The sequence below is a fragment of the Hemitrygon akajei genome, chromosome 16 (genome assembly GCF_048418815.1).
Source record: "Hemitrygon akajei chromosome 16, sHemAka1.3, whole genome shotgun sequence".
NCBI classification, from domain to species: domain Eukaryota; kingdom Metazoa; phylum Chordata; class Chondrichthyes; order Myliobatiformes; family Dasyatidae; genus Hemitrygon; species Hemitrygon akajei.
Window position 1 is genome coordinate 93395515 of NC_133139.1, and position 72089 is coordinate 93467603.

A 72089-nucleotide genomic window follows, 5' to 3' on the forward strand; every position below is an offset into this window, starting at 1 on the left:
TAGGAGAATTCAGGGTGACTTGGATAGGCTGGGTGAGTGGGCAGATAATTGGCAGATGACGTTTAATGTGAATAAGTGTGAGGTTATCCACTTTGGGAGTAAGAACAGGAAGGCAGATTATTATCTGAATGGTGTAGAGTTAGGTAAGGGAGAAATACAAAGAGATCTAGGAGTCCTTGTTCATCAGTCACTGAAGATGAATGAGCAAGTGCAGCAGGCAGTGAAGAAGGCTAATGGAATGTTGGCCTTTATTACAAAGGGAATTGAGTACAAGAGCAAGGAAATCCTCTTGCATTTGTACAGAGCCCTGGTGAGACCACACCTGGAGTATTGTGTACAGTTTTGGTCTCCAGGGTTAAGGAAGGACATCCTGGCTGTAGAGGAAGTGCAGCGTAGATTCACAAGGTTAATTCCTGGAATGTCTGGACTGTCTTATGCAGAGAGGTTATGCAGAGACTGGGCTTGTACACGCTGGAATTAAGGAGATTGAGAGGGGATCTGATTGAAACATATAAGATTATTAAGGGATTGGACAAGATAGAGGCAGGAAATATGTTCCAGATGCTGGGAGAGTCCAGTACCAGAGGGCATGGTTTGAGAATAAGGGGTAGGTCATTTAGGATAGAGTTAAGGAAAAACTTCTTCTCCCAGAGAGTTGTGGGGGTCTGGAATGCACTGCCTCAGAAGGTAGTGGAGGCCAATTCTCTGGATGCTTTCAAGGAGGAGCTAGATTGGTATCTTATGGATAGGGGAATCAAGGGATATTGGGACAAGGCAGGAGCCGGGTATTAATAGTAGATGATCAGCCATGATCTCAAAATGGCAGTGCAGGCTCAAAGGGCCGAATGGTCTACTTCTGCACCTATTGTCTATTGTCTACACCAACTACCCCATCCTCAGCCCTATCACTCCAATTCCCATCCTCTTGCCACATTAGTTTAAACCCTTCCCAAAAGCTCCAACCAACCTGCCCACAAGGGTACTGGTCTCTCTCAAGTTCAGGTGTAACCAATCCTTTTTGTACAGTTCAGTCTTCCCCAGGAGAGATCCAAATGATTTAGAAATTTGAAACTCTGCTCCCTGTACCAGTTCTTCATCCAAAAATTCATCTGCAAAATCATCCTATTCTTCCCCTCAATGGAGCATGGCACAAGCAGCAATCCAGAAATTATAACTCTGGAGGTCCTACTTTTCAACATTCTGCCTAACTCCTTATACTCTCCCTTCAGTACCTCCTCATTTTTTCTACTATGTTATTAGTACTAATATGTACCATGACTTCCAACTGTTGACCTACCCCCCTTTAGAGTGCTATGGGCCCAATCTGAGACATCCCTGACCCAGGCACTTGAGCAATCATACTATCCAGGTGTCTCTTTCATATCCACAGAATCTGCTCTCTCTCCTCTAATTAATCCCCTACCCCTACTGCACTTGTCTTCTCACTCCTTCCCTTCTGAACTATAGAACCAGACTCGTTACCAGAGACCTGATTGCTGCAGCATCCCCCTCCAACATTATCCAGAGACCCAGTCACTATGGCTTCCGCTGTTAAGGTGTCCCCCTCCAGCAGAATCCAAAGCAGTATACTTATTATTGAGGAGAACAGCCGCAGGGGTACTCTGTACTGGCTGCCTATTACTTTTCCCTCTCCTGACAATTACCCAGGAACCTACATCCTATAACTTAGGTTAACTACCTCACTATAGCTTCTATATATTACTTCCTCATTCTCCTTTATGAGATAAAGGCCATCAATCTGCAGGTCCAGTTCCTTAACATGGTCTCTGAGGGGCTGCAGCTGGATGCACTTTGTGCAGATGTAGTTAGTATGTCACAATTTTGGGTCATCGGTACAGTACTTTGACGGCTCTGAGTTTTTTTTACTGATGCATTTCTTCTGTATTCTCTGTTTTATTAATTATCAATATAATGACTTGTTGCACTTTGAGGTTATTATGTTTTATAGTTGGGTCCTCTCTAGTTTACACTTTAAATTGTAATTATCTTTGGATACTTCCAATTAATTCTCCTTGAGACTTAGCAGGTGTTCAATTAAGTATCCTTGGACTTTAGACTCTTATCAGAATGTTTATTTGTAAGCTTATCAAGATTCTGGGGTTTTAATCAGCTGGACACAATTCCTTCATGCCCTGGAGTGTAGTTAAAGTGTTAACCCTTTCAGGGCTCAGTGGTCCTATCATGCTGCATCTTTGAACTGAAGTGCTAGATCACCAAAGATTTGGAAGGGTTAAACAAAACTAGGAATTTTATTAAGAAAAGAGACAAAACAAAACAGTGGAGTTTACGAGGTGTTTGCTAATCTGGAATTACACAGAATAACTTGTCTGGAACTTCACTAAGCAAGGATCAGAATGAGAGCATATATACCTTAGCAAATTGCCACTCACCTGGCCCTAGTCCACTGGATGATAAACCATTTCTACGTCTGAGCGACTTCCCCACACAAATCAGTTCTTCAGTACCCAGTAGTGGAAGAAGCCTAGACTGTACCCTTCTCTCACAGGGTCTGTATCAAGATACATTGTATCGGTCAACAGCAGAAACAGGTATAACCTCAGCATATATTGACATATATACATTGTCCATACACAGCCCGATGCAGCCATATACACCCATGTTGTTGCACAGTGTCCCAGTCAGTTGGATGATGCAGCACTGTGTGTTCTTGTGTATTTAATATTCCAGTAATCTTGTAAATGTGTTGTTTGATTAAGCATTCTTAGTTTCAATAATTCAGTATAGTTTATATATAGAAGTATGTGAATGCCATATGTCATTGCACCATCACATCATATGTACGTGCTTCACTAAAGTAAAAGTAAGTAGACACATTTTCCCAGGCTCCTATGCTTTTCTTACAAAATGGGTGCCCCAAATCAATTTCAATACTCTTCAGAGATTGTCTGCCTGGTGTCAGTGATTGCATAACCTGGACTTGTGATATGCACCAGCTGCTCATATGACCATCCACCACCTGCTCCCATGGCTTCATGAGACCTGATTGGGTGGTTAAGCAGGTGCTACACCTTGTGCAAGGGTAATCTGCAGGCTAATGGAGGGAAGGAGCAGAGTAGAGACATATCTCCATTCCACTACCCAAAAAGCAGAATACTGGGCAATATTGGCAAATTTTTTTTAAAAAGTTGTCAGGCTGCATCGGAAAGATAGATGAAATTGCTTGCACAACAGAAAACTGAATGATGTATACTGAATGAATTCAGTGGTATTTTAAAACAAGTGAAATAGCCAATGAAAAACAATTGCCAGTGCTACTGAGTGAAATAGGTGGAAAAGAATACAGTTTGCTTAGAAGTTTAGCTGCTCCAACCAAACCAGCCAGAATGAGCTTTGCTGATATCATGAAGATAGTGAAGGAATATTAATAAACAAACCCTTTGTTGATTGTAGAACACTTTTGGTTTTACAAGCAGAATCAAAAGGAAGGAGAGTCCATTTTTTATCTTGCATGCTGAATTGAAGAAATTGTCTGACAATTGTCAGTTCAGTGATGGGCCTAATAATGCACTGAGAGATCATTTAATTTGTGGAATCTTACAAGAAAGTGTTTAAAAATGGCTTCCAATTGAAATAAAATGTACATTTTAAAGAGCAGTTGAAATTGCTGTATCAAGGGAAACAGTGGACAGAGATACAATTAAGTTCTGTCAGGAATGAATGTGTATGAACAAAATTGCAATGTCTAAACAGAAACCGCCTGGCTAAACAAATCATGTCACTGTTGTGGCAGGGGTTCACATACACCAGACCAATGCAGGTTTAAAGGCAAATCTTGCTGAAAATGCAACAATCATCAGGCTACATTGGGTTTGTATGTGACAAAAACAGGAATACCAGCATTGTGGAACTGTGTTTGGCTGAGACAACTATACTGTAACTTGATTGGAGATCTATCCACCATTTACATGTCACATCCCCGCAATAGAATCAACAGAAAGTGAACTAAGAAAGGGACTGGATGATGCCACAGCAGTATTCAAGGATGCCATTAGAAAACTCAAACATTAAGGGTAAAATAGTGTTAAGTGAAAAGGCCACATCCAAATTCTACAAAGCCCATCCAGTTTCTTATAACGTGAGTGATAAAGTAGCCTGTGAGCTAGATTGCCTGGAGAATGAAAGATTTCTTTCCAAGGTTGATAAGAGCCCATGAGCAACAGCAATGGTTGCAGATACCAAGAAGGATGGGTTTTAAAGTCACCATCAACCCAATACTGAAAATAGATCAGTATCCTCTGCCCAGGATAGAGGATATCTATGCAAACCTTTCTGGAGGGAAACACTTCAGCGAAGTGAACTTAGCTGAGGCCTACCTACAGGTGGAGATGGAAGAAAAGTCCAAAGTATTTCTCACCATAAGCACTCACAAAAGGCTTTATCACTGCAATAGACCTACATATTTTTGGAATAGTATTTCCACCTGCATTTGGGCTGAAAGTAATGGACCAGGTGCTGCAAGGCTGCCCATGCTCTCATTGTTACTGGTGAGGGTGAGAAGAAACATCTCTAAAATCACAGGACAGTGTTAAAATAAATTATGTTTATGGGCTCAGAGCATAATGTGACAAGTGAATTCTTTAAACCAAGCATCACTTACTGTGGTGTCACCATTGATGCATAAGATTTACACAAATGTGCTTTGAAAATTCAAGCAGTGGTGGATGTCCCAAGGCCGAAGGACATGTCATAGTTGCGGTCCTTCCAAACCAGGGTACTGTGCTTCACCCCTTGAATTCATTACCACAGATTGGGAAGAAATTGCAATGGACAAAGTAGTGTGAGGAGGCTTTCCAACAGACAAAGAAGATGTGATGACTGGCACTGTATTCATACATGATGATCCATATCATTCAGTGAAGCTTGCTTGTGATGCTTTACCTTATGGTGCATGTGCAGTCATGTCACATATTATGAGTGATGGACGTGAACACCTCATAGACTTTGCATTATGTTCCCTTACTGCTGCAAAGAAAAAAATGCACACAGATTGACAGAGAGTCCTTGATTCTGGTTTGTGGTGTAAATTGTTTCAACCAGAATCTGTATGGGAGACAGTTCACCCTCATTACTTATCATCAATTACTAGTAACCATTTTCAATCAACAGAAGGGTGTTTCATTAAGAGCAGCAGCACAAATGCAAAGATGGGTTTTGTTTCTTGGGGGACATAACTACAGGATTAAAATCAAGAGAACAACTCATCAAGGAAATGCTTATAGATTGTCAAATTTACCCTTGGAAAAGGAAATACCTGAAAAATTCACTCTTATAACCATATAACAATCACAGCACAGAAACAGGCCATCTCAGCCCTCCTAGTCCGTGCCGAATTCTTAATCTCACCTAGTCCCACCTACCCGCACTCAGCCCATAACCCTCCACTCCTTTCCTGTCCATATACCTATCCAATTTTACCTTAAATGACACAACTGAACTGGCCTCTACTACTTCTACAGGAAGCTCATTCCACACAGCAATCACTCTCTGAGTAAAGAAATACCCCCTCGTGTTTCCCTTAAACTTTTGCCCCCTAACTCTCAAATCATGTCCTCTCGTTTGAATCTCCCCTACTCTCAATGGAAACAGCCTATTCATGTCTACTCTATCTATCCCTCTCAAAATTTTAAATACCTCGATCAAATCCCCCCTCAACCTTCTACGCTCCAATGAATAGAGACCTAACTTGTTCAACCTTTCTCTGTAACTTAAATGCTGAAACCCAGGTAACATCCTAGTAAATCGTCTCTGCACTCTCTCTAATTTATTGATATCTTTCCTATAATTCGGTGACCAGAACTGTACACAATATTCCAAATTTGGCCTTACCAATGCCTTGTACAATTTTAACATTACATCCCAACTTCTGTACTCAATGCTCTGATTTATAAAGGCCAGCATTCCAAAAGCCTTCTTCACCACCCTATCTACATGAGACTCCACCTTCAGGGAACTATGCACTGTTATTCCTAGATCTCTCTGTTCCACTGCATTCCTCAATGCCCTACCATTTACCCTGTATGTTCTATTTGGATTATTCTTGCCAAAATGTAGAACCTCACACTTCTCAGCATTAAACTCCATCTGCCAACGTTCAGCCCATTCTTCTAACCGGCATAAATCTCCCTGCAAGCTTTGAAAACCCACCTCATTATCCACAACACCTCCTACCTTAGTATCATCGGCATATTTACTAATCCAATTTACCACCCCATCATCCAGATCATTTATGTATATTACAAACAACATTGGGCCCAAAACAGATCCCTGAGGCACCCCACTAGTCACCGGCCTCCATCCCAATAAACAATTATCCACCACTACTCTCTGGCATCTTGATGTATTTTCCCTAATACAAATTGAAAGCCTCACTAATACAGCAGAGATGATCAAAAAGGAAAGCAGAAAAGACCCCACACTGTCTAAGGTCAACATGGCTACCTAAAATGGCTGGCTTTGTAACAGAAATTCCAATTCTCCCATTTTTACCATACCAGGATGATCTTGCCGTTGTCTGGGGTTGCCTTATGTTGGAATTGAGAACTGTTGTACCATCCAAGCTGAAAGCTAAAGGGTTGGAGGAGCTACATGCCAGTCAAATGGGAGTGGTCAAAATGAAATGATTGGCTTGAAGCTTTGTCTCATAGTCTGGGATAGATCAGCAGATCGAGCAGCTTGCCATGCACTGTTTGAGAAGCCTACACATCCAGAAGACCATAAGACATAAGTGCAGAATTAGGCCATTCAGCCCATCAAGACTATTCCACCATCCCATCATGGCTGATCTTGGATCCCACTCAACCCCATACACTTGTCTTCTCTCTATAACCTTTCATGCCCTGACCAATAAGGAAACTATCAAATTTCAATATACCCACAGTCTCTGGTAAAGCATTCCACAGATTCAGTACTCTCCGGCTAAAAAAAATTCTCCTTACCTCTGTTTTAAAAGTTTGTCCCTCAGTCTTAAGGCTGCACCCTCTAGTTCTGGACACCCCCAACATAGGAAACATCCTCTCCACCTCCACCATATGTAGTCCTTTCAACATTCAGTAGGTTTCAATGAGATTCCCCTGCATTCTTCCAAATTCCAGTGAGTACAGGCCCAAAGCTGCCAAGTGCTCCTCATATGTTAACCTCTTCATTCCAGGTAAAAACCTTGTGAGTCTCCTCTGACTCTTTCCAATGACAACATATCCTTTCTGAGATATGAGGCCCAAAACTGTTGACAGTACTCCAAGCTTGGCCTGACCAGTGTCTTATAAAGCCTCACTATTATCTCCTTGTTTTTTTCATATTCTATTCCCTTTGAAATGAATGGCAACATTGCATTTGCCTTCTTTATCACAGACTCACCCTGTAAATTAACCTTCTGGGAGTCATGCACGAGGACTCATAAGTCCCTCTGCACCTCTGATGTTTGAACCTTCTTCCTATTTAGATAATAGTCTGCACTTTTGTTCCTTGTACTAAAATGTATTATCATACATTTCCCAACACAGTATTCTATCTGCCACCTTTTTGCCCATTCTTCCAAGTTGTCTAAGTCCTTCTGTAACTGCATTGCTTCCTCAGCACTATCTACCCTCCACCTGTCTTCATATCATCTGCAAACTTTGCCACAAAGCCATCAATTCTATTATCTAAATCACAGACAAACATTGTGAAAAGTAGCAGTCCCAATACTGACCCCTGAGAAATACCATTAGTCACTGGCAGCCAACCAGAAAAGGCCCCCTTTATTCCTACTCACTGCCTCCTGCCTGTCAGCCATTCCTCTAATTATGTCAGTATCCTTCTTGTAATCCCATGGGCTGTTTTCTTGTTAAGCATCCTCATGTGTGGCACCTTATCAAATGCCTTCTGAAAATCCAAATAAATGACCTCCACTGCCTCTCCTTTGTCCACCCTGCTTGTTACTTCCTTAAAGAACTCTCACAGATTTCAGGCAAGATTTCCTTTTACAGAAACTATGCTGACTTTGACTTATTTATCAATTGTCTCTAAGTACCCTGAACTTCATCCTTAATAACTGACTCCTACACTTTCCCAATCACTGAGGTTAGGCTAACTGGCCTATAATTTCCTTTCTTTTGCCTTCCTCCCTTCTTAAAGAGTGGACTGACATTTACAATTTTCCAGTCCTCCATAACCACGCGATTCTAGTGATTCTTGAAAGATCATAACCAATGCATCTGTTATCTCTTCAGCAACCTCTTTCAAGACACTGGGATGTAGTCCATCTGGTCCCGGTACTTATCCACCTTCAGACTTTCAAGTGCCTAACAATTTTTCCTTTGAAATAGCAATGGCCCTCACAGGAGTGAGCTCCCTGACACTCATGGACTTCTGGCACACTGCTAGTGTCTTCCACAGTAAAGACTGATGCGAAGTACTCATTGTTCATCTGCCATTTCTTTGTCCCCCATTACTACCTCACCAGCATCATTTTCCAGTGGTCCAGTACCAACTCTCACCTCCCTTTTACTCTTTATATAACTGATTAAAAAAAAACTTTTAGTATCCTGCTTTCTATTATTGGCTAGTTTGTCCTCATATTTAATCTTTTCCCCTCTTATGGCTTTTTAGTAGCCTTTTGTTGGATTTTAAAAACTTTCCAATCATCCAACTTCCCACTCACTTTTGCTACATTATTCCCTTTCCTTGGCTTTAATGCAGTCCTTAACTTCCCTTGTCTGCTGCAGTTGCCTACTCCTTCAATTTGATAATTACTGATATGTGATATATTTATCCTGCGCCTTGTGAACTATTCCCAGAAACTTCAGCTCCTTCTGCTCTGCTGTCATCCCGCCAGTATCCTCCTCCATTTCACCTGGGCAAGCTCCTCTCACATGCCTCTGGACAGATGCCCCCCACTTTACAAAAAGCGGTAGTAATGGATGCAGCTACAGATTGGCCAAAAGTATCCCCAGTGGCCTCCACTACAACCTCGCACACTGTTGATGTGTTGAAAAGCCTCTCTCAAGGAGTGGTGTACAAGAACAATTAGTCATTGATAATAAGCATCGTAGTTAGTTGCGGAGAAGTTTCAGTCATTCCTGAAAATGAATGGAATAAGACGCTGCCACTTCATAAATCTGTGCTTCACTGAAGTAAAATTAAGTAGACACATTTTCCCAGCCTCCTGTGTTTTTCTTTCAATTAGATTTTGGAGTCCAAAACGTAACACTTGTCCTTTGTGAAGAAGTATTTCCAGGCCTGCTGACTGCTCTATTGTGACCCTGTAACTTTCAGTGGTACCTATTGTGTTGGCTCAGTATCGTTACTTAAGTGGCTTGTGGCTGCTATATAATCATCTTATCTTTTTAATACCCAGTAAAATTTTACATTTTTCTGCAAGATAATAATGTTCAGGAAATCATAACATTATAAGTTATGAAGCAACACTAATAGATTGTACCTCACTTATCAACTCTTATCATTAGGGGATGAAATGATGCACTAAAAAGCATTAAAAGTTTAGGAGTAAAGAATCTGTAGGTTAGCTGGAGCATTTTTATTTACTAATCTATTTCTTTCCCACAAAGGTCATGGGATTACCTGAGTCATTGCCACCTTTGTGTGTGAGAAGATCCTGGGCCTGAGAGAAAGTGGTCTTAAGGATGAGTCACATCTAAAATCATTACTAAGAAGAGAAACACAGCCAACAATAATAATTTTCCTTGACAGTAATTCAGTGTGTGTTGACAGCTAAGTATCTCGGTTTCTAAATCTACAGTGATTTTGAGGACCACCTTTCCTTCAGGCTATTCCTCCTAATCTTGGTGCACAAATGACTTTGCAACCCTACTTAAATTACAACACTGTGGCACATGAACTCTCAATATTGCCCCAATTTCTTTCTTGATGGGATTACTTTACAGCCTCAGTCAAATTTAGAGGACATTCACTTCCTAATCCAACCACAAATGAGATTAGTCATCAGGTGGGGGCAATGTTGGATATTTGGAGTATTGTGTGCAGTGTTGGGCCCCTTATCTAAGAAAGGATCTGCTGGCATTGGAGAGGCTTCAGCGGAGGTTCATGAGAATGATCCCAGTAATGAAAGGATTAATGTATGAGGAGCACTTGATGGCTCTGGTGCAGTACCTTGTGGAGCTTCAAAGACTGGGGGCAAGATAGTATTGAAACATATCAAATATTAAATGGCTCAATAGAGTGGACATGGAGAAGAGGTTTCTTATAGTGGGGAGGTCTAAGATCAGTAGGCACAGCCTTAGAATAGAAGGGCAGCCCTATAAAACAGAGATGAGGAGGAATTTCTTTAGCTAAAGTGTGGTGAGTCTCTGGAATTTGTTGCTACAGATGGCTGTGCAATCCAAGCCATTGGGGAAATTTAAAGTGGAGGTTGATAGGTTCTTGATTATTCAGGGTGTCAAAGGTTACAGAGAGAAGGCAGGAGAATGGGGTTAGGAGGTATAATAAATCTGCCATGATGGAATAGCGGAGAAGGCAATGGGCTGAATGGCCCAATTCTGCACTTTTGCTCTGTTGTGCATGACGAATCTTCAGACTCCTTCCACCTTGGATCCCCAGATGAACTGGAAGGTAGCTCAGGAGAAATTTCTATGTACTGTAAATGCGAATGTATCCAGTTCAGTTTACTCTGTTCTCTCCACTGACTCAACATTTGTCAGACTTCCTGTCTTACACCCAGTACTAGAAATTTTGTCCAGCTAAATATCAAGAAGATAAATGTCTTTGATTACTGTCATACACTCCCTTCCCTTGTTATTGATCTCACTCCTTTCCCTAAGAATGTATTTGATCTTGAGTTGAGCTTTGGGTGATATATTCATGATATCCCTGTGTTTGCTCTGTCCCACCTCGATAAACATTTCTTGGCCAATCAAACTCCAGACAATCCACAGCTGAAACCCTCACTGAAATTAACTTGGATTTTCCCAGCATGCTCCTGACATATGCCATTTGAATATCCAAATCTCTCCTCCCTACTCTGACTGGGTCCATTGCCTCCTTTCTCCTGAGTACAGAGTCATAGAGCGATTGATTTCCATCACCATTCCACACGTCTATTCTACTCCCATTACCCACATGAAATGTATGGAGGAATTTAAGGTGGGGGGTTATATGGGAGGCAGGGTTTAAGGGTGGGCACAACATTGTGGGCCGAAGGGCCTGTACTGTGCTGTACTGTTCTATATTCTATGATACAAAGCTTTCTATGCACTGATAGCTCATCTGCTTGTGTAGATGATTCTTAAATGCTATGAGATTGTCTGCCTCCGCCACGTCCGTAGGAAACATGTTCTCGACTCCAACTATTCCCCATTGTGAATAAATTCCCCTTTGGATCCTCTCTGTCTCTTCCCTCTTTCCTTAAACCTATGTTCTCTAATTTTGGACACCTCTATCATGGGAAACAGACATTGGCAATCTAACATATTTATGTTGCTCATGCTGCAGATTGCAGCACTTGAAGCCACTTGTGACTATACCAAGTTTCCTATTGGAATACACCGAGTGGCCACTTTATTAAGTGTATCTGCTCTTTAATGTAAATATCCAATCAGTTAATCACATGGTACCAACACAATGCATAAAAGCATGCAGACATGATCAAGAGGGTCAGATGCTGTTCAGACCAAACATCAGAACAGGAAATGATAACTGGGACCAGACAGGTGGTTTGAGTTTCTCAGAAACTGTTAATCTGCTGTGATTTTCACACACAACAGTCTCTAGAGTTTTCAGAGAATGATGAGAGAAACAAAAAACATCCAGTGAGCAGATATTCTGTTAGTGTAAAAACCATGCTGATGACAGAAGTCAACAGAGCATGGCTAGACTTGTTCAAGCTGACAGGAAGGTAACAGTAACTTAAATAATCACACATTACAGCAGTGGTGTGCAGAAGAACATCTTTGAATGCATAACATTTCAAACCTTGAAGTGGATGGGCTACAGCAGCAGAAAACCACAAATGTACACACAGTGGCCATTTTATTAGGTTCAGGAGATACCTAATAAAGTGGCCACAGTGTGCATTTGTTCTCTGTTTCTGAATCACTGTTTCCATGGAAATAGATTACTGCGCTTCATCATTGTTTATAAGAGTCTTCAAGGATGAAACTCTTTGAGCCTTTATTTTACAAGTCTTGAGACTGCAACAAAAAATTGACAGAGGATAAAGAGACAAGGTTCAAAGGTTCAATGGTACAACTCTGAAATTCTTCTTCTCAGATAGAAGTGAAATACATGGTTTCATGATCTATCCAGAAGATGTCGGCTGAAGGAGCATTGTACGCAGGCACCATCTTGAGCAGACATCTGTGATTTTGCCAAATGAATGTAATAATTCTGTCCATAACCAAATATGACAGGAGGTCAGATACATTCAGCAGAGCAACACAGATGGTGAGGTTGCTACTTCTGTGCTTCAGTGACCTGAGTTCAATCCTGACCTCTGGTGCTATCTGTTTGGAATGTTTCCTTGTGGTCCTGTGAGGTTCCCCCAAGAAATCCAGTCTACTTTCATGTTTTAGAAAGGAGGATTTCATTTATGGGGATAGATTAGATAGGGTGGACTTGTTTTCCTCAGAGCAGTGAAGGTTGAGAGGCAACCTGATAGGTGTATAAACTTATGAGAGGCACAAGTAAGTAAATAATCCAATTCTATTCCCAAAATCAGGGTATCAAACACCAGAGAGATTAAAGTAAAAATGAGAGGAAGGAGTTTGGAAGGAGTAAGTTTATTTACACAGAAAGAGGTTGATATCTGGAATGTGTGGCCTATGGTGGAAGCAGATACAATTATTATGTTAGAGGTAGACACATAAGTAAACAAGGTATAGAAGGATGGGGTCGTAATGTGGCAAAAACGATCAGAGTAGATGGTGAGAAAAATAGGCATAGATATGTAGGCTGAGGGGTCTGTCTCTGTGTTGTACAGTTCTGTAGCTCCCAAAAATGTGTGGGTTGGTACATTAATCGGCCACTGTAAATTGTCATTAGTGTACTCATTACTGGTGGAATTTGTGAGGCATTGATGTCCATAGACAGAAAATAATATGGGATTCATTTAGGATTATTGTAAAAGGGTGTTTGCTACTTGACACAAAGTCAGTAAGCCAGAGGCCCTGTTTCTGTATTGTATGTCTCCCTCTTTCTGTCACTCCTCCCACAACTTGTACATTCACAGAGCCTGCTTTTGTAAAAACGTTTGCAAACACCACACAATTAGTTAATGTTTGGAAATGTGCTTCTGATACATTCTTTTATTGCTAGCTGACTGGACAGTGGTCCAGCCCTGTAGCCTTTTTTCCTGCAAGCATTATTACAAGAGGCATGGCATGGACAACTTCACTTGTTTTAATCAGTGTCTAATTGAAAATGTATCTAGTGCTTTTTCAAAGTATATGATGAATAATTTCTTTTCAGTCTTCCAGCCGGGTGCAAATATTAATTATAACCAATGTTTCGATGACAAACTCTGTCATCTTCATCAGGGATGATGCCTGGGCGTGTCTAGTCCAATAGTATTTGTACCCCCATAGTCCATCCATCCTGATTGGTTAGTCCTATCCAATCAGGTTTCCACTCTCCCACCTTGTTTACAATCGAATTCCAGTTCTTAACTGGAGCGAGACCTTAGTCTTTGTTAAAATTCTTTTCCTCCAGTTTTATTTCAATGGCTTTTTTTACAGGTGGTCCTACAAATCATTGGCAATTGGCATGGCACAATAGTTTTGTGCCATCAAAGTCAATCCAATGGCCATTGTGAATGCAATGTTCTGCTACCACTGATTTCTCCAGGTAATCCAAATGGATACACCTCCTGTGCTCCTTGAAGTGGGCTTCCACCGCGCATCCCATCTGGCAGATATATGTTGCTCCACGTTCACAGGGTACCCTATTAGCAGCAGGAGACCTGAGTCCCAGCTCATCTTTGATCTGCATAAGCTGTGATTTGCGCTTTAAGATGAAACACATAGTAGAAACTAGTTGGGAGAGCAGAAACCTGATTGGATGATGACTAATCAATCAGGAAGGACAGACTACAGGGGTATAAATACCACAGCACTAGACATGACCAGACACCATTCCTGATATAGATGGCTGAGTTTGTCATTGAAACATCAGTTATAATCAATACCTGTACCTGGCTGGAAGCCCGAGAAAAGTTTATTAGCCTTCTACGTATTTTCGTGTACCAATATGGTTGCATACTCTTACATGGCATTTAAAAATAATTTTGGAATCATTAATGTATTCCTGCAAATATGAACAATATTCATACAAGACTTATCTCAATAACAAAACTACACAACAGTAAAGAATACGTACACAATGCTGGAAAGAACTCAGCAGGTCAGGCAGCATACGTGAGAAAAGAGTAGCCAACGTTTCGGGCCGAGACCCTTCATCAGGAACCTGACCTGCTGAGTTCTTCCAGTGTTGTGTACGTATTCTTTGATCCACAGCATCTGCAGTTGTATTTTTGTGTTTTACACAACAGTAAAGTTACTCATTATATTCAACTCACAGCAACGAAGGTCTTTTAATTAATTTCCAATTCAATGCACAAAAACATCTTGGCAGATTCCACATTAGGTATACAGAAAGTGGTCCTTATCAAGATGGCACAAGTGAACCATATTGGCATTCTGAGGGCTACGTACAATACTGTTAAGTATATCTCTTTTGAATTACACTGACTGTAATCTGCAGCATGTAACTTCCCTTCAAGTAAAGTACTTTTGAATCAACTTAATGATCTACAGATTTCACTACCTTCTGAAGTACTCAGCAGACTAAGCAGATGTGGCACCTGTAAGCCATCAAAAGTTCATCGCCATGACTGGAAACAAGGCATGGGGGGTGGGGGAGGTGACCTCCAAGCCAGGCTGAAACACAGAAGGGTGAAGTCCCGTCTACCTAGCATCTTGCTAGCAAATGGGCAGCTGCTGAAGAACAAAATTGAGAACCTGAGGATAAGATTGCTGCATCAAAGGGAAATGAGGGATTGTTGTGTTCTATGTCTGAGTGAGACATGGCTTTCTCCCAGCAAGCCAGATATGGTGATCAGATCCAAAAGCTTCATGATTCTTAGAATATATCGAACTGCTGATTTGGAAAAGGAAAAAAGTGGAGGTGTGTGCTTCATGATAACCTCTCAGTGGTGCTCTGATGTGGCAGTTTTGTCAAACTTGTGACCTTGAACACCTAATGGTCAAATGGTACATGTTCTACTCACCTGAGGAGTTCTCCTCCATAATCCTGACTCAAGTTCACATGCCACCAGTGAGTGACTATAATCAAGTGCTTGAGATACCTCATGATATCATCTCCATATAAGAAGCCGTCCATCCCAACACATTTCAAATCATAGTTGGAGATTTCAATTAGGCTTGTTTGAAGAAAACTCTGCCCAATTACCATTAGATATAACCTGTAGCATCAGAGGTCCCAACACACTGTTGTGCTCAGATAAAGAATGCCTACTGATTAATGCCCAGGCTCATTTGGTAAATCGGATCAATTGGCTGTCCTTCTCCTACCTGCATACAGGCAGAGGCTAAAGAATAAAGCTCTAGAGTAGGACAACAAAGAGGTGGTTGTGGGAGACAGAACAATGGCTTTAGGATTATTTTGAGTTGGTGGACTCAGCCATGTTCAAAGATTCATCTGTGGATCTCAATAAATACACCATGACTGTCACAGACTTAGTTCAAATAGTTGTAGACAAATGTGTTCTCACAAAGTTATTCAGATGTCTTCCCCAATCAGACATCTGGATGAACCATGAGATCCACAATCTGCTGAGGGCCAGATCAGAGGCATTCAAGTCTGGTGATCAAGAAAATTACAAGAGCTACAATATCTGAAAAGCCATTTCATGTCCAAAGTGGCAATTCCAGACTAAACTTGAATCGATGAAGGATGCTTGACAGATGTGGTAGGGTTTGAACACTATCACCTCATGAAGTAAAATGAAGCAACATAGGGGACAACAGGGCTTCACTTCCAGATGATCTCAATGTCTTCTATGCTCATTTTGACTGACAAAACATTCAGGAATCATCACAGCCCTCAATGATCCTGTGATGTCAGTGCCTATGGTTCTTCACTCAACCCTGGAACATCTAGACAACAAATATGCATACATCAGAAAGCTCTTCATTGACTACATTCAATACCATCGTCCCCTCAAAACTAATCAATAAACTTCAAGACCTTGGCCTCAATACTTCTTTCTGCAATTAGATTATTTATTTCCTCACTTGCAAACCCCAGTCAGTTTGAATTGGTAACAACATCTCCTCTACAATCTCCATCAGTACACATGCAACACAGGACATTTAAGATTGTGTTGCTAAGCACAGAGCCAATGCTATATTCAAGTTTGCTGATGACACCACAGTCATTGGCTGAATCAAAGTTGTTGATGAATCAGCATATAGGAGGGACAATGAAAATCTAGCTGAGTGGTGCCATAACAATAAGCTCTTCACTCAATATCAGCAAGACAGAGGAGCTGATTATTTACTTCAGTAGAACGAAGCCAGAGGTCCATGAGGAAACCAAAGGCCCATGAGCCAGTACTCATTGGATAATCAGAAGTGAAGAGGACCAGCAACTTTAATTTCTTCATTGTTATTATTTCAGAGGCCCAGTATGTGAGTGCAATTATGAAGAAAGCACAGTAGCCCCTTTTACTTCCTTAGGAGTTTCGCATTTGGCATTTATCTAAAATTTTGACAAACTTCTATAGATGTGCAGTGGAGATTATATTGACAGGTTGAATTACAATCTGGTATGGAAACCAGGTATGCCCTTGAACAGAACAGAAAATCCTGCAAAAGTAGTGGATGTAGCCCAGTCCATTGTGGGTAAAGTCCTCACCACCACTGAGTACATCAACATGGAACATTGTTGCAGAGAAGGAGCATCCATCATCAGGGACCCCTACCACCCAGATCCTGCTTCCTACTCGCTGCTGCCATCAGGAAGAATTTCAGGAACCTCAGGACTCACATCATCAGGTTCAGGAATAATTATTACTGCTTAACCATGAGGCTGATCAACCAAAGATGACAATTTCATTCAACTTCACTTCATCATTGAAATATTCTGACAACCTATGGACTCACTTTTAATGATTCTTGATTTCATGATCTCAATATTTATTGTTTATTTATTTATTATTACAATTTATTTCTTTTTGTATTTGCATACTTTGTGTCTTTTGCACACTAATTGAATGCCCAAGTAGATGCAGCCTTTCATTGATTCTATTATGAATTTATTGAGAATGCCCACAAGAAAATGAGTTTCTGGATTATATATGGTGACATAGAAGTACTTTGATAATAAATTTACTTTGAACTTTGAAATTTGATGCAGCCGGATTCATCACCAGCAAAGCCTGCCCCACCATTGAGCACACCTACATGTATCGCTGTCACAAGAAAGCATGAAGGACCACCCACCATCCAGATCATGCTCTCTTCTTTCCACTACCATTGGCAATGAATTCAGGAGCCTTAGGTCCCATACTATTAGGTTCAGAAACAGTTATTAGCCTGTAACAATTAGGCTCCTGAACCAGCATGGATAATTTCACTCACAAGAACTCCAAACTGATTCCACAATGTACAGGTTCACTTTTCAAGGCCTCTACAACTCATGTTTCCGTATTGTTGTAACACACACAAAATGCTGGAGGAACTCAGCAGGCCAGGCAGCATCTATGGAAAAGAGTGCAGTCGACGTTTTGGGCCGAGACCCTTCAGCAGGGCTTTACATTTCAGGCCGAGACCCTGCAGCAGGACTATTACAAGGGCACGTGATTTTAAGGTGACTGGAGGAAAGTATTGGGGAGGTATGTGAAAGGTAAGTTATTTAAAGTGAGAGGTTGGTGCATTAAACACACTGCTAGATGTGGTGGTAGAGGCGGATGTTAGAATGTTAGGAGAGTACAGCACTGGAATAGGCCATTCAGCCCACAATGTTGTGCTGAACCAGCTAAAAAGCAATTCAATAGCACCTACAGTGGTGCTAGAAAGTTTGTGAACACCATAGAACTTCCTCTGTTTCTGAATAAATATACCTAAAATGTGATCAGATCTTCACTTAAGTCCTAAAACTCAATAAAGAAAACCCAATAAAATAAATAACACAAAAACATTATACTCATTCATTTATTCATTGAGAAAAATGATCCAATATGCAGAAACAGAGAAAATTCTACGGGGTTTGACAAACTTTCTAGCATCGCTGTAAATACTAATCCCTCCTACCTACACCATGTCCATATTCCTCTGTCTTCTTTACATCCATGTGTCTAACAAAATGTCTCTTAAAAGCTTCTAATGTATTTGCCTCTACCACCATACAAGACAGCACATTCCAGGCATCCACCACACTCTGAGCAAAATAACTTACTTCTCACATTCCCATTGAACCTATTCTCCTCACCTTCGAATCATGCCCTCTGGTATCACACATTTCAACCATGGGAAGCAGATACTTTCTACCACTCTGTTTATATCTCATAATCTTCTAAACCTCTATCAAATCTCCCCTCAGCCTATGATGCTCCAGAGAAAACAAACCAAATTTATCCAGCCTTTTGTGATAGTACACACCCTCTAAACCAGGCAGCATCCTGGGAAACCTCTTCTGCACTCTCTCCAAAGCCTCAACATCCTTCCTACAGAGGGGTGACCAGAACTGTATGTGATACTCCAGGTGTGGCCTCACCAGAGTTTTATTAAGTTGCAATATAACCTCTTGACTTTTGAACTCAGTGCCTCAACTAGGCATTCCATAAGCCTTCTTACCAGCTTATCAACCTGTGTAGCCACTTTCAAGGAGATACCGAGGTGCAACACTCCATCTGCCATTTCTCAACCCTTATCTGTTGTATTCTTTGCCTGTTTTCTACATTATCCACAACTCCACCAATCTTGGTATTATCTGTAAATTTATTAACCCATCAATCTATTTTTTCAACCAGGTTTTTTATATACATTACAAACTCGAAAGGTCCCATCACTAATCTCTGTGGAACCTGACTAATTACAGACCTCCAGTTCAAATGAGTCCCTTCAACCACTACCCTCTGTGTTCTATGCACAAGCCAGTTCTGAATCTAAGCATCTGCACACCTACGCATCTTAATCTCTGAGATTAGAGACATTAGAGACATCTAAAAAACTCTTAGATTGAGGACTATGTAGGATGGAGGGATTGATTGATCTTGGAGTAGGTCAACAGGTTGGTACAACATTGTGGGCCAAAGGGCCTATACGCATCAGGATTAGGGTTAGCTTTAGTGTTCCATATTCTATGTTCTATGAACATGTAAAAAATGAATGGATATGGACATTTTGTAGGTGGAAGGGATTAGTTTAGTTAAGCATTTAATTGGTTCAGCACAACATCATGGGCCAAGGGGCCTGTTCTTGTACTCAGCTGTTCTATGTTTTATATATGTATTCTCTTCCACTCCATCTCTGTTGTCTTGAACTCTCTGAACCTCCATACTCCTCATATTTGCTTATAGTTCTCTATTGTTGTTGGCTATACTTTCATCTAGTAAAGCCCTAATCTCTGGAACTCTCTCCTCTCCTTTAAGGACGTCCTTTTAATATAAAATGTTTTGGCATCTTCCTGGCTTGTTGTCAATTTAGTTTGATACATCTCCAAGGGACATTTTACATCTTTAAAGACACCACATAGATGGTAATTTTTGATAAATAAATATGCACATAACAGCGAATGCTGCTAAATGTTTTACTGATTTTATTGCCCCGACATCCCCCACCACCGCCATCACAAGCAATTGTCCATTGCTGAGTTAGAGCTATGACAATGAATATAAGCTACCAACCAAAGTAAAAAGGGAAATACATGCCATTACACATCAGAAGTCAGTAAGTACATAAGATTTGAAGAAGCTGCAACATAGAGGAATAACAAAGCCTTTTGTCCAAATGGAAGCAGAATGTTTCACCAAGCTCATACCAACGTTGCAATACATCTTTTGGAAAGTTGCTAGTATGTACGTTTTATTGTTTCTGGAAAAAACAAATAAGTTATTACCAACCATGAAGAAGCAAGACAGGTAAATCTGCATCCAATAGTCAGAAGCATTTGCACTTGTAAAACATTCCATGCATTCCTTCCACAATCTCTTAGAAAGAAGCACTTTTTAAAAGAAAATGGACATTGGACATTGAACCTGTGAGCACTACCTCATTTTTTCAATATATATTCCTTAACCTTTAACATCTGCTGGACAATGTTGAGGATGTTCTATGTGTCTGTGGTGGCTAGTGCTATCATGTTTGCTGTTGTGTACTGGGGCAGCAGGCTGAGGGTAGCAGACACCAACAGAATCAACAAACTCATTCGTAAGGCCAGTGATGTTGTGGGAGTGGAACTGGACTCTCTGACGGTGGTGTCTGAAAAGAGGATGCTGTCCAAGTTACATGCCATCTTGGACAATGTCTCCCATCCACTCCATAATGTACTGGTTAGGCACAGGAGTACGTTCAGCCAGAGACTCATTCCACTGAGATGTAACATTGAGCGTCATAGGAAGTCATTCCTGCCTGTGGCCATTAAACTTTACAACTCCTCCCTCGGAGTGTCAGACACCCTGAGCCAATAGGCTGGTCCTGGACTTATTTCCACTTGGCATGATTAACTTATTATTATTTAATTATTTATGGATTTTATATGGCGATATTTCTACACCATATTTGGTTGGCGTGGCTGTAACAAAACCCCAATTTCCCTCAGGATCAATGAAGTATGTCTGTCTATCTGTATTTCTGTTTTTGCACGATGTTTAATCTCCAATAAACATACTGTAATTGATTGATTGATTGATTGATTGATTCTTCTATATTATCTATTGCATTGAACTGCTGCTGTTAAGTTAACAAATTTCACAACATATGCTGGTGATAATTAACCTGATTCTGATTCTGAATTGCTGTTAGCTACAAAATGTTGCAGCTAACTTGCTTCTTAACTCCCTGAGATAGTGATGAAGGACTTATTAAAAAAGCAGAAAGTATGAAATAGAATTAATTTGGTAGCAGCGATGCATTTTGGTGAGATGGCTGATAATGGAGTCTAGAGTGAAAAACTCTAGAGGAACTCAGCAACTGTGGAGGGAGACAGATAGTTGCTGTTTCAGGTCATTACATATTATCTGGTCTGAAACTGAGGGCAGATATAGGTGGTTGAAAGAGGTGAAGGGAAGGTGTGAAGCAAGAGCTAGCAAGTGGTCGGCAGATCCAGGTGAGGAAATGGAGGATGGGAGAGTGTAAATAATGACAGAGGCTGGGAGGCAATAGGTGAGCTGCAGATGATGGAATCTGATAAGAGATGAAGGTGGAGCATGGAACCAGTTAAGGGAGGTAGGGTGGGCAGATGGCAACAGTGGAGTAAGTGAAACCAGTGGTAGGAGTATATGGGTGATAGGCAGACAGAATTAGAAAGAGAAAAGGTGATAAACTGGGATGAGTATGGGATTAGGAATTGCAGAGGAACTGAAATCTGTCAAACCATAGTGTTGTGACGCTATTTAAATGATAGGAATCATTTCAAACAACTGCTTAACAAAACCATTTTGGAGTTGGAGGAACAGAGGAGTGTCTAGGGTTAGACATATTTAGTGAGCAGAACCTCCAGAAAATGGATGATTCCTCTACAGGAGAAAAAGTACTTTGTGATAGCATACCATGCAGGAAATATTTTATTTTAACTAAATGCTCACCAGTCTTAGTTATGGTTGTGGTTACTCCGGATGTCTCTTCTCCACCTGTAATACTAATGCTGTAATAAGACACAAAACAGATTAATTATAAAGCATCCAGCGGTAATAAATGGTCAACCATGTTATGTGAGTTTGGTGTCACTGGTGAGATGGTTTAAGTTCCTTTTACCTGAAGGCAGTTAGTTTGAGTTCTGACAAACACTCTAGCTGTTAAAATCATTAAAATCTCTGATGTTCTCGACTTAAAAACTAACTTTTTTTTAAATTTCACCCAACAGTAGAATCTGATTATGGCATATCCTGCAGTGGATCCTCAGTTTAGAACTGAATAATAGAATTGTTACAGCATAGTTAGATCCCAGATGTCTCCTAATAAAACAATCCTCTGAAAATTATTCTCTCTAAAGTACCAATCTAATTTCATTCATTTCAAAGGTATAAATGATTCTGTTTTCACCACACTGTGAGCAGTGAATTCCTGATTGGAACCGTGTTCATGTAAAGATATTTTTAATTGCATCTACTGCACAATTTTTGCCTAGAAATTTTAAACTTGTGTCACCGTATCCTTGAAATATTTGTTAATTTAGTTACAGATTGGCATGTATCACATTGTGGGAATCATTGAATTGTGGCTGAAAGAAGGTTATAGCTGGGTACTTAAAGTCCAAGAATGCACATTGTAGTGAATGGACAGGCAGATGGGCAGAAAGGATGGCCTAGCTCTGTTGGTAAAAAATGAAATCATATCATTAGAAAGAAGTGACATAGGATCAGAAGGTATTATAATATTTTTATATTTGTATATCTGTGAATTTGTAATGCTACTGTGACTCTGTAACTTCCTTTGGGATCAATAAAATACCTAACTTGTCGGTAGAGATAAAGAAGAGCAAGAGTAAAAATACCCTAATGGGAGCTGTATACAGATCTCAAAACAGTCGGAATGATGTGGTCTGCAAATTACAATGGGAGATGGAAAAGGGCAGGATAGACAAAGGTGAAGCAGTGGATGTTGTGTACTTGGATTTTCACAAGGTCTTTGACAAGCTGACATACAAGGCTGCTTAACCAGTTAAGAGCTCATGATATTACAGGAAAGATTCTTGCTTGGATAAAGCAGTGGCTGATTGGTGGGAGGCAAAGAATGGGAATAAAGGAAGCCTTTTCTGAATGGCTGCCGGTGACTAGTGGTGTTCACAGGAGTCTGTGCTGGGGACACTTCTTTTTATGTTATATGTCAATGACTTGGATGATGGAATTGATGGCTTTGTGGCCAAATTTGCTGATCATATGAAGATAGGTGGAGCGGTTGGGAGTACTGAGGAAGGAGAGAGGCTACAAAAGGATTTAGACAGATGAGGAGAATGAGCAAAGAATTGGCAGATAGAATACAATGGTTGGAAGTGTATGGTCACACACTTTGCTAGAAGAGATAAAAGGGTAGACAATTTTTAAATGGAGAGAAATTCTAAAACCTAAGGTGCAAAGGGACTTGGAAGTTGTCATGAAGGGTTCCCTAAAGGTTAATTTGCAGGCTGAGTCGGTGGGGAGGAAGGCAAATGCAATGTTAATATTCATTTTGAGTGGACTAGAATATAAAAGCAAGGATGTAATACTGAGACTTTATAAAACACTGGTGAGGCCTCACATGGAGAATTGTGAGCAGTTTTGGCCTCTTGTCTAGGAAAGGATGTGCCGACATTGGAGAGAGTTCAAAGGAGGTTCACAAAAATGATTCTTGGATTGAAAGGCTTGTCACATGCGAGGCGTTTGATGGCTCTGCACCTGCACTCACTGGAATGCAGAAGAATAAAGGGTGTTCACACTGAAACCTATTGAATGTTGAAAGGCCTCAATATGGTAGATAAAGAGAGGATATTTCCTATGGTGGGTAAGTCTAAGACTAGTGCACGCAGCCTCAGAATAGAGGGATGGAGGTTAAGAGAAATTTATTTTGCCAGAGGGTGGTTAATTTATTGCCACAGGTAATTGTGGAGGTCAAGTCACTGGGTATATTTAAGGCAGAGGTTGTTAGATTCTTGACTAGTCAGAGCATGAACGGATACAGGGAGAAAGCAACGGTTTGTGGCTGAGAGGGAAATAGATCAGCCGTAATGAAATGGCAGAGGAGACTCAATAGGTCAAAAGTTCTAATTCCTATGGTCTTATGGTCTAATTGGAACAGCCTTATCTAAAATGCACCATGATTGCTGTCACTCTGTCTAATCTCTACCAGGAAAGAAGGAAAGAACGTTAGCTTCTAATCCTATTCTAATACTATGACTGGAATTCCTTGTCCCCAGAGTCAATCCAATAATTATTTTCATCAGTCTCTCTTGGACCTTCACATCCTGTCAAATGAATGCCACTCATGTATTGGTTTGTCTTCATACTTCTGCAGCTACTGGTAATTGATTTTTATTCTTATTGGCAAAAGGATTCAATGGGGCCAGTCTCTTGTAAAAATATATGGTACTGGAGCCAAGAGAACAACACAGTACTGCTCTGAAAAACAACAACAATAAATTTGCTTTGATCCCTTAGCCTTGAGAAAGGTTTGCATCACTGTATCGCCACTAACCCTAATTCTAGTCCCATTTCTTTTCTATTCATTTATGTCATCCTCTTTTACCTGAAGCATCTTTCCTTTTGTAAGTTAATCAATAAAAGAAAAAAATTGCATGTGTCAGAAATCTGAAACAGAAAATCAGAGAAGTTGGAACCTCTCAGAAGCTCAGAAAGAAACAATGGAAGGAGAAACAATCAATGGTTCATGTTGGAGATCCACCATCAGGTGATTAGTTCTGATGAAGGTTCTTTGACCTGAAATGTTAATTGTTTCCTGATGCTGAGTGTTTGTAGCGTTAGGTGTTTCTATAACCTGAAACAATAGCTCCATTCTCTATCACCCTCTGTTCTGCTAAGTACCTCCAGCACTTCTGTTTTGCATCATCTAATCAAATGGGAAGTAAATAATACTTTTCTCAATTTTATCTATCTTCAACCATCCCAACATTTATAGTTAATAAAATTATCTGGGAATTTTGCTTCTGTTGATGCAAATGATAGAAAATACAAAATATTAATTTAAATTTTCCAACTGCAGTGGCCAGTTTGATTTCATTTTCAATGGATCTTTTGTCTAGGTGTCTGGATCACAATTTCTATTATTTAATTGGTTAACTACTATGGGAAATACGAAGTGTCAATGATCTTAAAAGCCACAAACCTGTTACTGCTGCCTTGGAGGAGAGTTCTGTAGGCTTCAATTTCCTTCTCAAGTTGCATCTTTTTATTGATCAGCTCTTCATATGTTTTCGCTTTATTAATAATATCATTCCTCATATCGGTTAACTCCATTTGAAGTTTAGAAATGGTCATCTTCATACCATTAAGTTGATTGGCATATGACTCATTAATTTCTGCAATGCTATTTTCTAAAGAGAGGTTCTGCAGAATTGATGGGAAAAGGGAGAAAAATAAAGAGTTTTATTCTACTGGTCTTTCAAGAGATTGGTCATTGATATTGTGGGATTGTCTAGAAATTCATTCATTTCAGTCATTGGCTTGTGCCCATTCAATATGTCATGGGATCTAGACCATCAATCACTGTATGCATACTGTATGCATCACTGTACATGTAGCAGAACATTGAGGTTTTAACGTCACTCTCATTTTCCCTTCAACATATGAAGGTTCCTTAAGATGAAGCATCAGTTTTCCTAGTGGTGACTGGATGGAAAGAGACACCCTAAGCCAGAGGGTTTCATGATCGACTTGTCCACCACCCAGACAAGTAAAATAGAACTCATATATCGACAGACTCTAATTCGATCTCAACTTTCTGAAACTTACCCTCAGTATGTTACAGAAAAGAACAAGTTGGCTTTTTCTGAAATTCATCTGCTGTCAAATCAATTTCAGATGCAGATGATAATGTGCAGAATTTAAAATGAAGATGAGAATTTGGAAACCATGTGGCCAGGGAATTCGTTGTTATTCTTTGCCTCCTGTATTATAACAGTGCTGCTGCCTCACAGCTCCAAGGTCAAGTTTGATCCTTTCACATCACAAAAATGTTATGGTAGGTAAATTATTCTTTAGTGTAGGTATGTAACAAAATAATCAAAGGAGGATTGATGGGTATGCAAGACAGAATAATTTACGAGGGTGCAGAGAGATAAAGGAAGAGGAAATTGCATTGTTGGAGAAATAGCAGGAACTGAACGGCTTCTGTCTTTATTGTCATAACTAAATAAATGAGTTCAAAATTCAAAGTGTGTCTTACTGTTCAGGTTATAACCCAATATTATGTCTAGTGAATTTGTCAGCAATTATTGAGAAGCTGACTAGCCTTTTGCTGAAACTAAATCATTATTTTACTTACCGCACTTAACAGAGAGTCATACTCAGCCTGAAGAGTCTGACATTGTTGACGTAGTTCCTTCAGCTGCACTTTTGTGCTTTCTGCTGCCTCACTCACTTGAACCTTTTGAATCGTTTGTGTTTCGATCTAGTATTAGAGGGAAGGATGCATAAAAAATGACAAATCCTTTATAAAATCAAAACTCTGGTCAAACATACAATAACAAAATGTTAACTGTTCTCTTATCTCAAATACTTCCCAGATTGTTGAGAAATCAGTCTGCATACATTTAATTATTTCCTCCTATGTGTTGGTGAGACTCAAAGTAGATGGGGGGGGGGGGGGGTGTCTGCTTCATTGAGCACCTTCAGATTGGCTGCCACAATAACAGGATTTTTCAGTGGCCACTCATTTAAATTCTACTTCCCATTCCCATTCTGACATGTCAGTCCATGTCCTCTTCTACTGTCATGATGAAGCCACTCTCAGGTAGGATGAGCAGCACTTCATATTCCATCTGGATAACCTCTAACTTGATGACATGAATAGTAAATTCTCTAACTTCTAGTATTTGCTTCTCCTTCATCTTCTCTCCTTTTTCATCCCCCATTCTGACTTTCCTCTTACCCTTTCTCTTCTCTTCTCTTCACCTGCCTATAATCTCCTCTGTTACTCCTCCTCTTTCCCTTTCTTTATTGGTCCATAGTCCTCTCCTATCAGATTCCTTCTTCTTCAGCCCTTTGCCTTTTCCAACTATCAACCCCCCCCCCCCCCAGCTTATCAGTTCATCCCCCCTCACTCACTCACTCACTTTTCCCCTCACCTGGCATCACCTATCACTTGTCAGCTTGTACTCCTTCACCACCCCCATATTCTTATTTTGTCTTCTTCTCTTTATTTTTCTATTCCTGATGAAGGGTCTCAACCTGAAACATCAGCTGTTTATTCCTCTCCATTGTTGCTATCTGAAGCATTGAGTTCCTCTAGCATTTTGTGTGTGTTGCTCTGAATGTCTGCATCTGCAGAATCTGTTGTACTTAGCTATTTCCATTGGTCATGAATCAGACATGAACTCAGTAGCGTCTTTATTAAATACACCTGTACAGCTGCTCATTAATGCAAATATCTAATCAGTCAATCATATGGCAGCAACTCAATGCATAAAAGTAAGCAGACATGGTCAAGAGGTTCAGTTGTTGTTCAGACCAAACATCAGAAAGGCTAAGAAATGTGATCTAAGTGACTTTGATTGTGGAATGATTGTAGGTGCCAGACGGGATGGTTTGAATATCTCAAAATCTGTTGATCTCCTGAGATTTTCACACACAACAGTAAGAAAAACAGAAAACATTCAGTGAGCAGCAGTTCTATGGGTGAAAAGAGAGATAAAGAGAGAGGTCAGAAGAGAATGGCCAGACTGGTTCAATCTGACAGGAAGGTGACATTAAATCAAATTATCACACATTAGAATAGTGTGATAAGAAGATAGATGAGCATCTCTGAATGATGTAGCTTGCTATAGCAGCAGAAGACCACAAACACATACACTCAGTGGCCATTTTATGAAGTCCAGGAGGTACTGAATGAAGTGTCCTCTAAGTATAGTTGTTAAGATGGACATTGCAATACTTCAAGAGATTTCTCAGAAGCCAAGACTTGTCAGATTTAATGTCCAAATTTCACCCTCATTACCTATAAAGAGTTGTATTGCGATATGTCAATAGCTTGGAGTCACTTGGAAGCAATAGGAGTCCTGTAGTTAATCCAGATGGTGTTATACAGTTATAGGTTTTGCTGGCAAGGGGCATCATGGCACTGGGTAAAATGAGGAGCGACTTTATAGAACCATTTAAATTTATGAGATGCATAGGCAGGTCTATGGCAACAGCCTTTTCCTTAGGGGCATCCAAAACCAGAGGCATATGTTTAGCATGAGAGAGGAAAAATGTAAAAGGGACCTGAGGGGCAATGTTTTCATGCAGAAGGTGGGTGAGTAGATGGAATGAGCTGCCAGACGAAGTGGTTGAGGCTGGTAAAATACTACCATTTAAGAAGCACTTTGACATTTACGTGGAAGGGCGTGGCTTAGAGGGATATGAGCCAATCAAAGGACATTGTGACTAGCTGGGGAGGCACTGTAGTCAGCATGGACTGTATCTTACCTGCATTTTTCTATAACAAGGGATCAAAGACGCTGGAATTTGGAGTGACTATCTGTTGGTGGGTGGGGTAGGATTAGGGAACTGTGCTAACGTAAGTCCTTTTCTCCCACCAGTACTGCTCGGTTCCTCTCTATTGATAGAACAGATATCTATAGAACAGATACCTGCTCTATTGGTTTTATTATTTCATTTTAGCAGGTAGGTTTCAAATCATTCACTCAAGAAGTCTCTAAGGCAGAAATACAGAAAAAGCAAACTCACCTCAGCGGCAAACCAGTTGTCTAGATTCTCTTTGTTCTTCTTGCACATGGCTTCATAATTTAGTCGCAATTCTTCCAGTGCCTTGGTCAGGTCAGGAGAAGAAGCAGCCTCCACAATCACACTAACAGTCCCAGTAATATGTTTTTTCAACTCAGCCAATTGCTATAAAAATGAAAATTTCAAACTCATTGCCATTTTCTACAGCTAGATATTCACAACATTGCAAAATTCAAAGGAAATCCAAAGTAAATCAAAGTATACATATCTCTCCCATTTACTAAGTTGAGATTCATTTTCATGTAGATATTCACAGTAGATACACAATAGAATCAATGAAAAATTGCACGTAATAAAGATGGACAAACAACCAATGTGCAAATAATAACAAATTGTGCAAATACAAGAAAAAAGTAAAATGATAATAATAAACAAATAATAGATATTGAGTTGTAGAATCCTTGAAAGTGAGTCCATAGTGTGTGGAATCAGTTCAGTGTTGGGATAAGAAGTTATCCCCCCAGTTCGCGCTAATGCCTAACAGTTGAAGGGCAATAACTGCTCCTGAATGTAGTGGCCTGGCACCTGAGCCTCCTGTACCTTCTTCCTGATGGCAGCAGCGAGAAGAGAGCATGCACTGGATGCTGGGCATCCTCGATAATGCTGATGCTCTCCTGCAACATTGCTCCTTGCAGATGGGCTGTAGTCTCTACTCTCTGCCAGTAATGAAATAAAGACTTTGATGAAGTTCATCTACTTTCCAATCCAGATACTCAATAACATGTCACTAAATGCCCTAAGGAACAGTTCTACAGTTATACTGTTCACAGTAGCCTGACTTGTATCATGGCCTGGTACTGCAATTTCAAGGTGCAGGAATGCAGAGAGTAGAGGACACAGTTGGACCATCAAGGTCACAGCTCTTTCAAACAATCTCAATATTGTTGTCTTTGTCACCAAAGAAATTTGCACATTTCTACAGATGTACTGTGGCGAGTTTTCTAACTGGTTGAATCACCATCTGGTATGGAGGGGCCACTGCACAGGATCAGAAAAATCTGCAGTAGGTTGCAAACTCAGCCAGCTCAGTCATGGGTACTAGCTTCTGCAGCATCAAGGTGATTCTCACCACCCTGGACATGCCCTCTTCTCATTGCTACCATCAAGGAGGAGATACAAAAGCCAGTAGACATGCACTCAATGTTTTATGAACAACTTCTTTAACACCACCATCAGATATCTGATCAGACAATGAACCCATGATCAATACTGTACTATTCTAGTTCTCTTTTTGCACTACTTATTTAATTTTTATTATATGTATCTTATTGTAATTTATAGTTTTTTGTGTATTGCACTGTATTGCTGCCACAAAACAACAAATTTCATGACAATACAGAGGAAAACAAAACTAGAATATAGAATGAGTGTTACAGACACAGGTAAAATGCAGAGCAGGTAGACAATATGGTTCAAAATATGATCTGGTAAATTGTGAAGTCTAGAGTGCATCTTATCACACTAAAGAACCATTCAATTGTCTTATAATGGCAGGATAGAAGCTGTCCTTGAACCTGCTGGTACATGCTTTCAGGCTTTTGTATCTTTTAAGAAAAGCTTCTTCCCTTCCACCATCAGATTTCTGAATGGCCCATGACCCTGTGAAAAATACCTTATGAATAATCTTTCGCACTATTTATTTAAATATTGTAACTTATATATTCATTTTTATGTCTTGCACAGTACTGGTGCTGCAAAACAACAAATTTTGGAACATAGGTCAGTGATAGCAAACCTAATTTCAATTTTAACACAGTATAAAGTTGTTAAAAATTAGTTTTTCTAATAAATGTATCTTTCAATTAGATTGCCATTAATACAGCACTTTGGAACATTTTTCTTGCCGACATCATGGTCCTTAGAGAGAAAGAGGCCACTGCGAAAGGTGAAGACCACCTTACCTCCTCATGATCCTTCTTCAAATACACCAGCTCATCCTGGGCGCTAGTTAGGTCACTTTCCAAGTCTTTGCAATTGCAAATATATTCGTTCTTCATTGCTTTGAGATCAGCAATGTCAGCTTCCACAGACAGTCTGGTATTGAACTCATTTTCATATCTAATTTGAAGATGTATAAAATAAGGAAGTTGTTTAAATTGAACGTGAATTATAGAAGCAAAGGGCTCAAAATAACAAACTTGTACATTATGAGGGAATTATAGTTCAATATCGATTGAGGCTCAAATATAGACAAAAATTATTTTAAAGGTTAATATGTATTAATAATTTATTACACTGTTAGTCTTACTATTATCCTATAAGAAATGATGTGGAAAGGATGTTTCCTTAAGTGGACAAGAGGGCACAGCTTCCATATAAAGAATGTTCCTTTAGAACAGAGATGAGGAGGAATTTCTTTTGGGAAAGGGTAGTTTATGTGTGAACTTCTTTGCCACAGATGACTGTGGAGGCCAAGTCATTATGTGAATTTAAAGCAGAGCTTGATAGGTTCTTAATTGGTAAGAGCATTAAGGGACCTTTTGGGAGAAGACAGGAGAACGGGGTTGAGAGGAATAATAAATCAGCCATGATGGAATGGTGGAGCAGACTCGATGGGCTGTATGGTGTAATTCTGCTCCTATGTCTTATCCTTAACTGATTTACACTGCGATAGCAATACATGCAGAAGAAATTGATTTTATAATCAGATATTTCTGCATCAGGACTCTTATAGTTGGGAAGTGATTACAATTCCATTATAATATGAAAGTTCACACAGGCTCAGGTCAACAGCACACATTTTGTATATATATATATATATATATATATATATATATATATATATATGTGTGTGTGTGTGTGTGTGTGTGTGTGTGTGTGTGTGTGTGTGTGTGTGTGTGTGTGTGTGTGTGTGTGTGTGTGTGTGTGTGTGTGTGTAAACAGTGAGTGTACATATTCCTAGTAGGGCTGGTATTAATTGTTCATATTTATTTGGTCCTTGATGACTTAGAGCTGAGACGCATATGGGAGAGAGACTGAAAATCTGGTTGAGTGGTGCTACAACAACAACCTCTTGCTCAAAGTCAGTTTATTGATTTCAGGAGAAGGAAACCAGTGGTCTATGAGCTAGACCTCATCAGAGGATTAGAGGTGGAGAGGATCAGCAACTTTGAAATTCCTCAGTGTTATAATTCCTGAGAACCTGTCCAGGGACCAGCATGTAAGTGTAATTACGAAGAAAGCAAGACAGCACCTCTGTTTCCTTAAGCATGATATCTAAAACTTAAAGAAACTTCTATAGCTGTGTAGTGCAGTGGAGTGTATATTGACTGGCTGCATCACAACCTGGTTTGGAAACACCAATGCCCTTGAATGGAAATTCCTACAAAAAGTAGTGGATATGACCCAGTCCATCACAGGTAAAGCTCTCCCCACCAATGAGCACATCTGCACAGAGTATTGTTGCAGGAAAGCAGCATCCGTCATCATGGTCCCCACCACCCAGGTGATGCTCTCTTCTCACTGCTGCCATAAAGGCGAAGGTACAAGAGCCTGAGGACTCACACCGCCAGGTTCAGGAACAGTGAAAACTGCTCAACCATCATGTTCCTGAACCAAAGGGACTAACTTCACTCAATTTCACTTGCCCCATCGTTGAACTGTTTCTACAACCTGACTCCCTTTCAAGAACTTTTCATCTCATGTTCTTCATGTTTATTTCTTAATTATTTATTACTATTATTTATCTCTTTTTGTATTTACAAAGTTTGTTGTCTTTTGCACACTGGTTGAAAACCCATTTGGTGCAGTCTTTCATTGATTCTATTATGTTTATTATCTTATTAAACATTTAGTGAAATGCCCATAAGAAAATGAATCTCAGGATTGTATATGGTGATGTATATATACTTCGATAATAAATTTACTTTGAACTTTGAACTTTTCTTGAATGGACCCATTTGTTTGTGTTTTTAGACCACAGCTGAAAGAGAAACTCATTGCCAGGGATCTCAAGTCATTTAGACCAGATCAACAAATTTCTTCAAGAAGATTGGTGAACTTAATGTAATGTTGACACTTCCCTTTTACTTGCAAATTTATTTAACTAACAAATTAAACTTCACAACTACTGTGCCCCTTTTTCTAAATTACTACTCCAGGTTTCTGAATTACTAACCCAATAACATAATTACCATGCAGAGAATATCGAAAAAGAACTGCAGATGCTAGAAATCTGAAATAAAAACAAAATATCGAAGCTCTCTAACAACATATGAGAAGCAACAACAAAGTTAATATTTCAGATCTGAAACTTTTAATGAGAACTCTTTCCCGGTGCTGACAAAGTCTGCAGACATGAAGTGTTGGCTGTCATCAGTGGCTTCAAAGCCAATGCAGAAGATTCTCAGGGATAGGATTTAAACACAATTTGAAAGACATTGCACCTTCTAGATTTGATCAAGGTTGTGAGGAGGGGGGTAAAGGTGACTAATGAAGGTGGTGCAGTGGGCATTATCAACATGAGCTTTCTTTAAGGCATTTGACAATGTTCCTCATGGTAGTCCGAGCTAGAAGGATAAGATGTATGAGATCTACAGTGACTTTGGAGTTGGGGTTTTGAATTAACTTGTCAGCAGATTCAGTAGGCTGGATAGTGTAATTCTGCTCCTCCGTCTTCTGGTGTTATGATTAAATCCATTTCTCACTCCATAGATTCTGCCTGACCTGTTGAGTGGTAATGAGTGGTAACAGCAGTCTAAGAGACCCTTCACTACAGCAACTGTTCAAGCAGAAGGATACAACATTAACTTGCAAAAGTTCTAGCTGTATTGATTGTCATAAGCACGAGTACATCTGTACACAGGTGTAATGAAAAGCTTACTTGCAGCAGCATCACAGGCACTGTATAAGTGACACTCACAAGAAAAGCATAAATTAAATTCATTTTTATCAGAAAGAGCAGGGGTAGCTGAAAGAACATTGCATACATATTAAGCAGCAAATTATATGTTTAGTGATTATCAGAAAGGTCTAATTTTCCTATAATCTATTTCAATGGCCACACTCCCAGCAATTAAGAATAGGGACTAAATTTTGCTTTTGTTAATGATACCCACATGACTTTTGAAAGGCTTGAACTTTAAAAAGTAATTCTGGAGAAGTCAAGAAATAGCTCACGCACTTAGTTTGGAAGTCTCTTGCTGCCAGAGTTGCATTGTCAAGGTCCAGAGCCAGCCGTGCATTTCCGAGGTGAATCTGCAAAATCTGAAGAACAAAATCACAGTGAGTTACCTCTTAGGTGTGCAAGACATGTAGTTGAATTGTTATAATCCATAAGGTGCCGTCCTCATTGGTGTTTGGAATAGTGACCCCCGAGGTGCATTAAACTTTGGTGCTAAGGGTGTACACCAGTTCAAACATTCAACAGTGTCTCCATTATAAAAGCCTGCTCCACATCACCCATGCATGACATCATACCTAATGATCTACACCTTGTGTCCACTTTATTAGGAGTGAAACCCGGTGTGGACTTCTGCCGCTGTAGCCCATCCACTTCAAGATTCAACGTGTTGTGCATTCAGAGGTGCTCCTCTGCACACCACAGTTGTAACATGTGGTTATTTGAGTAATTGTCACCTTCCTGTCAGTTTGAACCAGTTTGGCCATTCTCCTCTGACCTCTCTTGTTAACAAGGCATGTTCACTGACAGAACTGCCACTCACTAGATGCTTGTTTTTATTTTTGCACCATTCTCTGTAAAGTCTAGAGATTATTGAAAGTGAAAACCCTAGGAAATAAGTAGTTTCTGAGATGCTCAATCGACCCTCTCTGGCACCAATAATCATTCCATAGCCAAAGTCACCTAGATCACATTTTCCCCCCATTCTGATGTTTTGTCTGACAAAACCTCTTGACTATGTCTGCATATTTTTATGCATAGAATTTCTGCCACATGACTTGCTGATTAGATATTAGCATTAACAAGCTGGTGTGCAGATGTACCTAATAAAGTGGCCACTACCACCCAGGATATCTGTGCTAAGCCTGAGAAGGTTTCTCAAATGGATGACACTGTGCCATCAGGGAAGGGCACATTGTTTATAAACTTATTGTCCTTCAGTCAGAATAAGGAAGGGTTCCAAGTTTCCAAGTTCTGGTCTGTTTTGTTATTGTGTGCAATTGTGTGCCCGTTATTTAAGAAAGGATGTGACAGCATTGGAGAGGGTCCAAAACACCTCTTCAATGCTGTCCCAGCAATGAAAAAGTTAACATATGAAGAGTGTTTGATGGCTCAGGGCCTGTATTTGTTAGAGTATAGATTAGAAGAATGAAGGTGGGGGGGTCTCATTGAAAACTTTTGAAAGGCCCCAATATAGAGGAAGTGGAGAGAGTGTTTCCAATAGTGGGAAGTCTATGACCAGAAGGCAGTCTCAGAATAGAGGGACATACCTTTAGACCAGGGATGAGGAGATATCTTTCTGGCCAGAGGGTGGTGAATCTGTGGAATTCATTGCACAGATGTCTGTGGGTTCCAAGTCATTGGTATATTTAAAGTTGAGGTTGATAGGTTCTTAATTAGTAAGGATATCAAAGATTATGGGAAGAAGGAAGGAGAATGGGGTTCAGAGGGATAATATATCAGCTATATCCTGCCACTGCCTGTAAGGAGTCCATACCTGCTCTTTGTGATGATATGCATTTCCTTGGTTTTCTCCCACAATCTGAAGACATACCGGTTGGGAGGTTAATTGGTTATTGTAAATTGTCCTGTGATCAGGCTAGGGTTGTTGGATGGTGCAGCTCGAAGGGCTGGAAAGGCCTGTTTTGTTCTGTGTCTCAATCAACCAATAAATAAATGCATAATTGAATGGCAGACAAGATATGATGGGCTGAGTGGCCTCATTCTGCTCTTATGCATGTCTTATGGTCTTAAGGTTCTGCATATAAAAATGTTATCACACAATTGAACAACCAGCCAATGGAATCATTAATGAACAGCTGGTCTGCTTGCAGAGATAGGGTTCAACTTCAGAAATAATTTAAAACAGTAGTGCTGTCATTGCGCAGAAAAAAACAGATATTAAGTAACAGATCACCTTTCAGCGATGCAAATATAAGCAACAATTAAAACTTATCAACTGTCATCCTGTCATCCTGTTCAATAAAATGTTGCTTCTGTATCAAATGAAAGTCCCTTTATGCCTGACTTACCAACCTAAATTCGAAATTAAAGTAGTGTAGATTTCAAAATAGTTCTCTAGACTTGTATCCATTTTGCTTATGGATCTGAACCAGTTAAACATGCTCAGTGAATCTTCTGAAGTTCAATTCTCTCCTTATAAACAAACATTCAGTGTAAGACCTTCAATCTTGTTTCCTGATCTGCTGGCAATTTATCAGCCCCTCCCCCCTCTTTTATTCCTTATCCTGAGCTCTGGGCAAAAAGTTGCACATTCTGAACCACTTAAGTTCTATACCAATTCTGGAACACGTTGAGAATTATTGATATGTCAAGAAGTGCACTTCAGAACAGCATCAGTGAACTAAGCAGAACAACAAAGTAAATAAGACATTTCTCCAGTAAATGTCCATCTCACCTCCCCACAAAATAAACATATTAAACATATAAAAGGAAAATACAGTTGTGCTTGTGTTCTTACAGAAGTTACTTCTTACCTGTTCTCTCAGGGGCTTGATTATTTCATCATAGGCAATATAGTCAATCGTTTTCAAAGCTGAGCCCGCTTGGAACTCTTTAAGCTGCAGTTCCAGCTCTGTGTTTGCTTTTTCCAGGCTCTTCACCTGCTCCAGATAACTGGACAGCCTGTTGTTCAGGCTAATCATGGTCTCTTTCTCATTGCTAACGATGCCTCCTGACTTACTGCTTAAGGAAGAGCTTCCACTAAAGTTTGATCCACTAAATCCTGCTCCACTAAAGCTTGATCTACCAACTCCTGATGCACTAAAGCTTGATCCACCATATCCTGATGCACTGAGGCCACCGGAACTAAAGCCAGATTTAGAAATCCCACCAAAAGACCCTGTCCCCACATTTCTTCCTAGGTATGACATAGAGCTCGAGGATGAGAAGCTTCCACCGCTCCCACACATGGATGCTCTAAAACTTCCTGACATTTTACCTAAAGTCGATGGTAACTATTTCACTCTAGCTTTCAACAGAGGATGAAGTAAAGCCTTTGAACGCACAAGCTAATTTTGTGTGAGTTGTTGGCCCAAAAGGCTCAGGATGGAGTTATCTAGCTGGGAAGTCCCCTGATTCCTCAACCATCCTATTCACCAGACATTTACATCTGCTTTTATAGATGAAGAACAAGGTGAATGTTCCCTCCCACCCAAATCTTATTTGTCTCCAACCATCTCCTCCCAGTAGGCTGGGTGCCAGCAGAAGTAATCAAAGTCTCCCTTTGTTTTCTCTTCTACTCTGTGAGTGCTGACAGTGCAACAATTATGACAGATTCATTCAATTTTGTATAAAGGTATATCTATTGCAGGGGGATAAAACAAGAGCTTGCTGGAAGATGCAGCACACTCAATGTTATCTGGATCTTCTTCCACTTTCCTGCCTCCCCCACCCTCCCTTCTATCTTCCCCACATCCTCTGCTCTCCCTCCAATCCTTCCCCTCCCTCCTCCACTCTCAACCTTATCCTTCACTATGATCAATACCCATAGCCTTCCATCCCTCTGATCCTACCACCCCATTCCCTTCCTCTAATACTCCATATAGACCCACCTTCCCCATCCTACACATACAAGCACATACACATACACATATACACAGACTTTCACACTCTGCTCTGACAAACATCATTGCTCTCTGGAGTGGCTATTTCTCTCTAGAATCAGAAGCGAGTGTTGGGAATGATGTGTCACCATTGAACTAGCAGTCCCTCATTGATGGGCAGAAGTAATCACAATTGAAGTACTGTAACTCAGAAAAAGTTTGTGTACTAATGCATTTAATGGGAAGGAAATATCGGAAAGCTAGGCTTTTATCCACTTCAGTTTGGAAAAAGGACAGTGGTTTGATTGAACACAAAAGCACAAGAGGAGGAGTCAGCCACTCAGTTTCTCTTATCTGCACCATCACCCAATACAACCACAGTTGATTTACAAAAGGTCCCAACTCCTCCTCTGTACCAGAGGCTCAGGATTTATGTCAGGGTGGAGAATCATAATCAAAATTAGGTTTATTATCGCTAACATATGCCGTGAAATACGTTGTTTCACAGAAGTACAGTTTAAGGCATAAACATACATAAATAAATACAGTAATACAAAAGATGAATAATGTGGCAATGTTCATGAACTGTTCAGAAATCCAGTGACGGAGGGAAAGAAACAGTTCCTAAATCACCGAGTATGGGTCTTCAGGCTCCTGTACCTCCTTCCTGTGTTAATGAGAAGTGGGAACGCCCTGGATGGTAGGGGTCCTTACCGATAGATGCTGCCTTCTTGAGACACTGCCTTTTGAAGATGTTCTCAATGGTGGTGAGGCTTGAAGGGCCAGCAGGGCCTATTCTGCACTGTACCCCAATAAATAAATAACTAAAATAGGTATACAATATTGTGGAGTTGTGTTAAGCTGGAGAACTGTGAAATACTCAGAAACGAGGAGTAATGAGTCAGAAAATTATAAAGAGAAAACTGGAATGTAAGAGCAAACTAGAGAATAATACTTACAAACAATATTACAAAAGGAAAGGGGTAGTTAAGCTTAAACACAATCTGGAGCCACATACAATCTGTTGGACTCTGGCTCAGGTAGCATCTAGTCAACACCCTATATTAGAGCTGTAGGAGAGCTGTGGGAGTTAGTGGTTTTCCTCGGATTGTCTCCTCAGATGGAATCAGGAAGATCTTGAAAAGGGAGAGAAGTGTCAGAAAGGGTGGAAGTTAGTGGCAAGTGTGATACAATTGATTAGTTCCACATGAGTCCTGATTCAGGGTTTCAACACAAAATATCAACAATTCCTTTCCTCCAAGAGAGGCTGCACAATCCACTGAGTTTCTCTAGCAGAGCGTTTGTAGTTAAAGTGGTGCCTCGAAATGAAATGGATACAGGTAACAAGAGCTATAAAAAGGCAACATTTTCACATGAGCAATGGATAACAGGATCCAAACAATTAGGATGATTGGATTGTTTCCAGGATGATAATCAGTAACTTCAACCATTTACATTTGGTGTTAATATCTTGGATGAAAGTACCAGGTGTATTATTTCCACTTTTTCCAGTGGTATAAAGATCAGAGACCTATGAGAAGGATAAAAGAATCTGCAAGGGGTTATAGATAGGTTAAACAAATGGGTAAGAGTTTGGCAGGTGGAGTATCCTGTAGGGAAATGTAGGCTATCCACTTAGAAAGAAAGAATGAAAAATCATATTATTATTTAGATATAGAGATACTTCAAAATCTTCTACAAATGGACATGGAAATCCTAGTGGAAAAATTAGCAGGTATAACAGTTATTATAGAGGTTATTGGAATTTCAGATGGAATATAGGGTTATTGCAAAGAGTATAGAAATTTTGTGGGGCAGAATCAAGGCTCCCAGTTTGGTAGTAAGGGTTTCTGAACTGCCACTCAGCATTGAGTAGTAGGTGCAAAATAGGACAAAACTTCAGCAGATCTTTGTATCCTGAGAAGTTTCTTAAAAGTGAGCATCACCTTAACTTCAAACTTGCATAGAATGCAAGCACTATCACCTCTTGTGGTTTTCAGAGGTACAGACCTCTGGAGGAATATCTTATGGATAGATAGCACACACATACATTGCCTCTTTTGACCTGATGCCAATTTATTTTGTCCCTGTTTATTCATTCCCCATTACTTTGTTCAACTGAATTCCCGTATGTATTTTTGTAATGGGAGAAAATACAGAGAACTGCATCTATTCTGCATTGGTGTGAGATCCGTTCATTGGATTAAAACCTACATCCTAGAAAAATGGACCATGAAGAATTGCAACAAAATTCTTACCTTGAAATGTCAATGCAGTTCGCAGAACGGGTGAAGACATTTTGGCAATTGCTTTGCTATTCAGCCTGATTATCCCATTATTGTCGCACGGTGCTATTCTGCTCTTGATTTGGATGTGACTGTCCTTCATGCATTACATTCATCTGGTGATATAATCTTGCTTTTATTGGTAAGAGTTGCATTGGTGTCTCATTCCCCTCTCAATAAATTGTATGTTTTCTGAGTAGATTTTGATCATAAGATCATGACATAGGAACAGAGTTAAACCTTTCAGCCCATTGATTCTGCTCCACCATTTAATCATGGCTGATTTATTATCCCTTTCTACCCCATTTTCCTCCTTTCTCTGTGTAAACTTCAATGCCATTAGTAATCTAGAATTTACTAACCTCTGCTTTAAAAATACCCAATGACTTTGCCTCTACAACCATCTGTAGCAATGAATTTCACAAATTCAACAGCCTCCAGCTAAAGAAATACCCTGCATCTCTGTTCTAAAGGAACATCCCTCTATTCTGAGGTTGTACCTTCTCATCATAGACCTTTTTTATGCCATGGACCCTTTCCATTAACCTAGGGTCTCTGGATCCTAGGTTGGGAACCTATGTCCTAGACCCTCGCAATATTGGAAACATCCTCTGCATGTCCACTCTTTCTAGGTCTTTCAGTATTCAGAAGGTTTCAATGAGATCTCCCCCCTCAGTATTCTAAACTGCAGTGAGCACAGGACAAGAGCCTTTAAACACTTCTCATAGCTTTCCTTTTCATTGTGGGGCTCAATCTCATAAATCCCCTCCAGTCTCTCCAATGCATTTAACTTTATTTGACGTACAATAGACAACTTGATACACACACACACACACACACACACACACACACACACACACACACACACACACACACACACACACACACACACACACACACACACACACACACACACACACACACACACACACACACACACACACACACCACTTCCAACTATCTAGCTGACAAAAGTTTATCAATACACACCCTGTTGACTATACCTCGAAGTAACATAAGAGCATTCATCCAAATCATTTTCTAAACTGAACCTGCCTTATAATATTTGGATAAATAATAAAATGATAAATGATATATTTGGAAAATATATTTGTTATTTGATTTATGTGTCTAAACTAATAATATACTTAGTGGCCACTTTATTAGGTATATCTGTACGCCCGCTCTTTAAAGCAAATATTTAGTCAACCAATCATGTGGCAGCAACTCAATGCATAAAAGCATGCAAAGCTAGTCAAGAGTTTCATTTGATGTTCACACCAAACATCAGGCCGGGGAAGAAATGTGATCTAAGTTACTTTGACTGTGGAATGATAGTTAGTGCCAGACAAGGTGGTTTGAGTCTCACAGAACTGCTGATCTCTCAGGATTTTCACACGCAACAGTCTCTAGAGATTCTAGAGAATGGTGTGAAAATCAAAAGACATCCATTAAGTGGCAGTTCAGTGGGTGAAAACACCTTGTTAATGAGAGAGGTCAGAGGAGAATGGCCAGACTGGTTCAAGCTGACAGGAAGGAAACAGTGACCTAAATAACCAAGTGTTACAATGGTGGTGTGCAAAGAGTATCTCTGAATGCACGTGTCCAGCCTTGAAGTGGATAAGCCTCAGCAGCAGAAGACCATGAACATACACTCAGTGCATTTCTGAATCTTATATTTTGCACTGCAACCAGTGTAAGTGCATCAAAGCTCAGAGTAAATTCATTACCAAAATATGTATATGCCTCCATATACCACACTGAGCTTTATTTTCTTGTGGGCATTCACAGTAGAATTTAAAAAAATATATAATACAAAAATGGAAAAACTACATGCAAACACTGACGAACAGCCAATGAGTGAATGACAAATCATGCAAATAAGTACATCAATAATACTTAGAAAAAAGGTTGTAAAGTCATAGGTTGTGGAATCATTTCAGAGATGAGGTGAGTGAAGTTGTCTACACTAGTTCAGGAAAATCTGCATATTTGTAAATTGTGTGTAAATCTTGATGGTAGATTTCAAATGAAAACATTGAAATGTTTTTTATTTGCAAAGTAGATTAATATTTAATATTGTCAAGTGTTCTGTTCAAACTGGTTTGGAGAGCAAATGTTTCCAAGCCCAATAAGATGAAACCTAACCTTAGGTCTCAGTAAATATATGTACTTATTAACCTGACTAAAAATAACAAGTTAAAGAAATATTTCTGAAGCCTAGTTTACTGAGTGCTTAAATCAAAATCATCTTGACAACCACCTGGTCTAAGATAAAGGCTGGCCCTTTAGTTTGTTGACTGAGTGCTGAGTGATAGTTGTGAATTTGCATTCATTTAAAAAGCTGTTTCAAAGGATTGAAATTGAAAAGTTGGCCATCATCCAGATTCCAAAGTTAGGAAGGGCTGATGATGAATCAAAGAACACTTGAATGGATAATGCTAAGTTTAATCAAATGAATTGAGACTGCAAAATTATGAATAACTTGAAATAAACTGTGGCTTTTCCAAGATACCCTAAATCTATTTATAGCTGATGAATATTTCTAAAAGGTACTCACTATTCTAATGTTAAATTGTGCACAGCAAGCTCCCACAAGCAGCAAAGTGGGAGTGACCTGCTTACCTGTGACATTGATTGAGAAATTAATTTGAGCCCCAGAGGAAAGTGCCTGGGTTGTCCATACAGTCATGTCTTTGGGTTTTTTACATTCACATTAAAGGTATGGGCTGGGTTTACAATTTAAAAAAGTGCAACTCCTTCCCAATTCTTTATAATTCTTGTACTCAAAACTGCAAACTGGAAATTTACTCTTTGAGGGCCAATAGGCACTGACCCATTATATGAAAGGATTGTGATGTCTTTGACTATATCATGAATAAGATATAGCAGATATTTGCAACTTGGTGTGGAGCCACAGTTGCTAGTTCAAGTTCAACCTTATTGTTGTCACAGGCATAAGTACACACAGTATAAATGCCATGGAAATTATTTTTTCACAGCTGTAGCAGCATTATACAACACAAGACAAGACAAACAAAAGTTAACATGAATAGACATTCAGTGGCCAATTGTACCTAATAAAATGGCCACTTTTCTCTGCTCTATGCTCATGGTCTTCTGCTTTTCTTGCCCATGCACTTCAAGTTTTGACATGTTGTGTGTTCAGAGAAGCTCTTCTGCACACCACTCTGTAACACATCTTTAGTTAAGTTAGTGTCACCTTCCTGTCAGCTTGAACCAGTCTGGCCATTCTCCTCTGACCTCTCTCATTAACAAGGCATTTTCATCCACAGAACTGCCACTCGTTGCAGTTTTTTTTTGTTTCTTGCACCATTCTCTGTAAACTCTAGAGAACGTTGTGCATGAAAATTTCTGAGGTACTCAAACCACCCCATTTGGCATCAACAATCATTCCACGATCAAAGTCAATTAGATCACATTTATTCCCCATTCTGATGTTTGGTCTGAAAAACAACTGAACCTCTTGACCATGTCTACATGCTTTTATGTATTGAGTTACTGCCGCACAATAGGCTAATTAGATATTTGCAATAACGAACAAGTGTACAGGTGTATCAAATGAAGTGGCCACAGAGGGTACATCAATTGATTGTGATGTCCTTGATTATATTACCAATGAAGTGTAACAGATATTTGCAACTTCCTGACATGGAGCCACAGATTCTAATTCAAGTCAAAGCTTCTTGGTGTCGCAGGCACACAATATACACACAATATAAATGCCATGGAAATTAGCCTTTTTGCAGTAGCAGCACAAGACGTTACATAGACAATCTAAATTTAACGTAAACACTTATCAACATATCTCTTGCTCATTGACTGGCTTCTGTCACCTTGGATTAAGAACTCCCTATTTTGCAAATTTCTGCTTGGTTTTACTCCTCCTACCTCAATAAATTTCCCTGACCATATAATCGACTTAGATTTCTCACACCTGAGTTTTGGTCTCTTTCCTTCCCTCAGTATACCTTTATACCAATTGTTGCACCTTCCACAACTAACACTTGAGACTCTCTCTCTCTCACCACCCCCACACATATATTCCTCCTTGATTTCTTTCTCTTTCTCCCACTCTCAGTGTCTCTCTTGTTTCTCTTTCTCAGTCAATCTTATTCTTTTTATATCCCTTTCCCACTCTCCCTCTGCCTCTTTCTTCTTAGAACCTACCACATTGACATAAATTTAACCTGATGTCGCTTTCTCTATTAACCCCATCAGCAACAACGCAAGAGGTTTTATTATATCTTTCCAAGCTCTTAATAAAGTGGGGCCACTTGTGTGCCTTCTTCTTGACTGCATCAATGCATTCCCATAAACAATAGCGAGAACAGAAAAGATACAAAGGAGTATTGAGCAAGATATGATGGAGTGTTCTCCTGCTTTTCAATGGAAAAACATAGTCTTTCACACAGAGATACTCTTCTGCACACCACCGTTGTAACACTTGGTTATTTAGGTCACTGTTCCCTTCCTGATGAAGGGTCTCGGCCCGAAACGTCGACAGTGCTTTTCCTTATAGATGCTGCCTGGCCTGCTGTGTTCCACCAGCATTTTGTGTGTGTTGTTTCACAGAACATACTGCAAGGTGGAAAGAACAGCACTCCTGAGATGAATACATCAGTGACTTGTTCATGTATATTCCTCTTAATACCTCTGCCCACTAACTCAATCCCATTTGCACCTATACTCAACAGCAGCTCTGCTGTGTTTACCCTTGCATGAAGCCACTCACTTATCTGAATTCACTGAATTCTACTTGTCGAAGCAGAGACTGATCAAACAAAACACCCAGCCACTGACGATGGCGACCATTTACTCTTGCCCACAATGCACCAGAACATGAGGACCCCGGAATGGCTTCTACAGCCACCTGAAGACTCACCAATAGACAGTCCCTTAGGAGAACATCATACTCAACTCGAGTGATTGTACACCACACTACTACTACTTGTCCTTCCTGAACTGTCCCCAAAATGAATTCCACAGCCAAAAGGTGCCCTGTTTCACAACACTTACAGAGAAAGTGGGGAGTGTTTTATGCAACTTTGACTCCCTGTTTCCCAACTTCTGAGTAAGAAAAGACTAATCCATCATTTTCTCTGCAGCTAAATATTAAAACCATGAAAAATACAAGGCAGGATCAACTTGTTTTCACATTTTCTGTTCTTGGGCCCTTTCTCTGTCACCTTCCTCAGCCATGCTGACACATGTGCTGAGTGCTTCAGCATTCTTTGTCTTTATTTTAGGTTTCTGGCATTTGCAACCTTTCAGACAATAAGACCATAAGTGCAGAATTAGGCCATTTGGACCATTGAAGCTGCTTCTTCATTCCATCATGTATGATTTATTATGCCTCTCAACTCCATTCTCCTGCCTTCTCCCCACAACCTTTGACATCCTGACTAATCAAGAACCTAACGTCCTCCTCTTTAAATATACCCAATGACTTGACCTCCTCAGCAATCTTTGGTAAAGAATTCCACCCTCTGACAAAAGAAAGTCCTCATCTCTGTATTTTGAGGCTGTGCCCTCTGGTCCTAGATACCCTCACTATAGGAAACATCCTCTCTACGTCCACTCTAAAGTGGCCTTGAAATTCAAGAGCTATGAAATTCTCTTTACATATTAAGCTTTTTGTTCCCAAGATCATTCTTGTGAACTTCCTTTGGATCATCTCCAATGACAGCACATCCTTCCTTAAATAACTCTACGAATGCAACTCTACAAATCTCTGGTGAGACCGCACTTAGAGTATTGTGTTCAATTCTGGTCACCTCATTATAGGAAGGATGTGGAAGCTATGGAGAGGGTGCAGAGGAGATTTACTAGGATGTTGCCTGGAATGGAGAACAAGTCATATGAAGTAAGGTTAGCAGAGCTGGGACTTTTCTCTTTGGAGCGTAGAAGAATGAGAGGGGACTTGATAGAGGTCTACAAGATTATGAGAGGCATAGATAAGGTGGATAGTCAGTACTTGTTTCCCAGAGCACCAATAGCAAACACCAGAGGGCATATGTACAAAATTAAGGGAGGGAAGTTTAGGGGAGACATCAGGGGTAAGTTTTTTACACAGAGGGTTGTGAGTGCCTGGAATGACTTGCCAGGGATGGTGGTAGAGGCTAAAACATTAGGGTAATTTAAGAGCCTCTTGGACAGGCACATGGATGAAAGAAAAATGGAGGGTTATGGGGTAGTGTGGGGTTAGTACTTTTTTAAAGGATTATATGGGTCAGCACAACATGGAGGGCTGAAGGGCCTGTACTGTGCTGTAGTGTTTTATGGTTCTATAAGGGGCTCAAAGTCTGACCAATGCCTTTGAAAGCTTCAGCATTGGATCTTTGTTTTTATATTCTAGTTTTCTCAAAATGAATGCTAGCATTACTTTTGCCTTCCTTTCCAGCAACTCAAGCTGCAAGTTAGTCTTCAGGGAATCCTGCACAAGGACTCCTAAGTCCCTTTGCACCTCTGATTTCTGATTTGCTCCCATTTAGAAAATAGTCTTTGCCAGTATTCTTTCTACCAAAGTCATGACCATACTGAGCAGTCTGTAACCATTCAGCGGCAGCGGAAGTTAGGTAGAGCACCACCAAATGTGATTTCTTTCTTTCTCCTTGCGTGGGTGTTTTTCTTAAGAACAGTAGCCAGTGCGCAGGTGCTGGAGGTGTCAGAGGGATCAGTGGCAAAAAAAGACAAGTGAAGTATCCCAAAACATGGTGAGTTGTTCTCTTTGCATCTTTTTTTTAACTTTTAAACTATTAAAGAGAGATAGAGTCTAGTGGAGTGGCCAACATTGGAGTGGCCGTCATCGGAGTGGGGGCTAGAGTCATTTGGGACCTTAAAGGCTTTGGCTCTAAAGACTTTGATGAGAAGATGCTGAGGCCAAAGAAACAGGTAACAAGGGTAGGTGGGTAGGTTTTTCCTTTCATTATTTCTGATTTGGTCTCGGTTACTTATAGTAGAGTGCAGACAGGATAACAGATATGGCAGTGGATTGCTCCTCCTGTAGGATGTGGGAATTCATGGAACCTGATGGTCTCCCTGATGACTACACCTGCGGGAAGTGCAGCCAACTCCAGCTCCCGAAAGATTCCATTAAGGAACTGGAGCTGGAGTTGGATGAACTAAAGATCATCTAGGAGGCAGAGCAATTGATAAATAAGACAGAGTGCAGAACTCAGGGTGTATATGGGTGAACACTGAGAGGTAAATGGAAAAAGAAGTCAGTGCACAGTCCCCCTGTGGCCATTCCCTTAGCAACAGGTATACCCCTTAGGATACTGCTGAGGGGGATGACCTATCTGGGCAAGGAAGCAGCAGCCAGACCAATAGCACTGCGGTTGGCTCTAATCCTCAGAAGGGTAGGGTGAAGTCAGATAGAGCAATAGTCATAGATATCTTCCTGCTCTGACCTTCACTAGCTCATAGCACCAGGAGAAAGCTGGAGATTATCACCTTGGAAGTCCTGCTCTTCAACCTCCTTCCTAACTCCTTAAACTTACTGTGCAGGACATCTACCCCTCTCTTGCCTATGCCAGGGTACCAATCTGTAACACTTTATCCTGGTGTCTATTTGCTGCTGCAGAATCTTGTATCTGTCCCCCTAACTATTAGATATACAGAATGTGGAGCAGAATAATGAATGTAATCCCTTCCATCAGGGAAAAGGTCCCTCCATATATCAATTAAACCAACATCCTCAAAAAGTATATTAACTTTCTTATGTAAAGATTTTGTTTCATAGGTTTTTCTATTGGAAGAGTCTAAGTTTGGTTGTAATTGTAAATTTAAGTCTCCCCCACATATCAGGAGACCTTCTGTTTCCGTTACCATAATATCAGTAATTTTCTGAAAGAAACCAACATCACTTCCCGGGGTGCGTATATATTCAATACAGTAACTGAATTGCCGTCTATGTTCCCCCTTACCAGAATATATCTGCCTTCTTTATCTCCCATTTCGAATTTTTTTTTTTCAAAATTTAGCTTACTTGAGATAAGAATAGCAACTCCTCTCCTATGTCCTGATTTATACGAGGAGAAAAACAGATTAGTGAAGCCCATTCTCTTTAGTTTTTTATGCTCATTATCACTTACATGAGTTTCCTGTAAATATACTACATGGGCTTGTTCTTTTTTCATTTTGGATAAAATTCTCTTACGTTTGATTGTATTTAATAGCCCATTTACATTAAAAGAAATGAATTTTACCTTGTCCTTAGCCATCTGCATTTTTCTGTCAATGTATCATTGAAATTAGAATAAAACTTAATCGATCTACTCCCTGAACAAATAAGAACCAAGAAACTCAATCTACTATCTACAATTTACTATCTAAATGGAGTCAAGTTAGGAAAAGGGGAAGTACAACGAGATCTAGGTGTTCTTGTACATCAGTCAATGAAAGCAAGCATGCAGGCACAGCAGGCAGTGAAGAAAGCTAATGGCATGCTGGCCTTTATAACAAGAGGAATTGAGTATAGGAGTAAAGAGGTCCTTCTGCAGCTGTACAGGGCCCTGGTGAGACCACACCTGGAGTATTGTGTGCAGTTTTGGTCTCCAAATTTGAGGAAGGACATTCTTGCTATTGAGGGAGTGCAGCGTAGGTTCACAAGGTTAATTCCCGGAATGGCGGGACTGTCATATGTTGAAAGATTGGAGCGACTGGGCTTGTATACACTGGAATTTAGAAGGATGAGAGGGGATCTGATTGAGACATATAAGATTATTAAGGGATTAGACACGCTGGAGGCAGGAAGCATGTTCCCGCTGATGGGTGAGTCCAGAACTAGAGGCCACAGTTTATGAATAAGGGGTAGGCCATTTAGAACTGAGATGCGGAAAAACTTTTTCACCCAGAGAGTGGTGGATATGTGGAATGCTCTGCCCCAGAAGGCAGTGGAGGCCAAGTCTCTGGATGCATTCAAGAGAGAGTTAGATAGAGCTCTTATAGATAGCAGGGTCAAGGGATATGGGAAGAGGGCAGGAACAGGGTACTGATTGTGTATGATCAGCCATGATCACAGTGAATGGTGGTGCTGGCTAGAAGGGCCGAATGGCCTACTCCTGCACCTATTGTCTATTGTCTATTGTCTCAAATAATAACAAAAATGGCAACGAACGTGTGATTCCAAGGCTGAGGTTTCTAGTAAATGACCCTGCGTTGAGCTAGAGGAAATGTCTAGCTGTGGGGGATACCCCCTCCTACTTGTGAGTTGAGGGCCCCCATTGCAGTATTCATAAAAGTCAGTGAACAAATCCATTACACAGAAAAGATTTCCCTGTGTACTCCTCCTATATATACATATATATATACACACACACACATTACACACATACACATATAAATATTCTCATTTTGGTGGGGAAAAAGGGGTAAGTGAGTGAATAAAGAATAACAACCAAGTAATATAAAATCCACATTATAATAGGTATTTCTCGAGATAGGTATATCATCATGTGCTTTTGCTTCTATTTAGCTTCTCAACATTTTTAAAGTTAGCCAAACCTTATGGCTGTTCTGAAGGGGGTGAGGACTGTCTTTGGGAAACTCACGGTCTCTTCCTGATATGTTTCTCTCAGCCTCCTCCCGTCTCCTGCCTTCTCGTTTCTCGCACTATTTCCCAAGCCGAGCGGGACAATTCCTCAGCCAGGCTTTCCTTTGTTTTGGTCATGCTGACGGGCAACCCTCTGGCCTTCATGTCTGTAGTCGCCGCTTCCACTGTCTGGTACAACCACGTCCCGTTGTCATAAAACACTCGAAGTTTAGCAGGGTACGGAGTTTGAAATCTAATCTTATTTTGCTTTAATACTCGCTTTACTTCGGAGTATTCTTTGCATTTCTGGAGGACCGCGGGAGGGTAATCTTGGTCGAAATATATTAATTTGTCCTCTAAAAACACTCTCTTCTTACCCCAGGCCTTTCGTAGAATCTCCGCCTTTGTGCTGTGCCGAAGGAATTTAATTATTATTGAGTGTGGCTTTCTATCCTGGATAGGTTTTGGGACTAACGCGCAGTGGGCTCTTTCGACTTCCAGCTCCATAGCCGGGGGAAGATCCAACGTATCCAGCAGTAGCTTTCCGACAAACTCCGTCATAGACGAGCCCTCCACTCCTTCGGGAACATTGTAGATTCTGGTATTTTTCCGCTGTGATCTTCCCTCCAGGTCAAGCAGTTTACCTTCTTGGTGATGTGTTATTTTTATTGTCTTCCTCAGTATCCGTTCCACGTTTTGAACACGATCTTCCACCTTCTCAATGCGAGTCTCTGCCACCGCTATTTTTTGATTAACGCTGGTGAGCTCTGCCTTAATATCACGGAGCTGCTGCTTCATATCTTTCTGGACCTCCATTATTTCTTTCAGGATTTCGAAGATATTCGCCGCTTCGACTGAACGAGGCCCAGCAGCCGCCTCGCTAGCACGCGGTCAGGTCGGAGAGCCACTCGCTGCACTCCTCTCGGACGCAGGCTCTGCAGTGTCATTTTTTTATTTCCATTTCTTCTCCCCATTCTTGCCCCTCTTTTCAGTTCAAATATGTTTCGAAAAATATTATATTTGACAGGTTAATGGGGCTTAATACGCATTTTTCCGGAGGAGCTCGTGACTTAAGCTGCCATTCTCGATGATGACGTCACCGGAAAACCTTATTTAGTAGTTTAATTAGTTTATCACTACACCATGGGCCAAAGGGCCCGTTGCTATGCTGCACTGTTCCAGGTTCTCAAACAAAGGCAAGAGAATTTTCATGCAGCCTGTGGTGGGAGTCTGGAATGTGCAGCCAGCAGGTATGATGGAGGTAAGTTCCATGTTATCCTCCAAGAGGAACTGGATAAATACGCTGGCCACTTTATTTGTACATAGAGAGGAGAGGGAGCGAGGGAAAGGGGGGAGAAGCTGGAGAAGAGGGGGTGGGGAAGAGGGAAAGATCACGTTATACCCATCAACTCCGGTTTGCAGTTGCATTGTGCAAACTGTTAGAGCTGCAAGCTGGAGCTGATAGGTGTAACGTATTGATCTATTTCTTTTAGAACAATGACTCCTCTCAGTACTACATATGGCCTCATTGCTTACCTGAGCATATTGATCTGTTGTCTAAACAAGTGCATAGATCTGCTCTCTCTCTCTCTCTCTGTCTCTCTCTCACTGCAATATGAATACACTAGTTAAAGCCATCTCCCATGTGCCTGCTTTTATTTAATTGATATATAGTTGTACAGACACAACAAATTGGTAATGAGTACAACAAATTGGCCACATCTGTGTCAGGTGCATCGAGATGCAGCTCTTTACAGACTGTGTTAGGGAACTGGAGCTGCAGCTTGATGACCTTTGGCTTGTTGGAAAAAGTGAGGCAGTGATAGACAGAAGCTACAGAGAGGTAGTCACCACAAGATTACAGGAGCCAGATAAATGGGTGACTATCAGGAGAGGGAAGGGAGAGCATCAGATAGTGGAGAGCACCCCTGTGGCCGTCCCAATCAACAATAAGTGCTCCATTTTGAGAACTGTTGGAAGGATGACCTACCTAGGGGAAGCAACAGGGGCTGTGCCTCTGACACTGACTCCAGCCCTGTGACTCAGAAGTTAGGGAACTGAAGAGGATGGCAGCAGTAATAGGGGACAGATAGATGATTCTGTGGATGTAAAAAGGAAACACAAGTGTTAATTTACCTCCCAGCTGCCAGGGTCCAAGATATTTCTGGACGTGTCCACAATAACCTTGAAAAGGGAGGGTGAGGGTACCAATGACTTGGGTAGAAAAAGGGAGAAGGTGCTGAAAACAGAATACAGGGATCTAGGAAGGAAGCTGAGAAGCAGGAACTCAAAGGTAGTAATCTCGGGATTGCTGCCTGTGCCACGCGGCAGTGAGTGTAGGGATCTAGTAAGCTGGCAGATAAATTTGTGGCTGAAGAATTGGAGCAGGGGGCAGGGATTCTGATTTCTGGATAATTGGGACTTTTTCTGGGGCAGGAAGGACCTGTACAAAATGGACAGGTTGCACTTGAATCCAAGTTGGTCCAATATTCTTGCGGGCAATTTTACTAGAGCTGTTGGGAATGGTTAAAAAAATGGCAGGGGGTTGGGAACCAGTATGATAGAGCTGAGGATCAGCCAGCAGTTATACAAGTAGATGATGTGTGTAACATGAATATAAGGAAGGACAAGCCAATGACTAGGTACAACTGCAGACAGAGCAAAGGGTTAAATTGTACAACAGAGGAAAATTTGAAAAGGGTGAAGAATGCAGGATTGAAGATGCTGAAAGTAAATGAGCATAGCATTAGGAATAAGATGGATGAAGTCGTGGTGCAATTAGAGATGGGTCAGAATGACGTTGTGGGTATCACTGAGTTGTGGCTGAAAGAAGAACTTAGTTGGGAGTGAAACATCAAAGTATATACTTTGTATCCAAAGGACTAGCAGGAAGGCATGGGCAGTGGTGTGGCTCTCTTGGTAAGAGATGGAATTACATCATTAGAAAGAGGTGACAAGGTTCATTTCCCAATACCAGATCAAGTACAGCCTCTCCTCTTGTAGGCTTATCTACATATTGTGTTAAGAAACCTTCCTGAACACACCTAACCAACTCCACCCAATCTAAACCCATCACTCTAGGGAGATGCCAATCGATATTTGGTAAATTAAAATCTTCCCCCACAATAACCCTGGTATTATTACACCTTTCCAGAATCTGTCTCCTTATCTACTCCTTCATGTCCTTGTTACTATTGGGTGGTCTACAAAAAACATCCAGTAGAGTTATTGACCCCTTCCTGTTCCTAGCTTCCACCCACAGAGGCTCTGTAGACAATCCCTCCATAACTTCCTCCTTTTCTGCAGCCGTAATCGTATCTCTGATCAACAGTGCCATGCCCCCACCTCTTTTGCCTCCCTCCCTGTCCTTTCTGAAACTTAATGAGTACTTTGCATCTGTCTTCACTGTGGAATACACTAGCAGTGTAACAGACATCCCCGAGTGTCAGGGAGCAGGAATGAGTGCCATTGCTATTACAAGGAAAAAGTGCTAGGCAAACTTAGGTGGATAAATCACCTGGACCAGATGGATTACATCCCAGAGTCCTGAGAGAGGTTGCTGAAAAGGTAATGGATGCATTGGTCATGATCTTTCAAGATTCACTTGATTCTGGCATGGTCCCAGAGGACTGGAAGATTGCAAATGTCACTCCACTTTTAAGAAGGAAGGAAATCAAAAGAATGGAAATTATAGGCTAGTTAGCCTAATCTCAATGGTTGGGAAAGTGTTGAAGTCCATCATTAAGGATGAGGTTTCAATGTACTTTGAGACTAATAATAAAATAAGTCAAAGTCAGCATGGTTTCTGTGAAGGGAGATCTTGCTAGACAAATCTGTTAGAGTTCTTCGAGGAAGTAGCAAGCAGGGTGGACAAAGGAGAAACAGGGGTGTCATTTACTTGCCATTTGATAAGTTGTCACACATGTGGATGAGGGTGCTTAACAAGATAAAATCTTATGGTGTTACAGGAAAGATACTGGCATGGGTAACGGAAGGGCTGACAGGCAGGAGGCAGTGAGTGGGAATAAAAGGGGCCTTTCTGGTTGGCTGCCAATGTTCCTCACGAGGTCAGCATTGGGACCGTTGCTTTTCACATTGTTTGTCAATGAATTAGATAATGGAATTGATGGCTTGGTGGCAAAGTTTGTGAATGATATGAAGATAGGTGGAGGGGTAGGTAGTGCTGAGGAAGCAATGCAATTGCAGCAGGACTTAGACAAATTGGAAAAATGGACAAATGTATCACAATGCATTTTGGTAAAAGGAACGAAAGTGCAGACTATTATCTAAATAGGGAGGAAATTCAAATATCAACAGTACAGAAGGACTTAGGAGCCCTCGTGCAAGATTCTCAGAAGGTTAATTTACATGTTGAGTCTATGGTAATGAAGGTAAATGCAATGTTGGTATTTATTTCAAAGAAAATAGAATGTAAAAACAAGGAGATAATGCTGAGCCTTTATAAGACACTAGTCAGGCCAAAAGTGTGGCCTGACTAGTGTCTTATAAAGGCTCAGCATTATTGTCAACAGTGTTGAGCCCCATACCTCAGAAAGGATGTGTTGTCATTGGAGAGAGTCCATAGGAGGTTCATGAGGATGATTCCAGGAATGAAGGGTTTGACATATGGGGAACGTTTGGTAGATTTGGGCCTGTACTCACTGGAATTTCGAAGAATGTGGTGGAATCTCTTTGAAACCTACCGAATGTTGAAAGGACTATATAGGGTGGATATGGAGAGAAATTTTCCTGTGGTGGAGTTACCCAGAAGTATAACCAGATAACCATATAACAATAACAGCATGGAAACAGGCCATCTCGGCCCTTCTAGTCCATGCCGAAAGCTTACTCTCACCTAGTACCACCAACCTGCACTCAGCCCATAACCCTCCATTACTTTCCTGTCCATATACCTATCCAATTTTTTTTTAAATGACAAAATTGAACCAGCCTCTACCACTTCTACTGGAAGCTTGTTCCATACAGCTACCACTCACTGAGTAAAGAAGTTACCCCTCGTGTTACCCCTAAACTTTTGCCCCTTAACTCTCAACTCATGTCCTCTTGTTTGAATCTCCCCTATTCTCAATGGAAAAAGCCTATCCATGTCAACTCTATCTATCCCCCTCATAATTTTAAATACCTCTATCAAGACCCCCCTCAACCTTCTATGCTCCAAATAATAAAGACCTAACTTGTTCAATCTTTCCCTGTAACTTAGGAGCTGAAACCCAGGTAACATTCTAATAAATCTTCTCTGTACTCTCTCTCTGATTTGTTGACATCTTTCCTATAATTTGGTGACCAGAACTGTACACAATACTCCAATCCTGGCCTTACCAATGCCTTGTACAATTTTAACATTACATCCCAACTCCTATACTCAATACTCTGATTTATAAAGGCCAGCATTCCAAAAGCTTTCTTCACCACCCTATCCACATGAGATTCCACCTTCAGGGAACTATGCACCATTATTCCTAGATCACTCTGCTCTACTGCATCCTTCAATGCTCTATCATTTACCATGTATGTCCTATTTTGATTATTCCTACCAAAATGTAGCACCTCACACTTATCAGCATTCAATTCCATCTGCCATCTTTCAGCCCATGCTTCTAACTGGCCTAAATCTCTCTGCAAGCTTTGAAAACCTACTTCATTATCCACAACGCCTCCTACCTTAGTATCATCTGCATACTTACTAATCCAATTTACCACCCCATCACCCAGATCATTAATGTATATGATAAACAACATTGGACCCAATGCAGATCCCTGAAGCACACCACTAGTCATCGGCCTCCAACCTGACAAACAGTTATCCACCACTACTCTCTGGCATCTCCCATCCAGCCACTGTTGAATCCATTTTACTACTTCAATATTATTACCTAAGATTGAACCTTCCTAACTAACCTTCCGTGCAGAACCTTGTTAAAGGCCTTACTCAAGTCCATATAGACAACATCCACAGCTTTACCCTCGTGAACTTTCCTCGTAACCTCTTCAAAAAATTCAATAAGATTTGTCAGACGTGATCTTCCACACACAAATCCATGTTGACTGTTCCTAATCAGACCTTGTCTATCCAGATAATTATATATACCAACTCTAAGAATACTTTCCATTAATTTACTCACCACTGATGTCAAACTTACAAGTCTATAATTGCTAGGTTTACTCTTTGAACCCTTTTTAAACAATGGAACAACATGAGCAATACACCAATCCTCTGGCACCATCCCTGTTTCTAATGACATTTGAAATATTTCTGTCAGAGCCCCTGCTATTTCTACACTAACTTCCTTCAAGGTCCAAGGGAATGTCCTGTCAGGATCCGTAGATTTATCCACTTTTATATTCCTTAAAAGCGCCAGTACTTCCTCCTCTTTAATCATCATAGTTTCTATAACTTCCCTACTTGTTTTCCTTACCTTACACAATTCAATATCTTTCTCCTTAGTGAATACCGAAGAAAAGAAATTGTTCAAAATCTCCCCCATCTCTTTCGGCTCCACACATAGCTGTCCACTCTGATTCTCTAAGGGACCAATTTTATCCCTCACTATCCTTTTGCTATTAATATAACTGTAGAAACCCTTTGGATTTATTTTCACCTTACTTGCTAAACCAACCTCGTATCTTCTTTTAGCTTTTCTAATTTCTTCCTTAAGATTCTTTTAACATTCTTTATATTTCTTGAGCACCTCATTTACTCCCTCCTGCCTGTATTTATTGTAGATATCTCTCTTTTTCCGAACCAAGTTTCCAATTTCCCTTGAAAACCATGACTCTCTCAAACTTTTGACCTTTCCTTTCAACCTAACTGGAACGTAAAGATTCTGTACCCTCAAAATTTCACCTTTAAATGACCTCCATTTCTCTATTACATCCTTCCCATAAAACAAATTGTCCTAATCCACTCCTTCCAAATCCTTTCACATCTCCTCAAAGTTAGCCTTTCTCCAAACAAAAATCTCAACCCTGGGTTCAGTCCTATCCTTTTCCATAATTATATTGAAACTAATGGCATTGTGAATACTGGACCCGAAGTGCTCCCCAACACATATCTCTGACTCCTGACCTATCTCATTCCCTAACAGGAGATCCAACACTGCCCCTTCTCTAGTTGGTACCTCTATGTATTGCCGCAAAAAACTATCCTGCACACATTTTACAAACTCCAAACCATCCAGCCCTTTTACAATATGGGCTTCCCAGTCTATGTGTGGAAAATTAAAATCTCCTACAATCACAATCCTGTGCTTACTACAAATATTTGCTATCTCCTTACAAATTTGCTCCTCCAATTCTTGCTCCCCATTTAGGTGATCTATAATACACCCCTATAAGTGTTACATCACCTTTCCCATTCCTCACATCCACCCAGATAGTCTCCCTAGATGAGTCCTCTAATCTATCCTGCCAGAAAACTACTGCAATAGTTTCTCTGACAAGCAAAGCAACACCTCCCCCTCTTGTCCCTCCAATTCTTTCAAAACCTGAAGCAATGAAATCCAGGAATATTTAATTGCCAATCATACCCCTCCTGCAACCATGTTTCACTAATAGCTACAACATCATATTTCCAGGTATCAATCCATGCTGTAAGCTCATCCACCTTTCTTACAATGCTCCTAGCATTAGATAGATAGATAGATAGATAGATACTTTATTCATCCCCATGGGGAAATTCAACTTTTTTCCAATGTCCCATACACTTGTTGTAGCAAAACTAATTACATACAATACTTAACTCAGTAAAAAATATGATATGCATCTAAATCACTATCTCAAAAAGCATTAATAATAGCTTTTAAAAAGTTCTTAAGTCCTGGCGGTAGAATTGTAAAGCCTAATGGCATTGGGGAGTATTGACCTCTTCATCCTGTCTGAGGAGCATTGCATCGATAGTAATCTGTCACTGAAACTGCTTCTCTGTCTCTGGATGGTGCTATGTAGAGGATGTTTAGAGTTATCCATAATTGACCGTAGCCTACTCAGCGCCCTTCGCTCAGCTACCGATGTTAAACTCTCCAGTACTTTGCCCACGACAGAGCCCACCTTCCTTACCAGCTTATTAATTTAAGAAATTCTCCACCTCTTCCTCTCTGTTCATCACTAACAGTGCAAACAACTTCACTATCTTCTTTTTCTTCCTTCTCCCAAACATCTGTTCCTACACTCTGATTCCTCTCTCCCCCCCCCCCCCCCCGTATCTGTTTAAATCCACTGGAACCTCTCTACCAAACCTACCTGCAAGAATATTTGTCCCCCTCCAGTTCAGATGTAAACCATCCCTCCAGAACAGGTCCCACCTGCCCAATTATTTATAAATCTGAAGCCTTCTCTCCTGCACCATGTCTTCAGTGACGTGTTGATCTGTGCTATTATACTATTTCTAAACCCGCCTTGCACTGGTATCAATCCTGAGATCACTATCCTGGAGATCCTGTCCTTTAAGTAGAGGGCACAGTTTGAAAATTGAGAGGCAACCTTTTATAACAGAGATAAGAAGGAATTTTTTTTTTAACCAGAAAGTAGTGAATCTATGGAAAGCTCAGCCACAGATTGTGGTGGAAGCCAAGTCTGTGCATGTAGTTAAGGCTGAACTTGATATTTTCCTGATCATTCAGGGCACCAAATGATATGGGAGAAGGTAGGTATACGGGATTGAATGGGATCCAGGACAAACCATGATGGAATGGCGGAACAGATTCAATGGGTTGAATGGCCTAATTCTACTCTTTTGTCTTATGGTTTTATGGAATACGAACCTGAATGTCAGTGAACATGATCACCAGCACTGTCAGTTTATGTGATAACAGGCTTTGGAGAGAGACAGTGAGAGGAAAGAGTTTATCAGTATAGAGAAGGGTGTCACAGATGCTAACAAAGGGTGCGTAAGTAACTGCATGGGTCACAGTGAAAGACACACAAATAGCAAGGTTAGAGTGAATATAACGTGATGATGGTCTTAGTCGGAAAAGTTGATGAATTCGATAGTGCTACTGAGGACTGGGAATCATATATCAAGAGGGTTGAATGGTATTGTAATTTGAACACGTGGAAGAGGAAAAGAAAGCCAACACGCTTCTTAGCTTAATGATGCTAAAACGTGCAGGTTTTTATGCAACTTAGTAACTCCTGAAAAGCCAGCAAGCAAGACGTTCGATGACATTGTTACAATTTTACAAAATCATTTGAGCCCCAAACAGCTGGTAATAGCTGAGACTTATATTTTACAAAAGGAACCAGTCAAAGGATGAAAGCATTTCTGAATAGATTACAGAACTGTGCAAAGCTTCCCAATACTGTGACTTTTGAGATTGACTTTTTGAAATATTAAGGGTTAGGCTTGTATGTGGCATGCATCGTCAAAACACTCAAAAGAGGCTATTGGCAAAAAGAGACCTAATCTTAAAATGGGCATTGACCATTGCAATATCATGACAAACTGCAACAAAGGATGCAGCAGAACTGCAGAAAAAGAGTTTAGAATATGAAAAACACAAAATGTCTCTGAATGGAGCAAAATGCCATAAATGTTATCTAAGTGGCAAATCGTCCCATGATGCAAATGACTGTTGGTTTAAAGAAAAAGTTTGTAGAATGTGTCACAGACAAGGTCACAGAGAAAGAATGTGCAAGTCAGACAAATAGCATAACCAAAGGGGAATAACACACCAACTGAAAAGTATCAAACACAAAACCAAACAAATGCATAAAGTGACTATACGTGCAACTGAATCAGTCACCACAGAGTCTGAGAAAGGTGAGCTGTCATGCCTACAACTGCAAAGCATTACTGAAACCAATCACAAAATCATATGAATGACAATAGATGTATCTGGTGTAAAACTGAAAATGAATCTGTATACAAGGTCAGTTTTGTCTATAATTTCAGAGCCTGACTACAACAGACTGTTTTCTAAGCTACCATTAGAAAAGGCCTCAGTGATACTAAAGAACTACACAAGCAGAAAAGTGTCTCCCAAAGGCAAACTGAAAGTGAATGTGATGTATTGAGGCAAATCACAGCAGTTACAGCTTTATGTGTTGAAAAGTGAAGGGCCAGCATTTTTCAGATGCAAATGGTCAAGAAAAATCCAACTAGACTGGCACCCATTCAAAGCTCTCAATGTGTCATCAACAGGCAACTGCAGCCCAAAGAGTAACACTAACCAGAGACTGTCACAGCTGCTTAATTCTAAAGAGAAAGTATTTGAGAAGAGTATTGGTAAACTCAAAGGCATGAAGACCAGAATTGAACTGGATGAAGCAACAATACCAAGATTTCCATAAGGCATGTCTAGGGCTTATGCACTACATCTTAAAGTGGATGCTGAATTTCAGAGCTGGCATTCTCTCCAAGGTTGAGTGGAGCGATTAAGCCATGCCCATTGTCCCAGAGATGAAGAAAGGGAAGGCCGGAGCCGTTCACATATGTGGCGATTTCAAGATGAGCATCAATCCTCTGCTGCGTACTGACCTATCTCTGCCCACCAAACTGGCATGTGTTGTGTCCCCTTATGACATTAGAGCCATTTTGTCACACACTATGGAAGACAGATTTGGACACCCGATCACTGACGAGCACAGAACACAACTATGCACAGATCAACTGAGAGACGCTAGGGGAATAAAGAATTTTCACCACTACTTTTATGGACAAAAGATTATGCTAGTGACAGATCTCTAGTCCCTTATGTCCATTTTCAATCCCAGGAAGGAAATCCCAGTGATGGCTGCTACTCGGTTACAATGCTGGGAACTTTTCCTTGGAGCCCACTCTTATGACTCAGAGTTCAGGGGTACCAAACAACACAGCAATACCGATGGCTTGTCATGTCTTCCACGGTTGGCAACTGAAGTAGAAAAGTCTTCATACTGTGACTCAGCAGAAGTGTTTCACACAGCATTGGTGGACCAGTTGCCAGTGACAAATTCTTAAAAGTGAAAGAGAAACAAGGAATGACCCAACATTTTCAAAAGTCTGTGGCATCACAATCCAAGGACAGCCAGGTCATGGTAACCCTACATTTCCAGAGTTCTCAGTGAGATGAGACTGTCTGTATTTCAAAGAACGCTGATATTTGGATCTTGTGTTGTAGTTCCCTTAAACTGTGCACCAGAGTGTTAGAAGGACACCTGGGTACAGTCAATATGAAGAATCTCACCTGGAGCTATGTGTGATGTCTAGGAATAGATAGACAGATTGAAGATGACCTAAAGCAGTTCAGGATGTCAAAATGTTCAAAATACACCCCCACGTGCCCTGTTTCACCAGTGGGAGTGTCTGAATTCACCATGCCAAAGAGTGCACATTGACTTTGCTGGTCCATTTCTTGACTGTATGTTTCTGATTGCTGTGGATGCTCATCCAACTTGGCCAGAGGACATGCCAATGAAGTCAACCATATCAGAAAAGACTGTCTCTGCTCTGAGGAGTATTTTTGCCAGAAATGGCTTACCAGAACAAACTGTGAGTGACAATGGGCCACAATACACGCCAGAAGAATGTTGACTGTTCATGAAGAAAAATGGCATGAAACATTTCAAGTCAGGTCCTCGCATCCCATCTGTGAATGAGTTAGCTGAAAGGTTTATCCAAACCTTCAAGAAGTCCATTAAAGTGATGGACAAGGAGGACATTTCTCTACAGCACAAGATAGGCAGTTTCCTTTTTTGTGTATCAGAACTCTGTTCATGCCATGACAAATTCAATACCTGCAATGCTGTTCATGAACAGGAATATGAGATCTCACACAGACCTCCTGAAACCAGATTTACAGAGCAAAGTGCAGAATAAGCAGCTCAGCCATTTGCCAAGTGAATCAGCAAGGACTTTTGAGGGTTGAACAGGAAGTCCCAGTGTGTGATTACCAAAAAGACAAGTGGACTTACATGGTCTTAAAAATATGGCTGTTATTGTTTGTGCAATGGTTTCATATTTACAATTCCCTAAACTTGTGGAATGTTTCTTTAATTTAGAAATGTATCTGTGGAAAAACAGAGGATGATAGAAACCAAGATTTTGATCAGGAGTCACAGGGAAAATATTAGATGCTATTATTAAAGATATTACAACAGGGCACTTGGATAAAATGACAGCATAATCAGAAAAACAGTATATCCTTTCTGGAATGCAAATTATGTTTAATCAATGCATTGTTCTTTGAAGAAGTAACATGTGCTTTGGATAAAGATGAAATCAGTGTGGACTTGATGAGAATATTACCATTGTGTTCAAGACAAAGAATAAAGAATAAAGCTCCATTTTATATCTTGGTCCTGAGGGTAGATGAACATGTTTAAAATAATCTCTCAGAGAGACTTGTGGAGATTATTTTTTAACCTTTAATTAATCATCAGAATGTGAGTTTTGCTGACAAGTCCTCTGTTTGATGCCATTAATTTCCCTTGAATATATCTATATTTACCCAACTGTGTGGTTAGGCTTGAAGAATTATTGAACACTTGCTGCCTGCTCTTTGCTGATTATATATACCACAACCATTGTGCACGAGAGACTCAAGGGTTAGGCAGGTAGGCTAATGGGAGATTCCATTCAAGCTGGTGCTTTTGTTGAGAACTTAACCTTTCAGGTTGATGACCTTTCATCAGAACTGATCTTAAGGTCTGATAAAAAGATCACTGGCTTCAAATATTAACTTTGCTTCCTTCACCGCGCATTTTCCATGTTCTGATGCTTCTACAAAATGAGATCCTTCCAAATATCTACCAGTGCTCTGCATGAGACCAACATCAAGCTGAAGTTCAAATTTATTGTCATTCAATCATATACATTGTTCCTCAGGGGCAAAACACAGTACATACAGTCACACACAGCACATATAGTTACAATCGATCACATACACTCCAAAAATAACGTTAGCACTAGCCGCTGAGAGACATGGCTTGAAGATTGACAGGTTGACATAAAGTGTGAGATGCATGTTTATTTAAGACAGTATTATGTTACAGGCACTGTTGTAATAAAACAAGCAGTTGTACAAACTTGTGAAAGAACAGCAGTAAAAGGTGAAAAGGAACCAGTGCAGGATGAGAGTGTGTCTGTGAGTTGTGCAGGACGAGAGTGTGTCTGTGAGTTGTGCAGGACGAGAGTGTCTGTGAGTTGTGCAGGACGAGAGTGTCTGTGAGTTGTGCAGGACGAGAGTGTGTCTGTGAGTTGTGCAGGATGAGAGTGTGTCTCTGAGTTGTGCAGGATGAGAGTGTGTCTGTGAGTTGTGCAGGATGAGAGTGTGTCTCTGAGTTGTGCAGGATGAGAGTGTGTCTGTGAGTTGTGCAGGATGAGAGTGTGTCTCTGAGTTGTGCAGGATGACAGTGTCTGTGAGTTGTGCAGGACGAGAGTGTGTCTCTGAGTTGTGCAGGATGAGAGTGTGTCTGAGTTGTGCAGGATGAGAGTGTGTCTGTGAGTTGTGCAGGATGAGAGTGTGTCTCTGAGTTGTGCAGGATGAGAGTGTGTCTGTGAGTTGTGCAGGACAAGAGTGTGTCTCTGAGTTGTGCAGGACGAGAGTGTGTCTCTGAGTTGTGCAGGATGAGAGTGTCTGTGAATTGTGCAGGACGAGAGTGTCTGTGAATTGTGCAGGATGAGAGTGTGTCTGTGAGTTGTGCAGGACGAGAGTGTCTGTGAGTTGTGCAGGACGAGAGTGTGTCTGTGAGTTGTGCAGGATGAGAGTGTATCTGTGAGTTGGGGAGTGATAGTGGGGGATGGTGAGGAAGCAGGGCATTCAGACAGGATGTAGACACGTACTGGGTGGTAGCAGGGTGTTATAAAGTTTAACAGCCTGGGGGAAGAAGCTGTTAGATAGCTTGATATTTCTGAGTTTTATGCTCTTGTGTCTTCTGCCTGACTGCAGGAAGTCAAAGAGATTGTGAGCCGAATTGGAACGGTTTTTGACGATGCTGGGGGCACTGTGCACACAGCACTAGTGATATATGTCCTAAATGGGGCAGGAGAAGACCCCATTTATGTTTTTAGCAATCCTCATTATAGGGTCAATGTTTGTGCAAGAGGGAAATGATGCTCTCTTCCACGTAGCATTTGACTTCAGCTTATATACTGGGGCCCTCTGCATAGCAAGGTGGCCAGGACTCAGAGTTCATCTTGTACTTTTGCTTCCTCCTTGTGGGAATGAGGGACTTCAGTCTGTGAGCTAATGCACGCATCATCTCACTCGAGACACTTGGATACAAAAGTTCAGGCCAGGGCACTCCGTTGCATTTCTGCGGACACACTACACAATTATTGGTACAGCACTAAATAATGAGTTTAGAAGATGCCGCACTGAGAGCACCAAATGAACCAAGGCAAGGATGCAGGATGAGCACACGATGTCTGCCTCAACTGGAAGGGCTGCTTAAGTCCCTAGATGGTGGTGAGAGAAGGGGTGTCAGGACCGGTATTGCCCTCCTATAGTTATAGAGTTCAGTTGCAGGACAAAGGGAGCTAGATGAGGGATGATCAGACGAAGGTGACAGGGAGAGAGTGATCCCTGCAGAAAACAGAAAAGGGTGGCAGAGGGGAAGATGTGACTAGAGGTGATATTGGAGGGATGGAACTAAGTGGCACTGTATTAATAACAGGAGCAATACTGAGGGAGGGAGGCTCTGTAGAAGGGACAATGCTGAGAGAGGGAGGCTTTGCGGGAGGGACAGTGCTGAGGGAGGGAGGCTCTGTGGAAGGGACAATGCTGAGGGAGGCTTTGCGGGAGGGACAGTGCTGAGGAAGGGTCTGTGGGAGGGACAGTGCTGCAGGGGAGACAGTGGTGAGGGAGGGAGGCTCTGTGTGAGGAACAATGCCAAGGGAGGGAGGCTGTGCAGGAGGGGCAGTAGTGAGGGAGCAATGCTGACAAAGTGAGGCTGTGAGGAAGAGGCAAAGTTGAGCAAGGATTGATTTGTGGGAGGGGCAGGGCTGATGGACCACTGCTGTTCTGTGTAAGGAGCAGTACAAGGGAGTGCTGATCTACCACGTAAAGCAAAGCTAGTGAATGTATTTAAAAAGAAGATACGTTGATTTTTTGACACAATTAGCATGAAGGGGTCTATGGAGAGCAAATATATGTTATTAAAACAGATCAATAATGGTCATGTTGAATGATCGCACAGGCTCAAAGATCTGAGTGGTCGACTCCTATTTTTATTTTTCAATGTGTTTTTTATGTTTCTATGCCACCATGTCTATGTTTATCCCTCACCAAGAATAGGAAGATCTGTTTATTATTGTGTTGCAATTGTGTGGGAACGCGTTAATCACTGAGAGATACGCCAACTTTCAACATACACAGTTTGATTTGGAACAAATTCAACATAGGTTTAGAAACCAAATTTGGCAGCTGGATGAAGCTGAAAAGATCCTTGGGTTTTGCAAATTGCCCACATTTCAAGCCTGTTCCTGCCCTACTTGCTATTCAGTGTGAGCTTGCGTAACTCTTGGTTATGCTTAACAAATGCAGGTGTTCTGATACCTGTGCAGTGCCAGGGACTGTAGGGATATCAGAACACAACACTGAGTTAACAGCATGGACTGCAGTGCACAGGCATGGTCCCAACAATTTAACCTTGCCTGAGTCCAGTACAGGATACTGGTCCAGATTGTGCAAGAAATTCTTCTTAAACTGGACTGATGGTTCTGGATTTAATGTGTTGTCCAGTTAGAAATTTATTATTCAGGCTCTATGATACAGAACCATGTCATCAATAAACTCAAACAAGCTGGCCTTGTCCTTACCTACTACATGAGCCTTCACATGATGAGTGTGGATGTGTGTGTGCCTACAAAGACTTGCTGTTTATTCCCAAACCAACAGCCGTGGATGAACTGGGAGGTACATCGTCTGCTGAAGGCTAGATCTGTGGCATTCAAGGCTGGTGACCCAGGTCTGTACCAGAAAACCAAATATGACTTACAGAGGGCTGTTTCAAGGGCATAGAGACAATGTTGAATGAGGTTGGGGGTGGCATTGGATGCACGACAACTCTGGTAGGGTCTGCAAGATATTACTTCCTACAAACCAAAACCCAATAGCATAAATGGCAATGATGCTTTACTACCAGATGAACTCAATGCCTTTTATGCCCGCTTTGAAAGGGAGAATATAACTACAGCTGTGAAGATCCCTGCTGCACCTGATGACCCTGTGATCTCTCTCTCAGAGCCCAATGTTAGGCTGTCTTTAATGAGAGTGAAGCCTCGTAAGGTGAAAGACCCTGATGGAGTTCCTGGTAAGGCTCTGAAAACCTGTGTCAAGCAAGTACTGGGAGTATTCAAGGACAGTTTCAACCTCTCACTGCCACGGGCAGAAGTTCCCACTTGCTTCAAAAAGGCAACAATTACACCAGTGCCTAGGGTGAAAAATGCCTTAATAACTATCACCTGGTAGCACTCACATCGACAGTGATGAAATGCTTTGAGAGGCTGGTCGTGACTAGACTGAAATCCTGCCTCAGCAAGGACCTAAACCCTTTCCGATTTGTCTATTGCCACAAAAGGTCAACGGCAGACGCAATCTCAATGGCTCTTTGCTCGCCCTTAGACCATCTGGACAACAAAAACACCTTTGTCAAGTTACAGAACCTGGGCCTCTGTACCTCCCTCTACAACTGGATCCTCAACTTCCTAACGGAAGACCACAATCTGTGCGGATTGGTGATAACATATCCTCCTCACTGATGATCAACACTGGCGCACCTCAGGGATGTGTGCTTAGCCCACTGCTCTACTCTCTCTATACCCATGACTGTGTGGCTAGGCATAACTCAAATACCATCTATAAATTTGCTGATGATCCAATCATTGTTGGTAGAATCTCAGATGGAGATGAGAGGGTGTACAGGAGCAAGATATGCCAACTAGTGGAGTGGTGTCACAGCAACAACCTGGCACTAGATGTTAGTAAGACAAAAGAGCTAATTCTGGACTTCAGGAAGGGTAAGATGAAGGAGCACATACCAATCCTCATAGAGGGTTCAGAAGTGGTGAGAGTGATCAGGTAGAAGTTCCTGGGTGTCAAGATTGTGAGGACCTAACCTGGTCCCAACATATTAATGCAGCTATAAAGAAAGCAAGACAGCGACTATACTCCATTGGGAGTTTGAACAGATTCAGTTTGTCAACAAAAACACTCAAAAACTTCTATAGGATGTACCGTGGAGAGTATTCTGACAGACTGCATCACTGTCTGGTATGGGGTGAGGGCTGCTGCTACTGAACAGGACCAAAAGAAACTGCAGAGGGTCATAAATTTAGCCAGCTCCATCTTGGGTACTAGCCTACCAAGTACCCAGGACATCTTCCGGAAGCGGTGTCTCAGAAAGGCAGCATCTATTATTAAGGACCCCTAGCACCCAGGGCATGCCCTTTGCTGAGATACTGAAGCCTGAAGGCACACACTCAGTGATTCAGAAACAGCTTCTTCCCCTCTGTCATCCAATTCCTAAATGGACATTGAATTTTTGGACACTACCTCACTTTTTTTAATATACAGTATTTTTAGTATATATTATTTCTTTTTTACATGGCTCTGCAACAGTTTCACCCCCAAGCCATCAGACTCCTCAATACTCCTCAATAGATGTCTAGATTGACATCTACATTATTTATTATTATATTGAAATTTGTCCTTTACTGTGTCTATTGTCTTGTTTATTATTAATTAATTAATTATTGTACTGCCCTGCACCGTTTTGTGCACTCTATATAGTTCTGTGTAGGTCTGTAGTCTAGTGTAGTTTTTGTGTTGTTTTACGTTGTCTAGTGTCTCACATAGTCTAGCGGAGTTTTGTGTTGTTTCATGTAGCACCATGGTCCTGGAGGAATGTTGTTTCGTTTTCACTGTGTACTGTACCAGCAGTTTATGTTCGAAATGACAATAAAAAGTGACTTGACTTGACTTGACGTGACTTGACTTGACTTTTAACCTATTGAAAAATATATGGTAATTTATTTATTTATTTTTACTTTTTCGTTCTATATTATGTATTGCATTGAACTGCTGCTGCTAAGTTAACAAAATTCATGACACATGCTGGTGATAATAAACCTGATTCTAATTCTGACATCCAACACATTATCTCTCACAATTTCTGCCATCCACAGAGATCCTACCATTAACGTATCTTTACTGGTCTGCACCCCTCCCCCCACCTGATTCCGCAGGGATTGCTCCATCCGTGATTCCCTTGTCCATTTGTCACTATCCAGTAATCTCCCTCCCGCCACTTAACCCTGCAAAAGACCTAAGTGATACACCTGCCCATTCTCTTCCTCCCTCACCATTCAGCACCCCAACCAGTCCTTCTAGGTGAGGCAACACTTCACCTGCAGATCTGCTGGGGTTGTCTATTGTGTCCAGTGTTCCCAATGCACCCTCCTTTATGCTGATGACATCTGTTGTTATAAATTAAGGGACTGCTCCACTCCATCTTCCGTAAACAGAACTTCCCGGTTGTCAAACACTTTAATTCTGATTCCTTTTCCCATTCCACCAATTCAGTCCATGGCCTCCTCTTGTGCCAAGATGAGGCTACTCTCAGGGTAGAAGGGCAACACCTGATATTCCGTCTGGGTAACCTCCAACCTGCTGGTGTGAATATTGAATTCCAGCTTCTGGTAAAAAAATTCCCTTCCTCCAACCCTCGTTATCTATTCTCCACTCCAGCCTCTAACGTCTGCTTACTTGCCTATCACTTCCTCCTGGTCCACTTCTCCTTCCATTTCTCTTATTATCCATTCTCCTTCTCTATCAGATTTCTTCCTCTCCGGTCCTTTACCTTTCCCATCCACCTGACTTCACCTATCACCTTCTCGCTAGCCCTCTTCCCCTCCCCACTTTTTTATTCTGGCTATTTTCCCTCTTCCTTCTCAGTCCTGAAGAAGGGTTGTGGGCTGAAACATTGACTGATTATTCCTCGCCATAGATGCTGCCTGATCTGCTATGTTCTGCAGGCATTTTGTGGGTGTACTCATACAAGCTGATTCATTACAGACCCAAAGTGGTCAGATTTGGCCTGTTTGAATTCTTCCTGCAATTTGAGCTTTTTGTGTTGCTCCATGGGGCTGCATCCTCAGCCCTCTACTTTACTCCCTATGCACACATAACTGCATGGGCAGAATCTACCTTAACTCTATGCAGTGGATCACATTTCAAATCAACAATGACTCAGAGTACTAGGGAGGGGCGAGAGGACACTAGTGTCACAATGCCTTGATAACAATTTCTCCTTCAATGTCAGTAAAACAGAAGGACTGGTAATTGATTTCAGGAAGGGGTACAGTGCTCACACTCCTGTTTACATCAATAGTGCTGAAAACTTCGAATTACTGATAGTGAACGTCACCAATAGTCTGTCCTGGTCAAACCACGTATATCCCACAGCCATGCAAGCCTCTGCTCAGGAGGATAAAAAAAATTTGACCCTTGCCAATGTAATCAATGCTTTATAGTAAGCATCTATCCAGATGCATCTCAGGTTGGTATAGCAACTGTTCTACAAGTCAAGTCAAGTCACTTTTTATTGTCATTTTGACCATAACTGCTGGTACAGTACATAGTAAAAACAAGACAACAGTAAAAAACTACACTAGACTACAGACCTACCCAGGACTGCATAAAGTGCACAAAACAGTGCAGGCATTACAATAAATAATAAACAAGACAATAGGGCAGTAAGGTGTCAGTTCAGACTCTGGGTATTGAGGAGTCTGATGGCTTGGGGGAAGAAACTGTTACATAGTCTGTTCGTGAGAGCCCAGATGGTTTGGTGCCTTTTCCTAGACGGCAGGAGGGAGAAGAGTTTATATGAGAGATGCATGGGGTCCTTCATAATGCTGTTTGCTTTGCGGATGCAGCGTGTAGTATAAATGTCCGTAATGGCGGGAAGAGAGACCCCAATGATCTTCTCAGCTGACCTCACTATCTGCTGCAGGGTCTTGCGATCTGAGATGGTGCAATTTCCGAACCAGGCAGTGATGCAGCTGCTCAGGATGCTCTCAATACAACCTCTGTAGAATGTGATGAGGATGGGGGGTTGGAGATGGACTTTCCTCAGCCTTCGCAGAAAGTAGAGACGCCGCTGGGCTTTCTTTGCTGTGGAGCTGGTGTTGAGCGACCAAGTGAGATTCTCCACCAGGTGAACACCAAGAAATTTGGTGCTCTTAACTATCTCTACCGAGGAGCTGTTGATGTTCAGCGGAGATTGGTTGCTCCGTGCCCTCCTGAAGTCAACAACCATCTCTTTTGTTTTGTTCACATTCAGAGACAGGTTGTTGGCTCTGCACCAGTCCGTTAGCCGCTGCACCTCCTCTCTGTAAGCTGATTCATTGTTCTTGCTGATGAGACCCACCATGGTCGTGTCATCGGCGAACTTGATGATATGGTTCGAGCTGTGTTTTGCAGCACAGCCATGGGTCAGCAGAGTGAACAGCAGTGGACTGAGCACGCAGCCCTGGGGAGCCCCCGTGCTCAGTGTGATGGTGTTGGAGATGCTGCTCCCGATCCAGACTGACTGAGGTCCCCCAGTCAGGCAGTCTAGTATCCAGTTGCAGAGGGAGGTGTTCAGGCCCAGTCGGCTCAGCTTTCCAATCAGTTTCTGAGAGATGATTGTGTTGAATGCTGAACTGAAGTCTATGAACAGCATTCGAACGTACGTGTCTCTTTTGTCCAGGTGGGTTAGGGCCAGGTGGAGGGTGATGGCAACGGCGTCATCTGTTGAGCGTTTGGGACGGTACACAAACTGCAGGGGGTCCAGTGAAGGGGGCAGCAGGGTCTTGATGTGCCTCAGGATGAGCATCTCAAAACACTTCATGATGATGGATGTGAGTGCAACGGGACGGTAGTCATTTAGGCAGGACACTGAAGACTTCTTCAGCATGGGGATGATGGTGGCAGCCTTGAAGTATGTTGGAATGGTGATGCTGCTCAGGGAGATGTTGAAGATGTCAGTGAGAACATCTGCTAGCTGGTTTGCACATCCTCTGAGCACTCTGTGATTCAGGCAGCATTGACTCGGTGATATGGCTGATGAGTCTCTGAAGCATCACCTTAGCCAGGACCTTTCCAGCAACAGAGAGGAGTGATATGCCCGTACTGTTGCCGCAGATGTCCTTGTTCTTATAAATGACAACATTGTTTGCATTTCTCCATTGCTGTGGGATGTTCTCATCATTCCAGGCCTTGGTGATGTACTGGTAGATGGTGCACATACACATGTACCCTCCGTTCTTCAGTAACTCAGCACAGATATTGTCAGTGCCAGGGGACGTGTTGTTCTTAAGGGAATGGACAGCTGATAGAACCTCCTGGAAGGTTGGTGGTAGACTGAGGTCTTGGATAGGAGGAAATTCAGGCAGTTTGTCCAGGATGGTGGGGTCTGAGTAAGCAGAGTGTTAAAATGCTCAGCCCACCTCAGCAGAATGGTATTCTGATTCTTCAAAAGTGTTAGTCCACCTTCTGTTTTCAGGGGAGTAATGCATCAATTTATTGGGCTGTAGATGGTTTTGACAGTATTGTAAAAGTTATGCATGTCATTATTATCAGCAAAGGACTGAATTTCTTGTGCCTTTTCAGTCCACCACTCATCTTGTATGGCCTGTATTGCCTTTTGCACTTTCCTCCGAGCTGCCTGCCAATGCTGCCTGGTGCTGATGGATGAAGGATTGTCTAAAGTTGCTCGGTGTGCTTTGTGCATGTCCTTAAGCGAGTTGTGGATGGTATCTGAGTTACCATCAAACCAGTCTTGGTGGTTCCTGCTCTTATGGCCGATGGATTGGGCTGCTGCCTCATAGAGCGCAGAGTTGATATAGCTCCACTGTTGTTCCATGGTATTTTCTGAGCTCAGACAAGGTTGCAGCTCCCTTAATTTCTCAGCTATGATGCATCGAAACTCACTTCTTGCTTCTGTGTTTCTCAGGCAGTTGCAATTTAGCTGCTTATTATTGGACTTTTGCAGCCGCAAGGGGGGACGCACTTTCGTATGGAGCTTGGCCACAATCATACGGTAGTCAGTCCAGCACTCTGCACCTCTCATGGCATGGGTAATGAGAACATCCTTGATGTCACTATGTCGCACAATGATGAGGTCAATCATGTGCCAATGTTTAGAGCGAGGGTGCATCCACAAGGTCTTATATTTTGCCTTCTGCTGGAAGATGGTGTTGGTTATGGTGAGGTTATGCTCAGAGTAAAGAGTAAGTAGCCTCATTCCATTTGCATTCACCTTGCCAATACCATGCCTACCTAGCACTCCACTCCATATCCTGTTGCTCTGTCCCACCCTAGCATTGAAGTTCCCAAGCAAAAGGATCTTATCATTCTTAGGGATCCGGCAAAGAGCTTCATCCAATGTATGATAAAAGCATTCCTTGGCCTCATTCTCAGATGTCAAAGTTGGTACGTAGACACTGAGAAGTGTGGTATAACATTTTTTTTTGCTGGGGGAGGGTCATTTGTCTTTCACTAATGCCAGTGGGTGTTTCTGTGAGACTTGGTGGAAAGGTGTTCTTGATAACCAATCCTACTCCATGGATTAGGATTGTCCACCTGGGGGGAAACCTTTCCAGAAGAAGGTGTAACCCATCCCTTCCTCTGTTAAAGAGCCTTCATCCAGGAGCCTGGTCTCACTCAGGGCAGCAATGTCTGTGGTGAACTACATATACCTGTCTGGACTGCTCCTGTGGCTCCTCCCACAGACCCCTGTATAAAGGCGATTGAGGCCTGAACCCGGCCTCATTCTCCAGGATGTAGTGTTGTTCATTCTTCCAGTCAATAAAAGCCGATATCTCGCTTCTTACGTCTCAGAGTGAGTTATTGATGGTGCATCAATGTCGATGTTGTAGCACCTCAGCTCAGCAGCGATCAAGGCTGTTCTCCGG

The 72089-nt window shown here is 41.2% G+C and overlaps 1 protein-coding gene across 1 annotated transcript; it reads right to left on the reverse strand.

The window, feature by feature from the left end:
• Positions 1–19680: 19680 nt before the first annotated feature.
• Positions 19681–36904, reverse strand: LOC140740298 (keratin, type I cytoskeletal 18-A-like). The gene is made up of 8 exons (XM_073069448.1): positions 36284–36904; positions 33789–33871; positions 30568–30724; positions 28610–28771; positions 26208–26333; positions 25050–25270; positions 21818–21876; positions 19681–20105 (listed from the first exon to the last, which is right to left on the reverse strand). The coding sequence occupies exons 1-8, from the start codon at positions 36740–36742 to the stop codon at positions 20083–20085; spliced, it is 1290 nt and encodes a 429-aa protein (XP_072925549.1). The 5' UTR covers positions 36743–36904; the 3' UTR covers positions 19681–20082.
• Between the last annotated feature and the right edge of the window lie 35185 nt (positions 36905–72089).

What these genes read in the sequence shown, in the direction of transcription:
- LOC140740298 (XM_073069448.1), bottom strand. Translation starts at nt 36,742, where the DNA reads ATGTCAGGAAGTTTTAGAGCATCCATGTGTGGGAGCGGTGGAAGCTTC. An exon ending in GCAAGAGACTTCCAAACTAA is followed by an intron (nt 30,725 to 33,788) that starts GTGCGTGAGCTA and finishes TCTTCAAATTAG; the next exon opens with ATATGAAAATGAGTTCAATA. An exon ending in CACAACCATAACTAAGACTG is followed by an intron (nt 20,106 to 21,817) that starts GTGAGCATTTAG and finishes TGTTTTTTCCAG; the next exon opens with AAACAATAAAACGTACATAC.